Raw genomic sequence first — 72089 nt, 5'->3', positions numbered from 1 at the left:
GACAAATCCCTGCTGTCTGGTGAGCATCAGCAGGAGGGAGGGGTGATCAAAGCTGCATCAGGACACACCAGGTAAAGCTGTACCACTCATTTATTGTGCTGCCAGCTTATTTGCACATGCATTATGCTATTATTACTTAATATTTCCCCTTTGCAATAGGTCTGCTAGGGACATTTGGACTTAATCACTTCATGTGCCCCAGATGTGAGAAGTTCTGGGGTGTGAATGTGGAGACAGAAATGGGAGAGTTGAGAACAGCAGTGCATTTCCAGCAAGAAAAGACACAGATCATATCTGTTATTGCCACCATTATGTGGCTATTAAAATGCCTAAACCATGTGTCTGTCAGTTCTTTAGGTATTTATCTCACCATTATATGTTTGTACTATGTATAATAAAATTTGTATTTTATTATAAGAACCACCGTCATTGTATTGTCATGAAAATGAAGAATGATTTCCCAATGACAGAGAAATCCAATAATTTATGTAGGAAGCTAAGTCATTACAGGCAGGGGAAAGCCAAATTATTAATTATAAATTAAATAATTTTATTGTTTTAAATTATTTTGAAAATCTTTATGAATACATAGACAAGTACAAAAATTGAGCTAACTGTAATTTATTTCCTTTTTTCCTTAGTTTCTACACAACAAATCTACTATATAGTGCTCCTAAAAACATCACTTATGCACAGGTTATAAACTTGTGCAAGAAGATATTTGAACATAGATAAAGTAATTCCTTTATTATTCAGAGATTTGGAGACAAGAAGACAACTGTTTTTCCTAAGTTCATTTGCATACACAAAAGCAGTATTGGATGTGAATGTGTGCTACTATTATTTTTTTCACTAAAATGCCTTTAAAATAATGTTATGCTCACAAATGCAATTAAAAGTTTGTGTGAATGCATTCCAGCCTGTGAGTTTTGTTAATTATTGACTTTCATTACGTCCTTGATGATTTTCTGTTCAGCTGTTAAGTTTGTGAAATTAGTCACCAAAATTAGCTGTTGCCATAGGAACTGTCAATCTCTAACTGTTCATCTCTCAGGTATAAAATTTGAAGATGTGAGCATTAATCCATACTTTAAGTGTGGTTAAGTCCTTGGTAATTCAATTAACTTTTAAAAATTATGGGCGGAATTGCATTGATTTTGATGAGATTGCCAACATATAATAGTGTAGAAATTTACTTCAGTGCTGAACTTTCTGTCCCACAGTGGGGAAACACCAGGAGGATATTGCTACCTGTGCTGAATTCCCTCCCAACTGACATTTAAAGTATATCATGCTAAACTGTGAAGAAAAGTAATAAAAAAAGCACAGCTAAAAACTGTTATAATATTTTATTTATGAGCTGAGAAATGGTTTCATGCACTAACCCCTGACTTGAACAGTTTTTACACTGGCTGCTGTAATTTGACCTCGTACACGAGATCACTTTATTGACTTAGAGATTCTGCTGTGACAGAAAATGGCAAAGGCAGTGCTTGGGAAATGAGAGTAAATGGAGAAAGTGAGCTGATAAAGAGAAAGGGGGTAAAAGAAGAGGATGGGAAGGAGAGTTGAAGAGAAGGGAGGCAATAATGTTAGGGAAATATTAGAGCCATGAACAGAGCATAGCTAGAACTGTTAAAATAAACAGAAGTATTCATTCATGCTGGCAGTGAATCCCAGCCAAACCAAACAGGCTCCCAGACCTTTAATCCTGATCTCTGTGGCACCACCTTGTTCTCCTCTCCAGCCTACAACTGCAGTGCATCAAACCTCCCTGGAAATCTGCAGCTGCACCACGTCTGCCCAGCCCTCATCCTTCCCTGGACAAACACTCCTTTCAAAAACCCAAAACACATCCGAGTTATCATCCAGGACCTTGAGAGCCTCCTTTGTTTGCCTGTGCTTGTTTGCAGATGTTTTTGGTGGTGTGTAGGGTGCTAGTTCTCACCCACTGAAGATGCTCTGTGAAATACAGAGCACACAATCCATCCCATTGTAGTCTGCTGTGAGCAAGGACCACATGAAAACAGTTGTTTTTTTAATTTCTATTTTTCCTATGAAGCATCTGTATCAGACTTCAGGAGTTTTATTACTTTCCTTCTCACGGGTGTTCTTACAATGAGAGGAAAAATGTAATGTCCCTTTCTCTGGGAGTGGTGACTCTGGGATGATTAACAAGGGAAAATCCAAGTTTAGTGTACAGTCACTCACTGGACATCAGTATCCACATCAACTCACAGCCTGAGTACTCTGACACTACAATTTGAATTTCACTGCAGTTGGTGCTACAGTGAGCATCAGAACTCCTGCAAGACTGAGAATCCAACTGGTGGCTGAATGGATTCTGTATTCTTCTGATGAAGTTTCGTTTAGGCTCACTAAGATTTCTCCAAAATCAGCAGATTTAATGCTGTGGATTTAAATAATTTCAATGGCATTCTGTTGCCTCCAACTGTTGCATCATAAATTTCCCACATTGTCTAAACCAGTCATGTTGTTGTGCTCTAATTTCTCCAAATTTTTCACTGTGTGCTGTTAACAAATTGATGTGCACTGCTGAAAAAAATCAGTATGTATTGGTTCATTCCAAGTTTAGCTCTTTTGGTAATGATGGGAGAAACCAATGTAGTGAAATGGGAATGAGGTGAAGCAGCAGGAAACTGCAGTATGTCTGTTAGCTATGAAGTAAATTTCATTGCTGATAATAATTCCTAAGCTCATGAAGGCTCTATCCAGACAATATGCTGCCATACTCTAAAAAAAAATTCTTTCAAAAAGAATTGAGCCTATGTTTTACCTATATTTTAATTATATTTCTGTATTATATTTAACCACTCTGATCACTTCTCCTCCTTACACTGCTTATATTGAAAGCATAACTTCTCTGCCTCTGCTTCCTTTACTTCATTCTAATTAGAATTTAATCTGTGGTAGTTGTGCAGAGTCAGTCTAATAGTTTACTGCCAAGTTTGAAAAAAATTGTTTGGGTTTGGGTTTTTTGTTTGTTTTGTTTGTATGTTTGGTTGGTAGGTTGTTTTTTTCCCTACTGTGTTCCTTCAAGAAGCACAGGCAGTGCTTTTCCATTTCCACAGTAAAGAGTATTATCTTTTATATGTACATATATTTTCACTGGCATGGCCTAGGGTGGAAAGGATCCCAGGACAGCCAAGGAGGTGGTGCAGATTTTTTGATCCTATGTCAGGGTAGGTTGGAAATTTGGTCTGGGTCCAGCACCAAAACAGCAAAGCAAATTGCTCTGATTTTTCAGGTGTTTCTCCTGGAAATGATTACTGTTTCTGGACACTCCTTAGCCCCAAACAAAGCACTGTAAAGCATCTTCCTTCTTTTAGGAGCAGTTTGAAGGAGTTCAGCACAAGTTGTTCAAAGGGGGACAGTCAAAATTTATGGACAGGTTCACTCCAAACTCAGGTCCTGAAACTCAAGAGCCCAGGTTTAAGGTACTTAGAGGATTGCAGCCATACAATATCCTTTCCTCTTAAGGACTAAATTTTATTCCTTCTTTCGTTTGTGTTTTCGAATTTAACCTGTTCAATGAGATCCTTTTTTTTTGCTGTGAGAACATGGCCTTTTAGCAGGCAGGCATAGTGGTCTTTTAATCAAATTTGGCAGGCAAGGAAAATTTACAAACATAAACCCACATGCCTCTGAGCCAGCTGCATGGTCTTCAGGCTCTCTACTGAACTCCCAGTTTCTTTTTGCCCCTCCAAATGTAAGTTCCACATTTACAGCTTCATTGAATTTTGGCTGTGAATGCAGAACTCAAAGCAGTGCACAGACTGCATTCTGCAAATCCAGCCCTGAAAATGTGAAATTTCCAGGCTCCCTTTCCTCAAGATGTTTCTAGCATCACTAGCTGGAAACATCTGACAAAACCAAAGGGCAACTACCATGGGAATTAAATTAATTCACGACATGTTTTGTGAAATTCTGTGAGTTCTGTGATGTATTTTGTGGGGCATAGTAAAAGCAGGACTTGTGGAAAGCACTGTAGCTCCATAGCAATTGGGGAACTGGAAAGGAAACCACCTCAGTTTCTTTATATCTCCCTCTAGAGAGAGTCAGATATAAAGATAAATGACATTTAATTAATAATAAGTAAATTAATGTGCCTGCTTAGTCAAACTAAGCTGCTTTGCTTCCACTGGGGGCAACTGCAGATGCAATGGAGTGTCCCAGAAGAGGACTTTGAAGTCTGCTCTGGAGCTTTCAGGAAAAGAAAATAATATGGGAAAAAGTTGTAAGTTAGGCAAAAATCCAAGGAAAGATAACCCCACTTCACATCCAGACTCGTGGTAACTCTTGTCCTGTTCCCAGAACTCTGCTTCCCTCTGGATTGCTGTGCTGGCAGACACAGGTCCAGACAGAGGAAAATCACTTTCCTGCATTCCCACTGCACCAAATCCAACAAATTAAACCCTGAGGGAGATTAAAAATGCTCTTCTGAGGGCATATGGAAGGCTCTTCAGCTGCCCTCTAGTTTAGAAGAATAATTCATGCATTTCAAAAGGGAAGTGGCTCTCAAAGGCCCAGTTCTTATTTTTCTTATTTACTACTAGGCTTTGATGTTTACCTGTAATACTTCATGGCTTCTAATTGTGCATGTCAGTCTTCATGGGACAGGTCTCCTCTGTGCCATTTCCTGTGAAATATCAGTGTGAAAACAAAGCAAATATAATTGTCCCAGCAAATTGTCCTTTCTTGATCAAAGGGAAGCTTTTAAAGATTAGTTTTTGTTTTTAGTTACACAGCTCTTTTTTTTTAAAAATAATTTTCAGTTATCTAATTTTCGTTTTCGAAATTTAAAAGGAAATAATTAAAAGATTGAAAATGTTCCTGGAAAAACAGCTGCCAGATGGGCTGAAAATTGTTGCAGAGGATAATTTTTTCAAACATCTGCCTCAATCTTGACCTTTGGAAGAGGAGAAAACACACTACTGAAAAGGATTGAAGTTGTTATGCTACATCAGTTAATCAAATTAAGTAATTGGACACATTTGCAGACTATAGAGAAGAATGAAATCCTGTGATGAATACAGGATTATCAGGATTTTTTTTTTCAAAATAACTTAATTAAAATGTTGGTTTCTTAGTAAGAAGGCTGGTAAGATGATTATTTGGAAAGTCCTATAAACCCTGTTCAAGACATAGAAAATATAGGTATCAATCCTCTACATCTTTCCTAGATCAAAGTACATTTCAGCTTTTTTATGGCTGAACATTTCAGGCTTTTTAACAGACAGAGGAGAAAAGAATTACTTTTGGGTCTTACTCTATGGATTTCATGTCTTTTCACGAGAATTGAAAAAGTAGAGATTTAAGAGTCTCTGTACGCCCTGCATTTCACCAGATTCAGCCTGTGTGTTAAATAAAAACTGATTAAATCCCTGTGTGAACAGCCTCAATAAAGACACACGTGGTGTTAGATCTGTGCAGTCCAATATCTCTTGTGCCTTCGCTGGATTTTTCCTGACTTTCTCACAATCTACTCTACAGAAGTGACCTATTTTTCCTTTCCTTTCTCACCATGTAACTTTTTTTTTTTTTTTTTCCCTTCTCATGATCCAGCTGTGCTCCAGCAGCACAGGAGCTAATGGTGGTCAGGGGTTATGCATATCACCTGTGTGTTCTGTGGATGTGCATCCCATAAATGTACCTTTTGTGGTTAAGACAGAGCTTTGGGGATGGCCAAAGCTGATCTTTGACGATGCAGGTTTTGTGTTTGCTGGGTTATCTCTCTGCTGTCCAAATATTTCAGATGAATTCAGAAGGTAACACCCACGTGAAAAGCCAAGAGAGGAGTATCAGGTGTGGTGGTGTCTTTGTCTCTGAATGTTTCACTGAAATATGTGCAAGCGTGCCATCTCACACAAATAATGGGAAAGTTTCTGGTTCAGATCTACCCCTTCCTTTGCTCTGCTGCAGAAAATGTCACATCTTTCTGAGGAGGCCAGAGGGGTGGGAGATTTGTCTGCATGGTTAGCATGGTTCTGTCATGCTGAAAGGCATTTCTTCTTTGGAAGAAAGTCGCAGCAGGCTGAAAAGGTGCCTGAAGGTTCAAAGAACTTCTCCCAGCCTTTGTCTGATGAGTTACTACAAGGCTTAATTCAAAGCTTGTTGCTGCTAATGGCAGCTCTTCCGTGGACTTTAATGCATGCTGGGCTGACTTCACGGATTTTTCTGACATCACAGGCAGAAATTTAAATCACTCAAGTCAATGATCGTTTGTAATGTTTAAAGTCGAGATATGGAGCAAAGAGTAAATCACTTAATACATTTTTTATTTTCGTTTAGAGAGCCATACAATCATGGAATGGTTTGGGCTGGGAGGGACCCCAAATCCCACCCAGTGCCACCCCAGCCACGGCAGGGACACCTTCCCCTGTGCCAGGCTGCTCCAGCCCCAGTGTCCAGCCTGGCCTTGGGCACTGCCAGGGATCCAGGGGCAGCCCCAGCTGCTCTGGGCACTCTGTGCCAGCCCCGCCCACCCTGCCAGGGAACAATTGCCATTGCCAAGATCCCAGCCAGCCCTGCCCTCTGGCACTGGCAGCCATTCCCTTGTCCTGTTACTCCATCCATTGTAAATTATCTCTCTCCATCTTTCCTGCAGCTCCTTCAGGTTAGCCCTGTTTTTATTTCCTTGGAATTCCTGTTTCAGCAAAGATAAATGAGAAACTCAGTGTCCGTGTTACCACCTCCTACTGTCACCACCTCTCTTTTGAATATTTTCAATTTACCTTAATTGTTGTGTTTGGTATAATATAAAAATATGTTTGTGGTTAAGAGTGACCATATGTACAGCAAAGAATCACCTGGATTATGATCTTTCCCATCTGGATTAAAGTTTTTATTAAGAAATTATTTATTCTGCAGACTTGCTTTGGGAAAAATGCCAAGTCACAAGATCACAAATCCATGATCTCCTGAACATATGTCCCAAAATACTTGTTTGGAAATCCCTGCAAATTCCATATGAATTAATATTACATCTTTTGAACAGTCTGAAGACAGTTTTCACCCTAAAGTAAGATTTTTGTTTTTTGGTACTTAGATTGAAAAAATGGTCCTATGTTTAAGGAAGCATAAGCAGGACTAAAAGCTTATAGCTAAAAACAGTAATTCCTAAAATATATCTTAGGGGTTTTTAAAATTTTTAAATTTTTTTCTCCCAAGCCTATAATTACAGTATTGTGCATACTGTTTAATGGATAGAACTAAAAAGAGAAAAAGTGCAATTTAGACGTAGATAGGAAGCTCCAGGACATTTTTTCCTTGCTTCTTCTGTGCTAATAATATTGCAATGCTCATCTTAGCTGGCCTCTAAGTGGTTTATTTAAAAAAGTGTTCTTTTGGAGTAAAGCAGGATTTTGCCTGTTAGTGACTTCTTCTGGCTGTGCTTCCAAAATATCCTTTGAATTTTGATTTGGTTCTGTCTCTGCCCAGATCAAGCTGCTCTCTGGTGTGTAATTGCCCATTTCTTAGCAACTTAGTGTCTGAGCACACTCCTAATTTTATTAATGTCAATGTAAGGGGCATCCCCAGACATGGGGGGCTTCACTGGTGTAATATTTAAGCATTCAGTACCAGTGAGTTAGATTTCTAGATTTTTATTTGTCCAAGTGACAAATAAAACAGGAGAATTATGGGCACCTGTTTGTTTATGGTCCTGCAACTGAAATAGATTTCTTGTCATTGAGACCCATTTAAGACTTAGAAGCAAATTTGTGTTCCCCCAAAAGAATCCAGGCAGAAGTGTTGCAGAAAAGTGCTAACTTGCTGCTAGCAATGTTTGAGATGTTCTACTGCTTTTGTAAATGAAGCTATTAGTGGAAATCTGACAAAGTTTGAAATGTCAGATTAGTAGCTGGTGGTGCAATGCAGTAACAGAAGTTCATTAGAAGAGCAATGCATTGGTCATAAATGGCTCAATTTTTCCCTGAATTAAACAACTCATGATTGAGAGGCAAATTTTAAGTTTCATTTTTGAAGTATTAAAGACTGTTCAAGTGTGACCTTTTTTATTCCCCCACAGCACTAACATCCTCATTTGTTTTAATGTTATACCTTTATTCTTAGCAATTGAAAGGCTGCCTTTACATGAAATGCTGCCTAAATCTCTCTCAACTAGCAGAAGTAAGAAGTTTGAAATAAGAAATGAAATTATGTCAAACACTTTCACATTCTTTATCTTAGTAAATGACCAAACACTTTTATGTTTTGTGTGTGGACAAGAATCCGAAGCATGTCCTTCAGAATTTTTGAGAAGTTCAAGTGCTTTGAAGGTCAGACAGCCTTGTTTAGTGGCTTGGTTAAAGACTTCTCCTTGGAAATCAACTGCTGCATAGGGATGCAATTGTCGCAAATAGGTGGAGTCAACCAGCACAGAAGGACAGAAGTGTTTGAGCTGGGAGGTTCTGGATGATACAATTCCGTGACACTTCCTTTTTTGTTCCTCTACACCATCAAATATCCCCATGCCAAATTAATAAAGACCTCTGTGGTGTGGGAGCTGCTGTAGCCTGGATCAGGATGGTGAAAAAGGGGTCACTACCCTGATGCTGGTATCTGCTCATCCTGATATTTCTTGTTGCTGCTTTAAATATGTTACATTTTCATTATTTTAAATGTGCTGAAAATGGAAGATAGCACACAGGGACGTGGTTATAAAGTGTTTAATTAGGAATTATTTTCAGAGCAGCGTGAGACAAATTCTTAATAACAAATTGAACAGACACCTAGTAGATATGTTAACATATATTCTAATACTGATTTAATAATTTAATCAGAAACATAAGTGACCCTAAGCGTGTAGGGAAGGTTTTTAAATAGTTCCAGGGAAGTGTCTTTACTCTTATGATGAGCATTCCAGGTTTTCCAACTACAGCTGGCCTGTGAGGGATTTCTTAACCAAGCAGTACAGAAGTTAGAAAGTCTATCACTGTACATTTAAAAGCACAAACTAAAGTAAAATCTCTTGGGAGTTGAATTGTCTTGCTGGTCTGTCAAATCTTCTCTCTAGTGCTACAATCTGTTTCTTAAACTATTGACTTTTATGTAAAATGTAGATTAATTCTGAGAGGTAAGCAGTGCCCATGTGTTAGCAAATGCAGTTCTTGGTCTGAACAGCTATTTTGGGTTCAGTTGTGATGTTGTGTACCACTTTCATTAAACACATAATGTTAATTTCCTTTAATTTTCCTTCCTCTGGGTTAAATCTTTTGATCTCATTAATTTTATCCATGATGGCCTGTAGTTTCCAGCAAGAGCTGCACTGATAATTTTGATAAACATCATTGTGGCACTATTTTGTGTTAGATTATATATGTAAATTATATTATCTTAGGAACTACTGGAGTTGGATTAGCTGAAACCTGTGAAAGGTAAGAACTCTTCAGCAAATATAATTTAAATCTGAACTCTCACTGCAGCTGCATTTTCAAAGCTCTTGATTTTTTAAGAAGTTTAGCTAATCTGTAGAAATTATGTTTATCAGGCAGATCTTAATTCCTGGTGAGTTCGCAGCTGATGTAAGATATGAAAATGTTCAGGAACATGAGTCATAATATTTCTTCAAATATGTCAAGATACCAAGACACATTACACCAGGTGGTCCTTATTTTTTTGAGGGTGGGTGGTGATACAAACACTGAATTACATTCTCTCTGATCTCCAGTAGCTGCAGTTTCGGACCAAAACATGGATAAAATGGCTGGATGTGACTCAGGTAAAATTATGCAAAATAAACTCAGCAGTCCTGCGACTCAAGGATTTTTCCCAGATTTTCAGGGCAGTGCAAGTAGGATACATTGCTGAATGGGTATTTTTCTGTGTGAATGGTTTGGTTCCGTTGGGATTTTTTAAAAAAACACATTTAGGTGGCCTTAAAAACATTTGCAGGCGGCATGAATACTCTAGGTAGCGAATGGGTATTTTTCTGTGTGAATGGTTTGGTTGCTTTGGGATTTTTTTTAAAAAACACATTTAGGTGGACTTAAAAACATTTGCAGGTGGCATGAATACTCTAGGTAGAGTTCCTGAAAGTGTTTAAGCAATTGTGCATGGGATTTTAGTTGTGAGGCTTCTTCAGTCAGCTGTTGGGAAGGATGAAAATTTGACCAGAAAGTCTCACAGAATAATGCATTTGTAACCTAAACTCAGGGTCTCCAGGCCTGCCTGCAGCTGTAGGCACAGGCTCTGTCGCCCACGACCCTGGACTGCTCTAACATCTTGCATGTAATAAACTGCATTTTGGGAGAGCCGCCTGGAGTCCCGCACCTCTCACTATGGCTCTTACAGTCAACTATGCCAAGTGCTTGTCCCATTGTGACATCACTGGGTGGCCAAGGGTGACACCAACTGGTGCTGCATTCTGACATCACTGGGAAACGCATTATGACCCCGGCCACGCAGATTTGTGTGGCAGAGCTGAAGCAAGAAGCAAGAAGCTGGCATGGCCAGCGGGAGGAGGGAGTGGAGCTGCCCCATCTGCTGCGAGGTACCCGGGGACATCGCCCACGCCCTGCCCTGCCGCCACCAGTTCTGCCTGGGCTGCATCCTGCGCTGGCTGCGGGCCATCCGCACCTGCCCTCTCTGCAGGAGACTGATCTCCACCGTCAGCTTCTCGGAGCAGGAGGAGGATTGCCTGCAGTGCATCATCAGACACCCCAGAGAGGCCGCCAGCCACGCTGGAAGCGCTGCTGGCAGCCAGGATGGACAGAGCGGCCGCAGCCTCGGGACATCCCTTGCCTCTGCCTCGCAGGGGACACTGTCCCCAGCGGAGCAGGGCGCTGCAGGGCCAGAGGCCGTGGGTGGCATCCTGCCCGAGCTGTGGGCCGAGCTTTTCCGGAGGAGATGGAACCTCCTGAACCCCGTGCGGGCCTGGCTGCACCAGTGGCTGCAGAAGATCTACAGGGAGCGCTGGTGGCAGGTGAAGACTGTGGAGAGCAGCGTCCTGCTGGCCCTGTGCATCTTCGGCCCTGACAGGGAGGTGCTGATGCAGCGGCTGCAGCCTCGCCTGCAGCACTACACTGCGCTGCTGGTGCACGGCGTCCTCAGCATCATCGAGACGCAGTGCAGCCAGGAGGTGCGCAGGCTGAGGGGCCGCCACGCTGCCCCAGAGGAGGCCGAGAACCCCGGCGCCATCTCTGGCCCCTCGGCCTGCCCTGGGGATGCTCCCGCCTCGGGGGAATCCAGCGTGGAGCACGAGGCCGGCACGCCGGAGGGAGCCCTGGAAGGGAGCCCCAGCTCATGTGGGAGCATCCCTGCAGAGCCAGAGCAGCCCTAGGAAAAAATGAAAAGGAATGGGGAGGTGGCAGTGGCTGCAGGGCCCCCGATCCCAGTCCGGGCAGGGACCCCTCAGCCGTGGCATCGTGATGTTCCCAAAAGCACAGAGCCCTCGGGCCCCGTCGGTGACACTAGCAGGCTTTTCTTTAGTCAAGAAAAAGAAAATAAATAGCTGCTTGCTTGACACAGCCTCTGGGTGTTGCTTCTTCCTGGGGCCTTTTTCCTTTCCCCTCCCACCACAGTGCTGGGTGAGGGCCCCAGAGCCCCAGGGACGTGTTGGCCACCCCCAGGAATTGCTCCTATGGCCATGATGCTGCATGGAAGAGTTTCTGAAAGACCACCAGGGTGATGGGGAGAGGGGAGGCATGAGTGAAAGACCACGTGTTCCTCAAGCAAGAAGAGGAAAGCCTGGATAAAGCCAAACACCGTTTCTGCCAAATGCATCAGGGACAAATGTACACCTCCTTTTTGTGCAGAGAAGGATATGGGAAGTCTGTTCAGAGACAGGAGAGGCATTTGCATCCTCATTTTTGCAGCTCTGCTGCTTTCTTGCTGGTGAGAATTATTTCATGTGTCTTGATTATCCCTGTTAGACACAGGTTTGGGGGGGTCCAGCACATAAGATGCTGTGCGGTGCATCTGAATCCCATAAAAAAAATTATGGGTTATAAACATCATCTACAGCACTTTCCAAACTGTACTTTTTTATACAGTGTGGTAGGAGCAGTCATTTATGATTTCTGCACATTGCACCAAGAGCTGCACCAGTTCACAGGGGCTGTTAGAGAGATCAGGGACGTGCCTGGCTCTCTGGGGACAGGACAGATGTCTGGCTGCTGCTCCTCTGCCTCCCAGGACTCCTGGTGATGCTCATTGTCCTTTGAGGTAGTGACTGAGAGGAAAAGGAGCCCTGCCAACATGTGCTAGTGCTATCAGCAGTGTTAACACCTAAACAGGCTGTTGTAAGTATTGCAAAGATCTCTCTTATATTTTCTGCTGTCTCTGTGGGAATACGTATCTGGTTTATTCTCCACTTCCTGGTAGATTAAAAAAAATTAAAAAAAGGTGAGTGACAAGAAAGCAGAAATAATGTCTTTGAAAACGGATTATTTTTCCATTTTCTTGGGACCCCAGTTCTCTGTGTGTGTTTTTACTTTGCTGTTCTCCTTTACAAATATCAACCTCATGGCTACAGTCCTTCCCTTTTAAAATATGACATTCTAAATTGGGAGAAGTGATTAAACTTAAGGAAATATTTAAAAGAACTCCAACTTCTTTGAAGTTTAGCAACTAGCTTCAAGAAAGATTCAATTACTGTCAAAGAAAAGCTGCTTCTCTGATATGTTCTCACAGTGATAATGCATTTTAAAGCAGGTTTACTGTCCTCACCACAGCAAGACAACTACTTCAATATCTCTTTACCTGATTAAATGGAGTACTTTTGAATATACAACTGCTACAAGGGGCTGCCCTTTGCTGCTTTCTGAAACATTCTTCTGTATTCTGCATTGTTTTTATATATTTTTAAAAAAGAGCTTAATTTAGGTGTTGATGAATTCAGTCAGTGATTTGTAGGCTCTAATTTGAGAAGGATCTTATAATCAAAGTTGGCATTGTAAATCAACATGTCTACTCATCAAAAGCAAGCAAAGAAGCAAGCTCCCAAACCTTAAAAATGGTAATTAACAAATGGCAGTGAGAGATTCTGACAGAATTTATCTTCTACCTAAGGACTGCAGTTTCTGTCTAGTTTAGCCGAATTAAAATGAAAGGAAAAAAATTATGTTTTCCAAGAGGTGACGATAGAAACTTGTCTGTAACCACACAAAAATAATAGGATAATAATCCAAATTTCCATTAACATGGAAAATTCAAGGCATGTTTGGATAATCTGCCATTGTTTGATAAAAACCTGTTCTCCAAGTGGAGGAGCAGAGGAAGGGACACTGTTTGTCTCTGTAACTTGAGAGCTGAAGTTGTTACTCAGCCACAAAAGCAATAAAGGTTTTAAGAAAAATGAGTGGAAAATAATTTTTCCTAGTTTTTCCAGGAAGAGTTCTCTGCCCTTGAATAACTTGGAGCACATCCATTTTACTGTAAGGAGGAAGGAAGGAATCAAGTGCTGCTGGAAGAGTAGCAGAGACTCATTCGTAGGCAAGTTTGGCACAAAACTTAGCAGAACTTGCACCTGTTGCCAGAATTATCATCAATATTGCAGACATATCCACAGGACTCTGAAAAGACTCAAACCTTTTCACACTCACTTACTCATTATTGTTCTCGTGATGTTTTAAAAAATAAAAAGTATCTTTCAGTCTCTCTGTCAGGACTCCAGTGATTTTAGTGCAGGTCGTTGGAGGGCTGGATTGATATGAAGCTGTAAGTTCTGCGAGCCTTAATTTTTAAGTGTACTCCATGCAGAACACCTGAAATTAAATTTTAAGTAGTATTTATGAAGGAATGGTAAATCCAGCTCTCAGCACTGGCATAATTAAGTCAGATGAACAGGTTTTTATAGGTCCCTTTGAAATGTGTAAATGAACTTGTCTGCTCTTAGAGTCCTGCCTCAGTCAAATATATGGCTCTTATTAAGGACAAATTCTAATACATATACATTTATTACCCATGTGTCCACAGGAGGAGATTGAAAGATGAAGCCATATACCATCTCCATAAAATCCTGATGGAATAGCACAGAACAGTTAAAGAGAACATTTTCATTAAACCCTTGGAATGTGAAGCACTTGTGAAGATCACCTAAGTAAGACCTGATTAAAGGCATTAATACAATGGTCACAGACTGAGAGAACTCCAGAATTTATCCAGTTTCTTCTGTGTCCTAACAAATGGGTGGGATTGCTTCACAAGGAAGGAGAAAGATTTGCTATGGAGCCATGGCACTGAAAGATGTAAGACCTTCCCACTGAGACCTAGCTAACAAATGGGTGGGATTGCTTCACAAGGAAGGAGAAAGATTTGCTATGGAGCCATGGCACTGAAAGATACTTAGTAAGACCTTCCCACTGAGACCTAAATCTCTCTGCTCACTTTTTCTTTAAAAACAAAACCAAACCCAAAAAAAAGCAAAACCCCCAAAAAACCCAAAACCCACACAAACAACAACAACAACAAAAACTCCAGAAAAAAACCCCAAACAAACAAACAACAACAACAAAAAACCAAAAAAACCCACCCCCAAACAATAAAACAACAACAACAACAACAAAAACAAAAAAACGGAAAAAAATAAAAGGAGGAGTTTTTTCAAAAAAATATCCACCTCAATAGGTCTAAGCAAGACTCTGCAGGCATACAAGCAACCTACTTGTGGAAACAGGATAGCAGATTTCCTGGGCAGGCCAGAAGCCTTAAAGAATTTCTTGGCTAATTGGGAAAAAACCTGTATGAAATCGATGAGTTTTCCAATCTGTGGGTTTTTTTTTTTCTTTTTTTTTCTTTTTTTTTTTTTTTTTCTGTCATTAATTACAGGCAGCAAGGAATATGCTGGGAGTCATGGTAATGCAGGCTTGCAAAGGTATTTCCAGAAATTAGATTTGTGTAAACTGGGAGGGTTCAGTGAATCTACATCTTCTCAGGAATTAAATCCATAAAATATATGTACTCCTCAGGAGAAAAAAAAGAAAAAAAGGAAAATATGCTACAAGCTTAACATATCTTTTATTATTTTTTCCCTTCTTGCTCCTTTTCTTAAGAACAACCTAGACTGATTAAAACTAAAGGTTAAGAGCAAATTTCCTCATATGTCTCTAAAATGCCAAAAGCAAATATCAGGGTTAAATTTAATTTCTGGTATGTGAGTTCTCAGCCTTTTCCAGGCTTCCTGTACCCGGTCCCAACAATGTTAAAAGAGCCTTGCATGACCCAGGGAGATCCCAGCAGCCTGCAGCTTTGGCACAGCAGCACTCCTGAATTTTGAAGGACCACCTTCAAAATCCAATTTCTTGATGCCAGAGATCAGCTGTGATGGTGTTTGACACGTGGTGAGTGTGGCAGTGTGGATATGGTGGAAAAAAACCACAGGTCGTATCTGAATGGCTAAAAATGTTCCTACAACATCCCAGAGAAAATGAATAAATTTTTAATCCATTCAAAATTCTCAGAAGGGCAAGTGTATAGCACGTAGAATATGAAAAAGTGTTTATTTGACTCCATGTGATTCCTTTACCTACTTGCAGGCTCCAGCCTAATTTGAGTAAGGAAGAATAAAGAAGGAACAATCTGAAAAGCAATGATTCATTCCGTGCTCATCTTGTCCCTCTTTCTCTTACCTTTGACCTGGGATTACAGCACAGGTACTGCACCACCCATGTAATCCAATTTTTAAGACATGACAGCAGGAATAGTTTCTTTTTATTTTTTTCTTCCTCCACAAATGCATATTCACAACTGAAAATTCCAGGTGAAATTATCTTGTCTCAAGCTACAGAATCAAACACCCTGAAAGGTCAGTGACTCTGGAATATTTTACTGCAGTAATTTCTTTTCTAATATTGATTGCTGATAGACACTTCTGGTCATCTAGAGGCAAGTGAATAACTCAAAGTACTTTCTTCATCCAACAGCTTTTATCTCATGCTTGGTGAACTGTTTTCAAGTGGATGAACTCTCAAACCAAATAGAAAATAATTGGTGGAGTCCTGCAAGTTAAAATAACTGCATCTTTGCTTGGCAGGAAGGGAAAGGGAGGGACTTTTCTAGCAATTTATTGTAGCCATGGTATTTTATGAAAAATCCTCTGCTAGGATTTTTCCTGTCCTGAGGAGCTGAGAGCCTCAGGAAAGAAATGCAAACAATAACTCTCTGCTGCTGTGGAATGCAACAGGTGCATCTTCCATTGGTCCATGTGGATTGTTTTCAATCAGTGACCAACACAGCCACCTGTGCCCAGGCTGTGAGCAGTCACAGGATTTTGTTATGCATTCTATTCTATTCTATTCTATTCTATTCTATTCTATTCTATTCTATTCTATGTCTTGGTAGCCTTCTGATCTTTCTTCTCTCTCTGTTCTTTTAGTATAGTTTTAATGTAGTATTTTAGTATAATATATAACATAATAAATCAGCCTTCTGAGGAAAACGGAGTCAAGCCTCGTGTCCTCACATATGTGGTGTTCACCACAACAATGTATAGTGACTTGAACTTGTAATAAATCGGCCTTCTGAGGAAAACGGAGTCAAGCCTCATGTCCTCACACAGGTGGTGTTTACCACAACAATGTATAGTGACTTGGACTTAGGAAAAGTCTCCATCCCTGACGCCTTGAGACTGGACACTGGTAGGTTATGAATGGAAAGTTAATATATCAGGCCACTGATATATTGAGGCAGATCAGGCTCAGGGTTCTGTTGCTGCCTGATGATTTAGCAATTACCTCAGCAGAGGTAAGACCCTGCAGCAGAAGGTCAGGTGATGCTCAGTGATGTCTTGAAATGACATGAATGAGGTCACACTGCTGGAAAGCATGGAAACACCTTCCTGTGAAGAGTGGCAGTGACTGAGTTGTGACTGCAGAACACATGGAGAATTGGCGCTGTTCAGCCTGGAGAGGAGGATTTGGGCTGAGCTCAGGGCGGCCTTGCAGGGCCTGCAGGGGCTGCAGGGAAGATGGACACAGACAATTGCCAAGGGCTGCAGGGACAGCACCCAGGGAATGGCTGCCAGGGCCAGAGGGCAGGGCTGGCTGGGATCTTGGCAATGGCAATTGTTCCCTGGCAGGGTGGGCAGGGCTGGCACAGGGTGCCCAGAGCAGCTGGGGCTGCCCCTGGATCCCTGGCAGTGCCCAAGGCCAGGCTGGACACTGGGGCTGGAGCAGCCTGGCACAGGGGAAGGTGTCCCTGCCATGGCTGGCGTGGCACTGGGTGGGCTTTGGGGTCCCTTTCAACCCAACCAATTCCAATATTCCATGACTTTGTGAATATGGTCAACCTTTTAGATGTGTTAAACCCCATCCCTTTTAGAAGTCCCATATCCATGTATTTGTTCTTGGTGGTGATATGCAAAAAAAACCTCCTGGAGCACCTACCCAGGAACTGTGCGTGTTTTTTTTTTTCCCCTGGATTTGACAGAATAGGGAAATGTTACACATATTTAATTAGATAATTAATTAATTAATTAAACACATAATATTTATTAAGCAGCTGTACTTCAAGGTGTACTTTCTGAAGCTATTAATTGGGTGAAATGTCCCCTTTTGGGGACATGGGTAAATGCCTTAGAAAAGAGACAAGGTCCTATCAAGACAGGTTATTCATAGAGTAATAAAAAATGGGAATGGAGACAGAGATGAGCTCATGAAGTCACCTAGTTGATGTCTTGCCCCAGTTAAAGCTAAGCCATTCCTGACAGATGTTTGTCTAGCTCTTATTTTTCTCATCCCAGCATTATTTAATTCTCTGGCTGAACCTACTCTTTTATGATTCAAGAGCTATCAAGTCTCCATAAAAGATTAAAAGTTCCCTTTGAAAAAGAGACTGTAGGGTGTAAGAAAAATTATGTACAGCAGACAAGGGAGAATTTCAGAAGGGAAAGTGTCTGACCTAGAAACTGCTGTCACTACATTACCAGGTCTTCTTTATAATGAATTCAGGATTAAATAGTTACACATTGCAGCATATGCTGTGATCTAAAAAATCCTTGATAAAATCAAAATAAATGTAAAAAAAATCAATTAATCAATTACACCTTAAATGGTGTTAATAACATGTCTCATGTTCTTTGCAAATCCCACAGGAATAAATAGTTAATGCTTATTAAACAAAATCCTTGGCTGAAAGACATCATACAAGTGAATGCTGTTAATACTAGAAAAAAAAAATCACATATGGAAGTTTTCCAAATAATATTCTTATAACTGCTTTAATGAGCAGGTTTATTTTTTTTTCCTTTCTTAAAATGTGTCCAGCTTTGTCTTCTGTACAGATTTTGTCTCTCTCCCAAATTTAGTAAAACCTCTTCTTGGTGCTGGCTGCAGCCTGGGAAACATCAGAGCTGCAGCAGACCCTGTGAAGCAACACAGAAGTGATGCAGATTTGCTGGAATTCTGTATTTTGGCACCATATCCCTTGCCTGTGATGTACTAAGGATCAGTTGAAGTGCTGAGAACCTTGCAAGATTTGAAGGGATGCTGCAGAGGGCACCATTTACCAAGAAAATCAAAATATGCACAGGGTTGGGGGTTAGGGAATGAACCACACTTATAAAACCACACAGGGCACTTTGATCCATCTGGTTTTTGCTTATTTTAATCAGGTAAGAAGCAAGGATTCCATTCAGGCTTTTCCCTCCCCAAGCTCATTGATCTGGGAATGTCTTTATCCTGAGTTCCCTCAGGATAATGTGTGCTCACTCAATTTTTATTTTTTCAGGAAGGAAAAAATATTTACAAAGAAAATAATATCTGATGCAAAGTTGTGTCTCAGACAGACAGTTTTTATATGTTGAGGGTTTTTTTTTTCTGTCTCCAATAAATTGCTGGAAAATGAAAGAAAGCAAAAATATATTTTCACTGAGACTAACATTATGCTGCAGCTTTCCACAAAATCAAGACAAAACAGAAGAAAAAAAGGTCCAAGTAGAATAAAAACCTAGCAAAACTTGCCCAACCCCCCCACACTGACACTAATAAAATAACCAAACCAGATAAGTTGGTCACAGAACACTGTTTTAGTGTTCTCAGAGGAGATGAGCATATCACTCCCTGTTGCCCACAGTGCGTTTTTTGTGTTAATTTATACCCAGCCATCCTGCTGGTGACAATCTGCATGTTGTAAACTCCCTGATGGAATTTATACAAGAAAACAATTCAAATTTTTCGTGGGGGATTAGAAGGGAGGTGGGGAGACACCAGGTGAGAGGATTGAGAAGGTGTTTTAAGGCACAGAACTCTCAATACCAGCCTTTCACTGTATTCCAGTCACATCCTGGCTGCATATTTTATCACAGTAGGTAGCTTTAAAAATTATTTATGAGACTTGCAGAACACTTAGTGTACCAAAGAAAGGACAAATCCCTTCTGCTCAGTGTACATTTATGTTGAATTCTCACTGGTCTGTAGCAAGGTGAAGATGATGCTGCTCTTCTTTCCAGGAAAAGCAGTGCAAGATCCCAACAGGCTTTTGGGGGTTCAGCTCCTGCACCTGCACAGGGATGGGAAGTTATTTGGGAAGTTATTTTCTCTCCCAGTTAAGCCACAGCAATGTAACCTGCCCCATCCCATCAGCAGGAGCTGTTTCCAGCTGGGTTATTGCCTGACTGAATTAAAAATGCCAGAAAGATGCAATCAGATCAATTTTACAAGTGCTGTTTTGAAAGGAACCATTATCTCCAATTTAGGCTGCACTGGTCAGGTCTTTATCTGTTGCTAATAAAGTCAATGAATTAGATTTGATTGTAGCCTGCAGACCCTCTGTCTTGGGATGTTTCCATTACATCAATCAGGAAAATCTGCCTGTTGGTCCAGCCACAAGACACCACCTCCACAATGGATTTCTAAGTCATACAACCTGTTGTGTCCTGTTAACAGGAGTAATTCAGCATTTCAGTCAACATGAAATCATATCACCATGTTACTGGAGCACAATATAAGCTCCCCATGCCTCACAAAATTTACTATGTCTTTTTCATCCCCACTCCACCAAACACAGGGACCTACCACACAGGTTCTTCAATCTCTTGTTTGCTCTGTGTTGTATGAAATTCATAAAGCATTATATGCTCTTCTTCATATGAAGGTTTCTTTTGATTTTTAAGAGCATTAAAAAGTTAGGCCAAACTGTCTGGAAAATGTGTTTATCTAAGTGAAATCACAAATTTGTAGAATGGTTGGGTTGGAAGGGATCTTAAATCTTTTCCAGTGCCTCCCCCTGCCATGGGCAGGGACACTTTCCACTATCCCAGGTTACTCCAAGCCCTGTCCAGCTTGGCCTTGGACACTTCCAGGGATCCACAGCTTCTCTGGGAAACTTATTCCTGCCTGGAATTCCATCCTGTTCCAAATATGATGATTTTCCCCTGATGGAGAAAGAGTTTGCTTTTTAAACCCTGTATAAAGTAATACAAAGTTTTGATGTACTGACTTGTTAAGAGTCAAATGCCTGCATTTAAGAAGGTTTTCAGCAGATACTTGTAGCATCATTTTGACACTGGCATGGTATAAGCATGGCAATTTTACAAGGTAGATGATTCCTAAGCAATGGAATAAAACACTGTAAACATGAAAAATTGGTAAATAAATCTGTGCACTTATGAATTTTTCCACATGTACTTTGGAGGAAGGGCTGCTTTGCAGCTTCTTTCAGGATGAAACTTTTGATGTAGTTTATTTGTCTTGTTGAGTGAAGAACATTGTGAGAATGACAGAGAAGTGCTTGTGAGATTTCCCAATGCAACAATACAACATTAGTTTTAGTAGGATTGGTAATGTCTTTTTTTTAAATTTCTGCTTTAAATTCCGACTTTCTGCAACAATAGACTGACTCTCTGATCACTGTGAGTGCTCAGTAATGAGGACAGGAAGGTTCATTCTCTGTAACCACAGTCTAAGCTGACAGTCAACAGTGTCTGCAGACCCTCCTCCTGATACAGGAAACTGAAATAAATTCGTCAGGGATTTGTGACTGAAACTGTGACTATATTGTTTCTGCATGGGGAAGTCAGCATGGATTTAGACTGCAGAGGTAAGGGAATAGAGGGAATCCCCCAGAATAGCCCAGTCACTGTGCTGGGATGTCGGATTTGCTTGGCAGCTATTCACAGCTAAGGCAGCTGGTCTGCAATTGATGGCAAATTATTCCCAGCTCCATCCAGTCTCAAAGGAACTGGGCAGGAGGAATCTGCAGAGATTGGACAGGTTTATTTCTTGGACACCAGTTGACCTGGTATCACATTTGGTTTGTTGTGAAAATCTGTGTAAATCAGTGGTTATGAGGATTCTAACCTTTGTGGACTTCCACTGAAGCAGCAACATCTGTAATCAAACATTGATAAAGTTGTATTTCCTTTTGTTTAGTGAAGGTGAGAGAAGAACAGACCAGCACTGAAAACCCCAGAGGTCCTGGCTTTGTGAGGGCAGAAATCCAGGCCACTTCAGAGTCTCATTCCAGAAGGGTGGTTGGTCCTGCTCCCAGCACTGACTGCCTGGAGGAGAACTTCTGTGGGTAAATTTTATACACAGTGGTAACAGATCAAGTTTGACAGTGATATATCTGACACATTCTGACATGTAAATTACAGAATTCAAGCTCTTTGTCAGCCTTTCTCTCTCAAAAAGCACATTTTCCTACTAGCTGTCCCAGGGCTGACACACTCCCCTGGCCACTGCTGTGCCCAGGGCAGATCCCCTCATTCTCTCATCCAACACTTGATGAACAACACTGAAGGCTGAAGGGTTGATGACTTTTGGGGCTACCTAAAAACAGAGGCCAGACAAAATTAAATGAATAAAAAGCAGCTATAATTTTATTGAAGGGCCTTCAGGTACATTTAGGGCAGGCAAAGCCCCCTCAGGGGCTACACCCAAAAAACGTGTGATGAGTCACAAGTTTTCACACTTTTTAAAGTTTGGTCCATTTGCATATTGGGGATTAATCTTCCAGTTACAGCTTCAGGTAATAAAGTCATTTACCCCAAGTTTGCTCCCCCCAGCTCACTTTTGTTTTACATTTCTGGGGCCTGAGGCAGTGAGGTGTCCTTGATTGCCAGGCCTGGAGAGGAATTGTTGCATCTGCCCAAAATGGGAAATCTGTAGCTCACACTGAATATGGAGTTTAGAGTTACACACTAAAGAATTGCAGGATTACAAATATATGAACAATATAAAACCTGAAATCCCAAGGCATCAGGGTGAGCAGAGCTCTTTTTGTTGTGTTGTGCTCCCTTGCAGCTACAAGATTTAAGCAGGCTCCTTGCTATCACCAAGCCCTTTCTTTATGGAAGCCCAAGACTAATGGCAAGTCTATAAACCAAGTTTAAAATACAAAAATTAAGTGTTTCACTGAACTGCACATGGTGTGACAGTGTTTTTAAAAAGGCACAAAAGAAAATTTTATTAGTTAATATAGCTTGGCAGGGAGTCCGGGATAAGATTAGATTCTCTGAAAGAACAATAATAACCTTTAAACCAGATACTAAGATCTTTTTCCTGTGTTTTTATTAAAGTAAACCTAGTATGTTAGCAGGCATAAGAGAGATGACACAAAAGCTACCCATAAATAATTTCTTACAACCATTTGTCTTAGGTCCCTTAGGTCTTCTGCTGCAGTCAGGTTTGCTGTAACAAAACCACAAAACATCATCTCTTGTTGCCTGTGTAAGAGCAACTTCATCACATTTACAAGTTCCTCAATTGATTGTGCCTCTGGAGTTGAGAGAAGTAATTTTGCTAATTTTAGTGAGTAATGAAGCATGATCTTACAAAGGAATCAGTGTGATTCTTGGTGATTTGCATCAAGAGACATTTCTCATGAACATTTTTTGAGCAAGTTGAACCTATGAGACAATTTTTCCTTATGGAATCTCTCAGGTCGTATGACCATCTTCAGCATCTCTGCTTCCACAGCTCAAAAAACATCTAAATTAATGTCATTTTGGCTCAGGCTTTCCCAGAGAGCTCTTTGAGTGGTGAACTGTGCTGCCTTAGCCATTCAGAATGGCAAATGGATTGGCAAATGCAGCTCTTGGCACACTGTGACACTCTCTCCCACCCATGCCTGGACCAGATGTGTCCAGGCTGCAGCTTGTGAAATAGAGCTGCAACTTCTCTGTGCACATCTTTGAAGTGGCTCCAATCACTCAGTTTCCAGTCTTATTGCTCCCCACTTCAAATTCCTGTTTCTTGGCATATTTTAACCTCATTAAAGGCTAAAAATAATAAAGGGAAGGATGCCACATAACACTAATGATTTTTTCCCCCTAAATAATCAGTGGTAAAGCGATAGAAGCTTATGAAAGAGAAATGTTTATGGATTATGTGGCTGTATTGATGTACTACCCTCATATGCAATTAGGTAAGTGCTTTACCTCACATGCCTAAATACTGCCAGAAGATACAGCATCCGATGTAATCACTGCAGCAGCAGAACAGAAATTGTCTTGAAAGCCTCATGCTGAAAACAATTTTTAAATGGGGATTAGTTAATCCTTTACCTGTATACTAAGAATTACAGGATAATGAAACTGTTTGGGTTGGATGGGACATAAATCCCACCCAAGAGCCGCCCCAGCCATGTCAGGGACACCTTCCCCTGTGCCAGGCTGCTCCAGCCCCAGTGTCCAGCCTGGCCTTGGGCACTGCCAGGGATCCAGGGGCAGCCCCAGCTGCTCTGGGCACCCTGTGCCAGCCCTGCCCACCCTGCCAGGGAACAATTGCCATTGCCAAGATCCCAGCCAGCCCTGCCCTCTGGCCCTGGCAGCCATTCCCTGGGTGCTGTCCCTGCAGCCCTTGGCAATTGTCTGTGTCCATGTTCCCTCAGCCCCTGCAGGCCCTGCAAGGCCGCCCTGAGCTCAGCCCAAAGCTTCTCCTACCCGGCTGAGCAATGGCAGCTGTGGCAGCCTTTGCTGCCAGCAGAGCTGCTCCGTGCTCTGCCCAGCCTGGCGCCTCCTCCGGCCTGGCTGCAGCAGCTCCAGCTCCTTGCTGGGCTGGGACCCCTGAGAGCTGGAGGCCTGTTTGTATTCCTCTGAGATGTGCATATTTTCGACCTAAGGAAAATTTAAAATATTCAAGAACACCACTGTAAACATGAAATTTGAATTTCTTCTCAGGATAATGGCACAATTTTTATTTCCTGTTGCAGAAGGCCATCTGTGCGGCACAATCTCTGCCACTGCACAGGTACAGCTGCAGAGATTTTCAGCTACAGGGGGATCACAGGTGATTTTAAGCCATCAGTACTTTTCAACACCTTACCTGTCCTTATTTCTGCCTGTTCTTATGTTCTACATTTCAGGACATCCAAGGGTGTCTCGTAAAGCACAGATAAAATGATGTGTACTCCTGCCATCCCTATCTACATTTTCAGGGGGACTCACAATTCCCACAGTTTTGTGTTGTTAGTTAAATTCCTCCCAAAACCTCATGGGGACTGAACCCTTCACCACCTCCTGAGCCTCCCTGTCTCTTCCACATGGTCGTGCTGCCAAGTTTCTACAATCCAGGAGACTAAATATGCTGAATTTTAGGACTTCAGGTGGGCACTTGGTGGAGCTTTTTGTTGGTTGGGATTTCTCAAGCTACAGTGAAGGGTTTCCTGCTTGTGCTTTTGACTTTGAAGGAGGCTGTATACCAGGAAATACAGAATTTTATTAATGGGGGCATAAACTTAATGAAAAATCCAGTGCTAGATACAGAGATATAATGGTAAATACACACAAACACTGGAGCTGAGACAAAGAAAAAGACCCATCCCCCAAAAAAGGAGTCAGCAGGACAATTCCTTGTGAAGCTGTCTGGTAAAGTGCTACTAATTTTTAGAAATAGAAAAAATAGTTGCAATCATAGGGATTCTAAAATTTTTTAAACTCTTCTCACTGACTAATCTCTTTCCAGACAGATCCTTAAGGCACATTGTGTTGTTTCAAGTTAAAAATTCTGAGAATTTTGAGAGAAAAAACCCCAGGGATTTATTCTGGACACAGGTAGATCTTTGCTGCAGTGCTTTGTCATCAGCATCAGCTCTTCCACTTACAGTAAATGGAATATCCCCACACAAGGATTTTCAAACACCAGCTCCTTTAACTGTGTGCCATCTGCAGAGTTTTGAGTTAATGCTGTCCCCACAGAATGGCTATAAGTGAATCATCAAAAAAGCTAAAAGCCATAGAAACTGGTCCTACATTCCTGCAAGTTTTTTTTGTAATTTTCAGTGTGGTGAACTTGCTCATGTTACTCACTGTGTCTGTGGAGAACAAATTTCCTAGCTAATTTTTTTACCTCCAGATGTGTTTCAGATACCTGTTATATAAATATAACTTTGTTTGTAGACATCATGTGCTGCTAAGCAAAAACATTAACCTCTTTCAGCCAGTGAAAAGGAACAAGTCTTAATTTACATTGGAAATACCCAAAGGAAGTTAGGAGCTGCTCAAGCTTCTAGTTACAACCTTCCTTATTTTGACATCCAGGTACTGTTTCCTGATGTGGGTTTTGAAGCCCTGTTTTAGTACATTACCACTATGGAAAAGCTGCTTGAAATTAACTTCTAGGCTGGAGTCTACTGAGTGAAAATAGAAAATGAACAAAAGAAATGTTGTTGGGTCTTTTGGTTTTGATTTTGTTTAGGGTTCTTTTTCTTTTTTTTTTTCTTTTTTGCCAGGTGCTTCCAAAATAATGTGCTTCCCTACAGGCTAGAAATAAAAAGCATCTTATTAAATCACATCATAAATGACCCATGTAGCACAGTTTATTTTACATTACCTAGGTAAGGAGGCACTGAGCCAAATAAATCAAAGTGAACAAGGCAATAATTGTTCCTCCTTTTATATCACCTAAAATATGGTAGTAATGAACAAATGTGATTAAATGAGAATACTGCATTAGTAATAGGCTTTTCATTTATTGTTTTTTAGAGAAATCATGTTCACTGTGGGTAGGGAAGCCCTTTCCCCTGTATTATCAAGCTGGCATTTTGTATATTTGAAAAGGATAATGTTGTACTTGTAAAATAAGAGCAAGCACCAAATGTAGGTGGCTTTCTTTAGAGAGATTTTATGAGTGGGTTTGTTTTGGATCTTTTTCCATGAAAAATTATATGTTCAGGAAGAGGTCAAGACATCTCTTCAGTGCTTGTATTAAAAATTCTATGATTTTCTGGAGACTAAAGGCCACTGTAGAGTCTTTCTTTCATGTGCCAGCTAGTTTTATTGAAATAAATGGAATTACTAAATGGAGGTTATGTGGTGAATCAGTTTCTTAACTGACCTGTGTACTTTGCCCATTACTTTTCAGAAGGATTAAGATTTCACAGAGTAGTAAATTAGATTTAATCATTACAGCTTAAGTAAATGAAATAGCAATAAGGCCAAGTGTAGAAAAATGGACTTAATTATGATTAAAAATACAGACCAAAGAGGAATATATCTTTATGACCAAGATCAGCCGAACACTTGGCAGGTCTGAAACACAATTAGGTTTTTAAAGGTGCATCTGAAAGGTTGTTTAAGGCAATATTCCAGCCTGGTCCTTGCTGGCTCAGGCCAAGGGCTCTCTCAGTGCTCTCTCTGAGGTCAGCCAGCAGCAGAGACAACACAAGAAACAGGAAACAACAGAATTTTGGAGGGGTACTAAATGCAGTATTACATATAGATGCTTTTTTTTTGGGACACCTCCCCCTTTCTTTTTCCTTCACAGCCCAATGGAGGGGTACTAAATGCAGTATTACATATAGATGCTTTTTTTGGCACACCTCTCCCTTTCTTTTCTCCTTCACAGCCCAGAATTCACATTTTCTGTGGACCCTCCTGTTGGTGTCACACTGACGTGCCTGGGCTCTTTGGATTTGTCTGATCCTTCCCTAACTCCTTCCCACATTTTGCAGCAATGTGTTCCACAGTGGGATTATGCAATCTGCAAAATGATTATTTCCCTCTGTTTGTTTTGGGTGCCCCTAACCCGTTGTGGGAAATGCTGTTTGATTCTTGCTTAGCAGGAGGTGGCTGGCAGAAACAGAGCTGAGATTTTTGGTTAGGCACTGAATTCAGATTCTGAGCTTTTGAGCCATCCAGATTTTGGGACAGAAGGACAGAGGCTGTTCCACACCAACACTGCTGATCCTCAGATGGATCCCAAAACCATGGACTGAATAACTCTGTGAGCATTTTATGGACATTTTAGACATTTCAAGGACATTTTACAAAAGTGGTCCATAGACTAAGGGAACAATGTCCAAGTGCCACATCAAAGGATGGAGAGAGGGGTGGTGGTTACTGAGGGTACTTTGGAGAGTGTGTGGCCTGGGTATGGAAGAAGAGATGGAGAATGGATTGTTTTTGGCTTGGGCAAGGTGAATTTTGTTCACAGCAGCTGATGTGGGGCTGTGGTTTGGGTCTGTGGCGGAGTGTTGGCAACACAGGGATCTTTTTGTTCTTGCTGAGCTGGCACAAAAGCATTCCTTTTCCTCCCACCACCCCACCAGGGTGCAGGGTGGGAGGGCACAAGGATTTGGGAGAGGGCACAGCCAGGACAGGTGACCCCAGCTGGCCCAAGGGACATCCAAGACCTTGCAGCATCATTCTCTACGTGCAGAGCTGCAGGGACAAGGAGGAGGTGGGGGACATTTGGAGTGCTGGTGTTTGTTATCCAAAGTCACCACGACATGTGACGGAGCCCTGCTGTCCTGGGATGGCTGAACACCTGCCCTCCTTTCTCTGGGAAAGGAGAAATGGATTCATTGTTTTGCTCTGTTGTGTGCATGGCTTTTCCTTTACGTGTTAAGCTGTCTTCATCTCAGCCCACGGGTTTATCACTTTTGCCCTCCAATTCTCTCCCTGATCCCACCAGGGCAGGGTGGGCAGGGATCTGCGTGGGGGTGACTTTCTGGCTGGTGTTAAACCATATCTGACATAAATCATGACAGCTGATCACGAGAATGGGTGATCCACTCCCTCACAGTGATGCCATGCTCTGCCTCAGGAGTGAATTCTGCTCGATGTCCTTACATGACATGTGTTTGCAAGTAGAAAGGGTCAGGCCAACTCAAACTCTGAAAACAGGCTCTGGGAGAGCCTAGTAACAATCCAGTGTAAAGCCTGGTTATTCAGACAGCCAAAATGCAGTCTTATTTTCCCACAGGAGTCCTTTAGGATTGATCTGGATGCACAGGCCCACTTGTCCCTGCTCAGGGGAGCAGTGATCAACCTTTGCAAAGAGGGCTGTAATCCCCATTTTCCACTACTGGCAGGCATGAAACAAACTGACACTTCATAAAGCATTTTGTAATCCTGTTGGGATGAAAAAACCCCAGTAGCTTAATCCTCACTTGGCCTTGTGACTCTCTTGTGTACTAAAAATAAAAGAAAGGAAGAACTGTCCATACCTTTTATCCTCTTTTGTTTAAGGTCTTACATAATTTAGACATACAAAGCACCTCAAATTCACCTTTCCCTAAAAGCACAAACCTTCTAAGAGTATTGTTTTCTCACCCCAAATCACCTCCATGGATTATAAATAAATTTCTGGAGCCAGTTCACAGAATTGGCTCAGGAGTCAAATACTTGGGAGAAGAACAGAGGGAAGAGAGTTGGGCCAGCTCCCACCAGCTGTCCAGTGATGTGATCAGCACATTTGTGCATCTGTGCTAGCTCTGACCTGCCAGCCAGCCTGGAAAATAATACATTGCTTATTTGGATCTCCCACACCATGGTGTCCTGCAGGATTAGACCTCTCAGTTTAAAGAGGAACAGAACCAACTCATCAGCACCAATAATTAACACTTTTTCAGGGTTTTGAGGGCCAAGTGACACTGAATGCACTCTTAGGTTACAACAGCCATCAAGCGAAAAATTGACTGTGCTTCAAGGCAATGTGTTGAAGGAGTCACGATCCTCAGCGCCACACTGTGTCCATCTCACCCCAAATTATCTCCCTCTCACTGACATTAGCAAATCTTTTGAGCACAGGCCAACAGGAGAATAATGGAGGTCAGTGAGGGTGGCTCCAAGAGATCAGTTTCCAGCTAAACAGCTCTGTGCAAAATGAGACATCCCTGGGCTGTCCCGACAGCCCTTTGGGTGCAGCCAGCAGGGAGAAGGAGCAGCACTTGCCATGAGTTATTTGTGAAGGGATTCAGGATGCAGAAGCCTGATGCAGGGAGCCAGAGCAGAGCCAGAGGGGTGCCCAGCCCTCCTTGGCAGACAGGCACCAAGAAGATGCGCTGGAGATGGCTGCAGCCTGCAATGGAGCTGTGCGTGGGTTTTGTTTATTGCCACTGAAGACGGCAGAGGAGTGAATGCTGCCTTTGTGTGCTATTTGTTGTCTTAAAAGGGTGGATTTCCAGGCCGTCCTCCTGGCTAGCTCTGCTTTGTTGTGGTGGGCTGTGAGTGTTGCTTTGGTAAAAATGATTCCGTGTCACAGTTGGTTGTAATTGAGAGGGTGAGCGGCGCGTCCAAAAGCAACATTAAACAGATTGTGCTAAATGTGATGTGTGCCACCTTAATCAAACACCTCGTTTGAAGGGTAACCAAAGAGGGCCGCAGCTTTACTGTCACTACATGGTCATTTACTGGGGGCCAATAAATTACACCCTGCTTGCTGAAACTGGAGTGACCTTTCCAAGGCTGAGTAGAGCACTAAGTGTATTAAACGAGCCGTGTTTCCTTATCTGGCATGACAGATGTTTGATTTTGTTGACATTTTCAGGAATGCACAAACAATTACGACTTCAATTGTTTATTCATCAGAGAATGCAAAGCTACCTGATGGTGCTTATATACTGGAGGGTATTGCTCAATAAATCTTGCTGGGGTTGTTGGTGCCACCTAAGTTTATCAGCATTTAAAAAGTCATACGCAGTGATTTTTTGGTTTTTTTTTCCTTCCTGGAAAGGTCATTCCTTTCTGATGGGTGATGTTTTAGGCACCAGCAGTACCTCATGGAAGAGTGAGACATTTAACAAATTACTTCCAGGCAGAGAAATCAAGCATGGGCACAAAACTGCATGAAAAGGCATCTAATTTGGGCTCTCCTGAATTTTACAACACTCACCAACAGGAGTATCCTGCTCCCTTGGGTGCCCTCTGAATGGATGGGGAGTAGCTGATGGATGTCTGACTGGGAATTCTTTCCCTTTACTTGGTGGCAGTCCAGAATTCCTAATTTTCTGGCAAATGTTTGAGCAAGCATTTCAATTTTCTTCCACTATAATACCTATTACAGCAACAGAGCACTGTGAAAACACTGCCTTGTTGAGAAAATGAGGTAAGGGAATGATTACAGTCCTTTGGACATTTGTGTGAGACCACTTGAACTGAGCAAATAAATGAAGAATTAGACAATATTTATTCAGACATTGCAGCACTATATAAATAATAATTCTGTGCAAAGACTGAAGTTTTAAAAATTAGGTTTTACAGCTAAGAAGTACTAAATACAAGGAAATGTAATGGCAAAGTTTTAGAAGAGTTTTAATTTTTCATTCTCTGTATAATTATTCACAGGTAACAAATATTATTTTCCAGTTGAACAGAAAGGAACTTGAAACATTTACATAATTATTAATTTTTACCTGCACACCATCATACATATACATAAAAAAATAAATTTAAACCAACAACTAGTAAAAGATGCATCACATAAAGCTAAATAAAATGGTGGGACAAGAAGCTGACATTTTTTCCCCAGAGTTTTGGGGCTTTTCTACATATCCAAGTAAGTTTTACAGTTCATTTGATATTGGAAAATAATTTCTTAATTGGATAGAGTTTGACTACATCCAACTGCCATTTTATAGTTTCCCTGTCAAACCCCACAGGAGCTTTTGCTAGGACTTCTCTCTCTCTCTTTTTTTTTTTTTTTTAAATATATCTGTATTTTTCCCTGTCAAACCCCACAGGAGCTTTTGCTAGGACTTCTCTCTCTCTTTTTTTTTTTTTTTTTTTTTTAATATATCTGTATTCTAAGTAATGCAAATATATTTACAAGGTCTGTAAAGGCTCAGTAAGGAAAAGCTGAACGTCTGTTTTAAATACCTGCTTTGTGTCACATCAACAGTGCCATCCTTCCTGCCTTAAAACTACATTTGTTTTACAACTCTTAAAGTACCATAGAACTTTGGCTCTTTTTGGGGTTTTGAATGCTTTCTAAACTTACAGTATTTTTATGATAAAAAGAAACTGACTGTGACGGAAGATTATGAAGGAGAGGGAGGGAGCAGAGAATTTTTGATAACGTGCAAAACTAACAGAGGTATTATGAGGCCAGATGGCACATTTCCTTCTGAATTACTTTTGCATTTTACAAAAGACTGGAAAAATTTTAAGTATTAGCAGCTGAATGGGATTGTCAAATAGGTATATAATTAATTTAAATTAGTTGAATTTAATCAAAAGGTATAAGCACTGATAGAACCAATGTTGAATATTCATGGTGTATTAACAGCTAGAAATTGAGAAACTGTAGTTTTACAGAGTGGCTAGTGACAAAATGCAAGTTTTTTGAGAAGGACAGTGTTTGGGATGGAGGGTAAACAGCAATATATATTTCTTTAGTGTATGGGCTGTTTTTTCCTAAATTAATTTTAGTTTAAGGACTTCAACGTTTTGGGAGTATGATTTCCCAAAATCTGCCACTGATCTGGTGTTCACAAAATTCTGGGTTGGAATACTTTGCCTGAAAAATTGTTCTGTCAATCATTTGAGATTGGATACTCAGAACTGCATGACTGGGGTCATAAATGCTGCAAAAAACACAAGTCAGAATAAGGAGATCCACGGCTAATGCTTTATTTTTAAAACCCTTCTGCAATTATAGAAGGCTTAATTCAGTAGCAGGTAATGTAGCATTTAAAGTGTAGATTGGAATCCTGATTTATGTTTCTTCAGGAAAATGAAACAATATCAGGTATTTTTTTGGCACACAGCTACCAAAACCTGTTTTCCCTCTCGTGTGTTTGTTTGGGGTTTAAAGCCCCAAACCTGTTCTCTGAGTCCACCTGGCAAAACTCAAACCAGTGTGGAGAAATACCTGGGAGAATTTAGGTTCTTCTCCCTTGTTTTATGCACCTGGCAGGAGGCCAAACACCCTTTGGTGGGCAGTTTTTCTTAACTGTGATTTGTTGCAGACGTGAGGCATTTTAACCTTCACTTAGCACCTCTCACCCAGCAGCACCCCCCACTATTTCACCTTCAGCAAGACACTTTGAACCTCTTTATTCTTTTTCCTCCTTTGTCAATAGAGTTACCTTGAATTGTCTTCTATTTCTGTTTGGTCACTAATTTTTCAAAGGTCATTGATTCCTGAGGGAGAACAAAGGTTTCATTTAGCAATCTCACACGAAAATTGCTAGGGGCTTTTAATAAACGACCGTTCTCAGTCCCTGATTACATATTGTGTTTTTCCTCTCCTGCAATTTCAGAAAACATCTTTTTTAGAGCGTGTCCCTGGCAATAATGCCACTTTCAAAAGCACAACCTGTGGTTATTTCCTCTCCTGCATGACCTGATTTAACGGGTGCTCACACGGCTGCTGGAGTGGTATCTAAATTTGGCAGGATAAAGAAGAGGTGTGTGGTCACCTTCCATCCAGGTGAGCTGTTCTGCAGAATAAGAGAGGCCCAGGCTCAGTTTCAGGTGATCTGTGGTGGCTTCCCAGGGGTGTTGCTTTAACCCACACAGCCTGGGCTGCTCTGGTGAGGGTGTGCTCTCAGTGCCACCCGCCGAGCTATTCCACTTCTCAGGAGCTGTTTGTGGCACAGGAGGGGTGGTTGTGGAATTTTACTAGGAGAGAACGGTGGGGAATGGGCTTGTAGAAAATTCTCAAAACTTGACAGAAGGTTCACACAGTATACATCTGTATGTAAACTTTGAAATAATAAATGTTAACTTAGAAATGTTATGGAATAGGACAGACGTTGAAAGAGAAATGGAACTAGAAACAAATTCCAAGTTTCAAAGGCTGACCTTACTAAAGAGACTAGATACTTTGGAGAAATAGAACTATGCATTTATATATGAATATATATGAATAGAACTTTGCATTATATATGCATTATATAATGCAAAGATGCATTATATAAACACCCAAAAGACTAATTTTAGATCATTGACTTTAAAGCTTTTGCAGTCTATTGTAGCAAAAGCTGATAGGCCAAGAAATGCTTATAGTGTACTGTATTTAAGAAATAGTTGGCTTATGGTTGTAATAACGTGAATTATAACATCTGCATTGTCTCACCCTTCACATGAGACTGAAAATGGAATAAAAGTTTTTCATACACCTCTCCATTACCCCATCTCTAAGTCAAAAATAACATAATCCAACAAGAACGAGCATGAGTTAGTGTTCTAGTAAATAAAAAATAATAATTACATTAAATTGTATTTAAACTTGCTTTTCAGCAAGTGCTGGAAGTCCAGTCCTCTCTCATGTGAAAGTAGGCTGACTATCAAGTTTATGGGCTCTCTGTAAGGAAAAGTTGTGGCACCCAACACCCCAAAAAAACCATGGGGGTTTGAGCCTGTCCTGGTGCTGATGCTCTGCTTGGCTTTCTGGCCTTTGCATTTCCCAGTCTTGGGGTTGCCTACATAGCACGAAAAATAACTTGAATAAACTTAAACTTAACTTAGACTTATCTAAAGTCTTACTCGCTTAGGTTTTGCTGACCTACTTATGATTAGAGTAGGTGGCAAATTGTTTTACATAGTTTGATTTCAGAGGTAAATTCCAATTGAACCGCTGCTGTGTTGCTTTAACTTCAAAGCAGTGTCAAACAGAGAATTAAATAAAATTTAGGTAGCTTTGAAGTCACACCTTCAGCTGTACTGCAGGTAGGCTGTCAGGTGCCCACATGCTGCTTGTGGATTATGTAGTGGGCAGAGGAACTTCAGCTGTGCCTAACAATTTCAATTATGCAGGTATTTCCAGAATACCTCCCCGTTTGTGCTGCCACTCCAGAATATCAAGATAAAAGACCTTACTTAGGGGTTGCCAGCTTTCCCCCTGACCCCTCCAAAAACCCCCCATCCCTCCCACACCCAGCTTCATGAAGCCAGCACCAAAATTCTCCCAAATGAGCTACAGAGAGGCACCCACAGCTCCTGGCAGTGGGTTGAGACAAGAGTGAATTAACAACTGAGCTCCTGCTCTTTGGCTGAAAACAATTCTCTGCAGAATTGGATTCAGAGGACAGCACCACGACGAGGAGAAACAAACAGGAAAGAGAAGTGACACCTTGGTTTTGGAGCACAGGGATGTGCACATTTTCAGAAAAGTTTCCAATTAGCTGTTTCCCAAATCTGCTGCAGGCTGCCAGAAAAAAAAGTCTTGGAGAGATGTGTCTTCTTTAGGGAGGCACATCTCCAGTTCTCACTTTAAATTACCTGGATGGCTCATGGAGCCAAGCAAAAAGGATTTCTCACTCATAGTAATGGCCTGTATATTTATTTTTGTGTTTTTCCCCTGACAGCCCTTTCTGCCACTGTTTCAGGCAATAGCTTTGGTTCACAGCAAGGCCCCATGTAGCCAAATATCTAATTTGGCTAGCAGGTTTTTCCTCCCTTGAGGAAGAGATCTTGTCTTTACAAAACTACATTTAGTGCAGAATTTCAGAACTCCATGGGGTTTTTTTGTGGGTTTTTTTTTTTTTTTGGTGTGGTTTTTTTAATTGTTTTCTCTTTTTTTCTTGCTAAACTTACTCTAAAGAACTCTCAAGACTTATGAATTTTTTTTGTGTGTGGGTTTTTTAATTGTTTTCTCTTTTTTTTTTTTTGCTAAACTTACTCTAAAGAGCTTTCAAGACTTATGAATGTTAATGAAGCAACCAAAAGTTTACAAAAAAGAAACAACCTCAGACCACACTCTTCCCTCACATATCTGTCCTTCCATCACTCGTCAGAATTTTTATATACATTAATACACATTTTCACATACATGATTTTTACTTTCTTTTTTTTTCACCAGCAAGGTCCATTTCCACATTTTGTTGCTGTCTGTGCCTTAGTCAGGTTCTCAGCAACACTATTTATACAGTGACATTTTTCAAAGAGCTGCACGCTCTACATAGCTAATGGAAAAAGGTGGTGCAACCACAGAAAGGAACTTAATGTTATTCATGGAATACCAAAGGAGAAAATGGAACAGTGGATCACATTAATTCCGGCAAATACTATTATTTTAAACTCATTTAAATTCAAGTCAAACTTATTGAGCATATCATCCCAGAGAGCAACTAACATTTATCTTCCCTGTGCAAGCAGAGCAAACAGGAGCCGGGCGGGCGCTCGCTGTTTGCAGAAGGGGCTGCCTCTGGAAAACCCTTGGAGAGGGCAGGGGGCAGAGCCCACATCTAAGTTTTACCTGAAACAGTGATTAATTGCAGCACAGAGGGTCTCACAGTCCCTGTCTTTCTGTCTCGGCCTGCCATAAGCCACTCTGTGCTACTCCAAAGTGCTTTTCCAGTGACCTGTGTCCTAAACTTGCACCATTCCTCCTTAATTTTCAACTTTTTTTTTTCTTTTTTTGGTGATAATTGAAGATGTAATTATGACACTTTTACCAATAAATAACTGTGTTATTGTGCTCCTCTGATACACATTCCAGCTTCCAATTCAGCAACTCAGAGACTGTTTTGCTTTATTTCTATCCTAATGTGCATTTTCACACATTAAAATTACGATTACAAAAGGGTTGTCATAGCTGTTTGATGTACTCCACTGAGGTGGGAACAGGCAGGAATATTTTTATAGCACTGGATATTGTGTCCCTGCTCTGATATCCCCTATTGGGTGTATTGTTTGACCTTTATATAACTTTATTTTCTTGATCATGAAATTGAGAACTACTTTCTTTTTCATGGAGGCAGCAATTTTTCTTCCCTTCCCTTCCCTTCCCTTCCCTTCCCTTCCCTTCCCTTCCCTTCCCTTCCCTTCCCTTCCCTTCCCTTCCCTTCCCTTCCCTTCCCTTCCCTTCCCTTCCCTTCCCTTCCCTTCCCTTCCCTTCCCTTCCCTTCCCTTCCCTTCCCTCTACATAATAATTCTATTTAATTAAAAAAACCCCAAACCATTGATGTTCCTACACTGAAAATTCAACCAAAGTATGAATTGCAATGTATAGATGACCTTTACCTTTACGGGAAAAAAACACTTTTAATGTGCTAGCCCATGCACAAATAACTTCTACTTCCATAGTTTTGTCCTCCAGCCCTATTTGTTTATAAACCTCTGAATTGTTTCATGTTCAGACAGAAATAAAAATCTCATGCTAGAAAGAAACAAGAAAAGAGTGGCTGATAACTTAGAAAATATTTTGAATTTTTCCCCTACTATTTAATTAGCAGTAAAAAGGCCTTAAAGGAATTTTCATAAGTAACTCACACTCAATTACTGCACAGGGCAACACCTCTGTGAAGGAGTCACAATTTAAAGGAAGAAAAAACTTAGTCCAGGTTTCTGTCGTACCTATATCAATTATGCAAGGGCTGCCCACAATAATTCAGAAGTGGAGCTCATCCAAGCCAATATCTCCAATATGGATTAATATCAGATGCTTCAAAGCAGAAAAAAAACAAGAATTGAAATTACTGTTCTTTGGGGAGGAAAAAAAAAAAAAAAGAAAAATCAAATTCCCATTGCTTTTTGAAGAGTGGATATGAAAAGGCTACACTGTCAGATTAATTGCTGAACAGAAATTCTAGAATAATTTGATTTGAAAAATAATGTATTCATGCTCACCAAATCAAAATACCCCATTCAATGTAATTGAACCCAAGCCCTTCCAGACTTGTCCCTCTGGAATAACGAGTGTTCCAGAGTAAGAAAAGAAGATCCACAAACTGAAAATATCAATATTAAAGCATAAGGGCATCTAATTCACATCTGCTCAGATTTAATTCAGAAACTGCTTAAAGACTATACCTAACATAATTAAAATGGTAAGCTGTGAAGCTCTCTGGAAGCAAAACAGAGAGGTTTTGGGTTTGTGCCAAAACAGAAAACATGAAGGTGAAAATTATAACAGGGAAATTGGGAAAAAATCAGAGATTTTAAGGGAAATTAATGATTTCCCTTAAAATTGGCATCTGGCAACCAAAAAAATGCAATCATTCACACAGATGTGTTGTTTCCCAGAGGTCCTTTAACCACTGCCTTGTTTCCTTCATACAGCTTTAATGACAGAGGATCACCACTTACATATTGCTTTTTGCCCATTCTCAACTGATTTATCTTCTTCCAAGTCAAGGTGCCCTAAAGGGAACCCAAAAGGCTGTTTTAAAATAAATATTTCATTGGGAACAAAGACTATCAGATATCTGAGTGTGATGGAACACACTGTTATGTTTTTGCACAACTTAATTCTGCAGCTTGTGGGGTTTAATGAATCTGATCCATCCCTCTTAATACCATTAAATATCAGTTAATTAATATATATTTATAGTGACACTTCTGTCTCTAGAATCACTCAGGGCTGGGTATTTCTATGCTAGGATCTGTGGTGGGAATGTGTTTAGAGAACTCATTGCAAAATGGGAAAATGTGGTAAGAAAAAAAAAATCTGAGTTTTCTGGCTCATCTCTTCAGCAGTCAGTAAAGAAACAATGGAGTAAGAGACAGTAAACCATATTTTTAATAATATAAATAAATAAGAAACAATAAACCATACAATGGGTAAATTACAAGATTAAGGCCAAGGGAAATTTGGGGAGTAAATGAAAAAAAATGGGCAGTTAAATTAACAAACAAATAAATAAATGATTGAGGAAATGTTGGCTGAATGAAGTGATGTTCTCATAAGAGCAAAGAAAAAAATGGCATCTGGAGTTGGGCCAGTGTGAAATTGAAACACAAACACCTGGTATTGATGACAGGAGCCACATCTCTCTCAATGACAACCTGTATTTTCCACCCAGGCAACCAAAATAATGCATTTCAGACTTTGCTTTACTGAGCATGATGAAACCCCAGATAATCTAGAAGTAAAATATAGACTTAGGTAGAATGCAGACTGCCCCATTTTGCATTAGCAGAGAGAGCAGCACAGATCTATTAACGCATTTCTGCTGCAGAAGTGAAAACTTCTGAAATCCTAAGGGAACCAATTACTTAAGTCAGGCAGGGAACTTATGGACTTGGCAATTGTTGGGGCTCAAAAACTGCTGAAAACTGCCCGAGCACCTCAGGTAGGGGAAGAACCCAGCTCTAAAGAGACTAATTACAGCAGAAGTAGCAGAGTTTGCCAGGAGTGGAGGACACAAGTCCTCATTTTGTAGCTCACAGCGTGCAGGTGTTTGATCAAAAACACAAACTAACAACTTCCTGCGCTCAAGGAACCTTGAATTAACTGGCTGCATTAATGAAGGCTGCAAAACTGTACATTTTCCTTGTAAATGAAATATGACACCACAAGCACAGAGGTGATGTGTGCTCCTCCCAAACACATCAGGCGTGGGAAATGGATTTGTTGGGAATTTTTGAAGTTTGATAAGTTTATACAGTATGTATTTGTATTTAAACTTTAAGATAAGAAATGCTGACTAGAAACTATTAGATATTTGTGAGAAATGGCACTAGAAATGTTTTAAAAGACAGCTTTATGCATAAAACTAGGTATTTTAAAGAAATATAATTGAAATCTGACAATCAGGGATTGAAAATTGAAGTTCGGGGATTGACAACTGAAATCAGGGACTCCAGAAGAAGAGGAAAGAGTCACCAGCACTTCAGACTCACCCTGCAGACAGAAATGTGGCACCCAGGAGCTGCTCTGCTACGAGCAGTGTTACCACTCCCACGTCCTTCTGCTGAGGGAGTTTGATGAGAAACTGGCATCCACACAGATTAAAAGGCAAGAATTCAAAGTTTTGTGGAACTGTTCAGTTCAAGCCACATTAAATGCACGGTGCTGCAGCAGGAGGGTGTTTGAGAGGGGGGAAAGGCAAACCAGGAAGGTTCACAACTAAGAAGTACCAACAGAAAGGCATCAGTTCCTTCCAGACACGTGGAAATCTGCAGCAGGTTCAGTTTTGGTAACTAGAGAATATTACCAATATTTTTTTTCTGGTCAGAGTTGTGCTCTGAGCCTGACACCTTTAGGGCAGAGCCCAAATCCCTGCTCAGAGCTGATGCTAGAGAGATCAGGGAGAGTTGCTGAGCCGGGAAGAAAAGCCACAGAAAACCCTCACTGAAGTGAAAAATTCTGCAGCATGGATTGTGGTGACAGGATACCCACTGCTACAAACTGTCCCACATCATTATTCTGGTATGTAAAAGAATTCTGAATCCCTGTTTTGAAATGTGATTTTCCCCACCCTCTGTTCTTATACATTATGACAAATAAGTGTTTGATTTAATGGCAATACGCTGAAATCAGAAGGGGCTCTCAGTACACACCAGCTGTCAAAAGCACTTCAGGAGTTTCACAAAACACACAGCCCAAGCCCTTGGGGTTTAAGATTTTATTGAGAGACATCCAGCACGGGTTGCAGCTATCATTTCCCCATTGAACGATGCTGTGCAGAAGACTTCAACTCTGCAAGAAAAAGAAATGGCAGAAACTTAAGAGCCCTGTAATAAATATATATATTCTAACTAGAACTTTTGATTTATTTGAGGACTTTGCTTCATCCACTGTCTGGTTTTGCATCAGAGGCCTCACCTTGCATGACACCCCACAGCTCTAAATGCCCAGCTTCAAGACAAATCTGCTGATTTTGGTTTTCTCCTCAGTTGAGGGTGGAATAAATATCAAACTGGCAAAGGAATTACTCAATTTGTTCCAGTTATGAGATTCCAATGAGGACTGTTATTTCCTTTCAAGAACTTTCTGGGTCATTCCTGGAAGATGCTTAGTTTCTCAGATTACAGACAATGCCAGGAGCTTCCAAAGTGGAATCACCTTAAAACTGCAGTGGCACGGGTGCAAAGCCTGAGGCTTGTTTTGCTAGGATCATCAGCAAGCACCCATTAATTGCTGTTAATGAATTCACCCTAACTGGACAGGAATGGTGCAGACTGTTTTGGCACGGGTCCAACAAAACGTGGTTTTCCCCCTGAGCTCTGTCTGGCACATCAGAAAGCGTTTACAGCATCACAGCCTCTCACCCTGCAGTGTCACATCACGCGTGCCAGGGGCTCCCAGCCCAGCTGCCCCTCCCAGGGCAGGAGGCAGAGGCAGCTCTGCTCACAGGCAGCAGCTGCAGGCACAGAGGAGCGGCCTCGGGGGAGGCAAAGGTCACCAACCACCCTGCGGGACACAAACTCCCCCTGCTCCAGCCGCTGGCACCTGGGCTGCAAAAGGCCGGGAATGTGAAATTCCAAACAGGTCAGGCTCACTGAATTCCAGCAAAAGCAGTTACCCAGCCAGCGCAGCTGCAGCCTGCCCTCCTCATTTCTTCAGGAGCTGGTGTCTGACTATGAAGAAAGGGGCACCAAATCCACTCCCAAAGAACACGCACATCATGGCCAGCAGCCTCCACTTGTTGTCCACAGAGAACGGGAGGTTCTGGAGGAAAATAAAGAGAGTTTTAGCCTTTGCGAGCCAAGCATGAATTCCTTTCTATCCCATTCGGAAGTGCTAAGAATCTCAGAACAAAACAAACAGGTAATTCCAAAGCATTTTCACTATTTCTTCAAGGAAAGAAACACAGTATTTAGGGTAATAAATAACCTTTCTGTGTCTGAAGGGAATTTGGAGATGGAGTCTTTGTGAAGAATTACAGTGACAAGACAAGAAAGAACAGATTCTAACTGAAAATGGAGAGATTTCAGGTGGGCACTAGAAACAAATCCTTCCCTGGCAGGGTGGGCAGGGCTGGCACAGGGTGCCCAGAGCAGCTGGGGCTGCCCCTGGATCCCTGGCAGTGCCCAAGGCCAGGCTGGACACGGGGCTAGAGCAGCCTGGAATGGTGAGGCTGGTCCCTACCCATGGCAAGGGATGGAATAAAATGATCTTTAAGGTCCCTTCCTACCCAAACACTCCATGATTACAGCCTGCAGGTGACCTCTGGAGGTCACTTCGTCCCCTCTTCTCCTCTCCACGCTGCCCAAGGTGGGGCCATTTTACCACAGGTCTCATACAGTCAATTGTAAAATCCCTGAGAAGACACACCTACAGTCCCCGAGTGTTCTGGTATCTCATTATCTTCACCGTGAAGAATTTCCCCGTATCTGTTACATATATAAAACCAAGCCTTGAGACCGAAGGCTTGAGAAAACCGGCCAGGTACATCAGAAAGCGTTTACAGTATCATTGTAACCCCTCATACCGCAATGCTCATCATCTGTACCACCGCAGGGAGAGGCGCTGGGCTCGCCCACCGCACGGTCTGTGCCCGTACCGCCATCACCGCGCCACCCCAAAGCCCACACACCACAGCCGGGCACAGGGCAGCCACCAACCCCCACCCCGCCATCCCCCTCCCCGCGACCTTCAGCGGGCCAGGACGCTGCTGCCCACCTTCCCGGGTCCCTCCTCAACGTGGCTGCGGCGGATGGCGGAGGTAGCGAAGCGGCGGACGCCGGCGGACAGCATGATAGCGGCAGGAGAGAGCGGCCACTCGTCCGCCCTGAGCGACCTTCCTCAGGCTGGCGCGGCTGAGGGGAGCCGGAAGCGGAACCGCGGAGGAGGAAGGGAGCTGCAGGGGCATGACGGGAGTTGTAGTTCCCTGCGGTCACGTGGCGCCAAACGGCGGCCTGCGGTTGGTCGAGCCCCGCGCGGGCTCCACCGGAGAGGGGAGGAGTCGCGCTCGGCCCCGCCGCCATTTTGTGGCGGCTGAGGGGCGGCGGGAAATGGCGGGAGCGGCGCTGAGGGGGCGGAGGGTTAACTGAGCCTGGCGAGCTGCACTGGAGCGTTTTTACTGCAGAGCTCATGGATCCCGCTAAATAAATGAAAAATACAGTGACAGAATGGTTTATGTTAAGGAGGACCTTAAAGCTCATCCGGTTCTATGACTCCCAGCCCCAGTGTCCAACCTGGCCTTGGAGACTTCCAGGGATCCAGGGGCAGCCCCAGCTGCTCTGGGCACCATTCCCCCTTGTCTTGTCAAGCCATGCTATTTTTTTTCCTTTTTTTTTTTTTTTTTCTTTCTTTTTTTTTTTTTTTTTCTTTCTTTTTTTTTTTTTTTTTCTTTCTTTTTTTTTTTTTTTTTGAAGGATTTCTCTCTATCATGATGGATTGTGGTGATTTGTACATGGCTTATTTATGTGGCACCACTACCTTCAGTTACTATAATGCAGCCTATTTAAACTTTAAAGAAACTTCGGTAATGTGAAGGGAAAGAAAGACTCCCAGCAGCCTTCACATTTGCCAAAGGGGTAACAAAGTTACTTGCAGTATTGGTCTACGTCTGTTTATTTACATGGATTATTGTGAAGACAAGCTTTTCTTTTTCAGGAAAAGTAGTTTGATGCTGCGTTGCAAGGAATTTTTTTTTTTTGTCATAGCCTTTCTGCATGTTTACATACTGTAGAAGGAGAGAAAACCAGGATTTTTATGGCTTATTTATGTGGCACCACTACCTTCAGTTACTATAATGCAGCCTATTTAAACTTTAAAGAAACTTCGGTAATGTGAAGGGAAAGAAAGACTCCCAGCAGCCTTCACATTTGCCAAAGTTACTTGCAGTATTGGTCTGCGTCTGTTTATTTACATGGATTATTGTGAAGACAAGCTTTTCTTTTTCAGGAAAAGTAGTTTGATGCTGCGTTGCAAGGAAATTTTTTTTTTTTTTTGTCATAGCCTTTCTGCATGTTTACATACTGTAGAAGGAGAGAAAACCAGGATTTTTATGCTCACCAAAGTAATACTTTAATAAAAACAGGTTAAAGTGACTTTGAGAAGTGAGGCTTAATTACATTAGTTGGTGGTCCTTGACCACAAACAGCTGATGTAGAACCCTAGGATGCCTTTTGTCATTACTTGTGGATCTACATGTGATTTCTTTAGCTAGTTGTTTTTTATTTTTTTTCCTTTGTTTAGATAGGTTTTTATTTTTATTTGTCAGAGTTTGCAATACTTGCCTCCCCCTCCATTTGCTAAATGTGAGGAAAGATGCTTTCCTATTCTTGCTAAATTCCATTGCTGCTCAGGCATCCAGGCCTCTTCTCCCTGCTGCTCCCCCTTCCTCAAGGATCTCCTAATTGGAATTTATGGCGCGATAGTGCTCTGCAATCTGCTTTATCATCTTTATAACAAATGTTTCTTGCTTTAATGTGGCTGCTCTCGTCCTGCAGTGGATTTTATAGCGTTGCCGCAGAGGAGATGCTGAGTGGAGGCATAAACATCCCTGTTACACAGTTGCATTAGCAGCAGCAGTTTAATCCTCGATGCTCCGCAGATGTTTTCTTGGTGGGCAGAAGCGGGGATCTCTAGGTAAATATGATTAGAGAGAGGCAGATTATCTAGAGTTGTTTCACAGCTGGGGAAGTAGAGCTGAGCACTCAAATCTGTTCTCTTTTAAAGCACAAACTGATACGAAGTACGTGCTCGCCAGGCCCAGAAAGCCACGGGAGGAGGAGTTTATAGTATGGCATTGATTGGAATTTTGGCAAAGGAATGAAGGATAATATCTTCTAAAGTGTTAAAAATACGGTGCACCTTAATTGTGATGAGGCCAATCAGGTAGCAGGGCAGATTTCTGCAGGAGATGCCAAGTGCTGCACTGCATGCCTTTATAAAAAGGCAGTCTAACTCACACACAAACTGTGGGAATTGCAGAATTAATTACTGGGTGAAATTCCCTGGCCTGTGCCATGCATGGGACCAGAATAGGTGATTATACTGGTACCTCCCAGCTTTTAAATCTATGAATCTTTGAATTTAGGCTGCTTGTTCACAGGCATCTTTTATGTCTACTGTTTTTTCTTCCTTTAAAATTTTTTGCCAGGTTATCTTTTTCATTTTCAATAATTATATTTTGTTGCTGTGAGTATGACTTGGTGATGAGCTCTTTCAGGTGCTGCTTTCTTACTCACTTTTCCCCACAAAGAATGTTTCTCCTCTTGATCCAGACGCCAAAAAATACAAATAAGAAAAAAAAAACAACAGAGGCAGCTAAAGAAAGTAATGCACAGGATCTGTCTTTTATGATCTTGATGGAAGAAAGAGGCTTAGAAAGCTTAGTACGTGTTTCACAAAATACACAGGACCATACTTCGGGGATTGAAACTGCCAGTCACTGGGATAGAGTGAGAGGACCAAGATAAAAGTCATACTGGCTTTTAAAATCCTCTGTTATGAGTAATTAAACAGGTGTTTTTAAATGCTGGAATAATGTCTGGTCAAGTTCAGATGTGTGTACTTCACAAAAGCTTTTAAATAGCATAAACTCCCTAAATTGGTTTATTTATGTCATGGACAGAGGGCTCAGGAGACAACACAACTCACTGGCAGCAAAAACATTACTTTCCTACAGAAATTATCCTTTGTTTTTGCTGACATGATAACTTATTTTGTCTAGCATTCAATTTAGAAATTAACTTCCCTTCAGTCATAAGGTGAGGTATTAACTATAAGATTAAGTAGTTGTTAAATACTAAGTACTTAAAGGGAAAGGGTGAGTAGAAGCTGGAGAGACATTATATAGTTATATTAATTATAAGTGTATATACATATATCATGTTAATTAATGATATTAGTTTTGCTAAAAATCATAAAATTTAGGGTTGATTTCTCAATTTCATTACTTTGATTTCAGAGAGCCCACACAAGTCTCAGCCAAGTGAAGCAGCGTAGTAAAAGGAATTCTCCTTTGAAGCAGTTACAGATTTGTTGCAGGCATTGATAGCAGCAGGATGCCATTGGAGGAGTCTGCTAGGAGAAGGAGCATCTTTTACTCTTCTATTGTAGTTGTTAAAACCAGTCACGCCTCCAAATGTGCACCCCTTCCTTAAGGTGTGAAACGGAGTTACTTTCAAATGTAAATATGCACTGAAATTTTTTTTTTAGGGCACAGTTCAGAGGGCACTTTCCTTCCCCAGCTGTTTTTGGATTGGATCATCTCACAAATCCAGTTCAGGGCATAGTGGCACAGAGGCTTAACTGGACCACAGAAAGGTGTGAAACGTTAAAAAGGTGGAAATGGAAGCATAGAATTAGTGCTTTTCTTGGCAGCAACATCAGTTTATATTGGCAGAAAGAGCTTGTCCAACTACTGCAGAATACATATATATTATTTATTATTATTTTATAAAAATATGTATATGTTATTACATTTCTTCTTCTTCTTCTTCTTCTTCTTCTTCTTCAGGTATTAAATTGTTACTTAAGGTAGGTATTAAATTATTATTTCAATATGTCGTGATATGTTGTAAACAAGAGAATAAAATAATTGGAAGTTTTGTTTTGTACTATGATACTTTTATGTGTGATCATCTTCCTGACGATCTACTATTGTCATTTTTTCAGCCACCACTTCACAAATTGTTTTTAACATTATATAATTAACATTTTTAACCTTTTACAGTTAGTATGCTAATATAGGAGTTAACATCTGCAGCTCAAGTTACTGCTTTCAACCTGAACTAAAATATTATTATTTTTGCATCTGTTTTAAAGCAAAAACTGGGCCTGTGTATCCAAATTTTGCCTGTTAACTCTGGTTGTATCATTTGGTTTGCCATTAGCATTGTGGGGGGAAGTAACACAGTACCTGTATAATTTATACTTTCAAGCTATGATGAATATACAAGTGCTGTAGGAACTTCTTTTCTCTGTCTCTGCTTATTGGTGTCATTTCTTTAGTGAAAAACACAGGTACTATGAAAAGTTGAGCACAAATTTATAGCAGGTAAGCTGGTGTGCACGTGACAAAATCACAGCAACGTACCTAGATAAATTTATTTTCACATTATGTGAAATAGTTCAAAAATTGCCCCTTCATGTAAGTGATTCCTTATGGAAGCAGAGTCTCATTTGTCTGTACCATCAGTATTTCAGCAGCTGAAATAAGTGCCCAACAATAATATTTTACCCTCACAGAATATCCTTTTTTCATTAGTCTTTTGCAGCTTGAATTAAATCTACCAAAAGACTGTTTAAAATACGTGAGGGAAGGTTGGTTACACAGAACCTATTCCAGAGGCTTCACAAGGATTTGCACTTGCACTTGCACAGTGAGTAAGATCCACTTTGCATTATTTATTTTGTCTTCATGTCTTTCTCTAAAATGGCCTGTGCAAAGCTCTGTATTTTTATCCAAGACAGTTGGTTTGCAATTACAGCAAGCAGCATTATAATTACTTGCTTTTTGAACTATCTCCTTGTAACAGCCATTCCTTGGTTGCTAAAGCTTGTGCTTCAAGGAGATGTTTTTTGTGTAGGAATGTCTTAGGAGCCCTGAAATCACCATTTGTCCTTGCAGGTGCAATACTCCGTTTACTTGGTGGTAAAAGAAAAAATGCCCTTAATTTTTCTGCCCTCTTTGTGCTTATTTTTTCTATAGCTTAAATTTCTTTTTTAAAGTCTTCTCATTGGTTTCTCCATCCAGAGGACTGTATGTGGTTCAAAATATGTGCAGGAGTAAAAAAGAGCCCTCAAAATACAGTTATTCTAATATACATAGGTTAGGGTATATATGATTTACATACTTGTCACACATTATGTCTTTTCCCTTTGCACAAGCCTTTTCAATGTATTCATGTTCCTATATTATTTGTAAAACCTATTCTTTATAACATTTTCCACTTCTGCCTTGTTTCTAGCTGTTCACATCTATACATATTGTCACCCTGACTGAGGAAAGTGAAAGACTTGCATGTGTCTTAAAAAACAAAAAAAAAGGAGTTTAAAAAAAATTATCAATTTTTTTGTCCCTTAGTCTTGGAAAGAAGTGCTGAGGAGCAGAGCTCCATTTAATATATAATCAGTGTTGTCAACAAGGTATTATTTGTTTCCAAAGGCATGTTAGATGTTGTGAATATTTCCTAGAGAAATGTATTCTTTAAATAGGCTAACAATTGTGACATATTGGGCTAACCCATAAATTAAACTCAGGCTGCTGAGTTTTGAAGCAGGTGTTTAACCTACCCAGGGATTTTTTTTTTTTACAACTTAAAAGAACAAATTGCACTCAAACTACCAAGTCAAGCAGTTGATGCACAATAAATTGGAAAGAGCTTTTTTGTGTAGACAGCATGTCCAACTGTATGTTGTAAAGTGGTATGCTAAGATACCAAATTACTGTAATTTCCATGAAAAGGGGTGACCAAGCATAACAACCAAAAATTGAGGAGCATTTGCCTAGTGTGGCAAATTTTTTTTTCTCAGTCATTGCAGGCATGCTCTGGGAGATTCCCAGTGCTGAGGGTTTCTGTGATACAATGCCAAAAGAAACACAGCAGTTAAAGAGAAATAAAGGTGGAGGGAGGAATGTTTTTCTCTTATGTACTTTTTTATGCAAAAAATCACTTTTACCTATTGAAGATCAATTTGTGTTCCTCTATAACTTACTGTAACAATGTAATTGCATCTGTGTTTACTATTGTGTTAAGTACTTTCACAGTACACTTTCTGGACTGATGTTTCCAGCAACTTCTAGTCGGCCTAAGCACAAGATCTCTGTGCTGTTACTTTCTCTCTCTAATTGTGGCAGATGGTTTAGCTGCTAAGCAAGTATTGCTGTAATTTTTCTTGTTAATGTCTTGTTAGAGTAGAAATTCACTTGTGACAACAGCTTTTAACTGTGTCTTTTACAGCAAGGATGCCTGGAAGCGTGGTTACTGCTGACTTGCCATGATGAAAGAACAGCAACTGATGTTTTTACAATCCATTTTTAGGTACCGTACACAGACATGCCAGTGTTGACAAGAGGTGAGATTGTGTAATTTCAATTTTGACATCAGTGAGGATATAAAAATGATTTATCATCTTAGCTCTTAGAGCTCAAAGCTGGAACTTCTGAAGTTGCTGAAAGTAGCTGAAGGTGCATGAGTTCGTGGGACCTGATGAGATGCATCCACAGGTCCTGAGGGAACTGGGTAATATTTCACCCTCTTGCAAATGCATGACAAGAAACTACGAAGATTTATTATGATATTTTGATTGATTAGGAACATTCCGGTTCAGTCTAGCTAAACTATTTCATTTACACATGAGCCTGTCAGTTCCTCCAGTGACCTGTTCACTGATTTCTTCTCCAAACTTAGTTTTTCAGAATGTTTTTGTAATATGCTGGTGAAATATAGTGTGTCACCTGTCAGTGATCATTATAATGAAATATTAACTGTTTGAAATGTTGAATGTGAAGTCTGCTGGTGCCTCTAGTTTACATTCATTGTGCATCAACATTATCCCCTTGTTTATGAGGTCAACAAAGAGCTAACGTCTGCCAAAGCACAGACATTTATTGTGTCAGAACTGACTGCTTGGTCAGCAGTCAGGCATGCTGAAAGTCTTGGGCTTTTATTTAGTCTTGGGCTTTGTTATGCATTTTCTGTGTAATTCTGTACTGACTCATTCACTTTTAAATATGAACTTAAAATGAAGTGACAGTGGTGAGGACTCACATCATCTTCATTATAAACACTAACAAGGTCACTCTGCTAGAAAGGCTAGGGTCAAATTTACCAGTCAGTGAGCAGGAGGAAATATTTTACAGATAAACTTCTCATGATGGAATAACCAGTAGGCTTATTTTGTAGAGTGGCATTTTCAAAATGTTTGCAGCTACTGCCTTACAACAGGTTACTAAGTATCCAAAACAAAGTTTCTGCCAAGCTGCAAACTGCAAATACTGAGTCAACACTATTTTTTCAAATGGGAATCTCAATTTTTTTTGCTGCCTTGTTTGGCATGGGTCTGCTTCTGTGACATATCCAAACATTTTAGTGGAACATACGTTGGATTTTGATAATTTGTAGGTTCCGATGCTGGAATGTTTTGTTTAAGTGTTCTCCATCTGAAAGTGGATGTCTTTTTACAAACCAGTAGTGTTTGTTTGGTCCACTCTGAGGCTCCATGGGAGAATTTCCTGCTCTGTCAGGTTTATGTGGCAAGATTTTGGTAGTGGAGGGCTGCAGGATAAGGTCCTGAAATAGCCAGCCTGTGTTAGGAAAATTTACATTTGCCTCCTTACCTTGGAAATCATGAACTTTACTCTCCCTGCACTCCTTTTGGCTTCTCTCAAGTTGCCTAACTCCAAAATCTTTATTCAGGGCATTACTTGAACATTTTAGAAAAATCTTTTTTATCAGCTTAATGTTTGTTCCTGAGATTAAAAAAATCCTCTTAAATGTCTGGAGAAAAACACTCATATTAGGTGGACTTACTGTCATTTTTAATCCTCTGTGGCTCCAAACTTTATCAGATGTTTGATGTATTTATCAAATACCTTTAACAATTTCTTTTGCTCAAAAGGTTATCTTTTTTTCACGTCTCATCTTTGTCTTGTTCTATGTCTTGAAGAGATGTGTGCAAAACCTTCCCTGAAGAATTTGATAACTTCAGCAGCTTGTCACTGGGACCCAGCTCTCTCCTTTGAAACAGCTCATTTTATAAATGGCAATTCAATACATTTTATAAAAGGAAATCATTATCAACTAGACATGGGGATAGCAGTGGATTTTTTTTTCCTACTGCACATACTCAATTGCTTCACAGAATTTCATTTCACAGTTGGAAACTTGACTCCTGACTAGAGCTGTATGATACTGCCAATTTTTACTTTGACTATTCAAGTGTAAAAATAGCTAACTTTGCAAGAATACAGCATGTTTAATTCAGCTCAAGAGTGTCATGTTATTGTAGAGCAAGTGGTTCTTGTCTTTGAAAATAACCAGGCTGAAGTAACGGAGATGTGAGACAGAAAAATGTCACTTGCCTAAACTTACTCAGGTTGAATTGAGGGTTATTTATTGCTTGTCTTAATTAGAAATTAAGATTCTGAATGGCTAATTCTTATTTAAAATTACAACAGGGCAGATTGTAGAATATTTATATAGTTTTCTACTATATTTATTTGTTTTCTACTCTTCTGGTAGCACATGGCATAGTTAAATCCAGGTAAATGTGTTCCCTTATGGATCCTCAGAGCAGGGAGCAGGGCTGGGACAGCTGGGACATGAATTTCTGGAGGGGATGATGCTTTTGTTTTGGAAGGACAAGCACATGGCTGAGTACCTGTTGCTGACTCTTTCTTGAAACTGCTTGTAGAACTTCTTTCAAAACAGTTTTTCAGATAAATAGAGCATCAGTGGAAACATTCTTGAAGTTTCAGCTCTGCGAGTGAGAATTCAGGGACAGGCTGTAGGAGCGTGGGGCAAATACACAAAGTTTCTCTAAGAAACTTGCTTCTCTCACAGCTTTTACTTACATGCATAATGTCACACATCAACTTCTCATGCAAAATTTTTATCACCAATCGCACTTTCTCCTAGATTATGTCTAAAGTGTGAGAATTACACATGTAGGATGAGAACACTGAAGCTTCTTGTCTCTTGAGACTGAGGGTGCATGCCACAACTTCATCTCAGTTCTTGCCTCTGCTCTGTGTTTCTGGGATTTCTTTCCAAAAACTTTCTTGGAAAATACTTGCAAGTCATATCGCAAGAACCAAAAGTTGTTCTGATACTTACTCTTTTTCCTCAAATCTGAAGTATCTTTTTAGGCTTTCTTGGCAGATCTCTTGAGGCCTTTTAATATTTTCATGATTTTGGGATTGCCTTAAACTGCAATTCCATCTTTTGAGCATTTGATGCACAGTGATTTGGAGAGAAGGTTGGAAGGAAGCAGAGGGCTGGGACTGGAAGCAAATACATCAAGAAAGGATATTTGGGAAAAGAGAGATGACCAGTGAAAAAAGATACAGGGATTTGATGACATATCCATGAGCCAACAGTATCAGCTTTGTGTTCTGTGGTAGCATTCCATCATGGATTCAGCAAGACTTTTTGGGGTACAAGTGCATGGTACTGGATTGTGCTCCAGCATGTGCTGAAGGGCATCCCAAACTGGGACTGGCTTTACAAGTGAGCCCGTGTTTTCATCTGATGCATCTGATTTGGTGTCTTGATAAAAGGAAGGCAGTAACACATCGTTCTGTCATCGCAGTTTCCAAAGGGCATGTGAATGTTATAAGGAAATATCTGTTAAATCTCTTGGAATTAGAAGTGACAATATAATAAACACTTTCAGTTTGTATTTACTGTGCCTTGTGTGATGTTTATTCTTTTGCCTCCTACTGAGACTATTATATTGTTGAGAGGATACATATGTTTTCACATCTGTCATTCTCCTCTTTCAGTAAACCATTCAAGCAGCAAGTTGTTGTCCTGGATGTTGTGCAGAGGCATACTGGTATTGGTGATGTGATGTATCATATATCATACATGTCCACATACATGTGATGATGACAATGTGTAGTTGAGATAGTTGTAGTTCTTAATTTTTATTTTTTTTTTTGACAGAACATTTTTGTGCAAGTCCTTGTTCTCTTGAAATCTCTGTTAACTGCTTGTAGAAACCCTAACATTCTCTGCAAAGCTACCTCCCATTTACTTTATGGACTTTGCAAAAGCATTTTATGACTATTTAGCTTTTTTCTTTCAAAAGTTGTAGTCAAGATTACACAACTGTTCTTTGAGAGCTAGGCCTGGCTTCAAATTAGATGATCACTAGAGAAGATTGCATAGCCTTGTGCTTTAAAGGAGATTTTAAATTACTTGCTGAGGGGTCCTACAGTGGCTTCAGGCTTAGGAGCCTTTCCTCGAGAATCATGTTCATTCCACATACAGCTAAAATATGGGCCATTTTCCAACTTGTGCTTGAATTTATGGCAAGCAAAGAAAGATGAGTTGTGGAGATAAAGTCCAAATCAGAATGTAATCTGTGATTTAGATCTGAAGGGGTCAGTAGCAGGTCCTGTCTATAATAATTTATTCTGTCTGATTGACAAGAAGAATGATCCTACTGTTTTTCTTGGTATTGTGCCTGTGTGGTCTTTGGAAGAAACTCCTGTCAAAATCAGTGTCACAGAGATTATCCAGCATTTGTTCACAGGAATTCTACAGAAAATGCAGGTGCAAGGAGGGTTATGCTGCAATTTAGTGCCTTTCCTAATATGTATTAGTCCTTCCTCGAAGTAAAAACTGCTCTCAACAATGTATTTTAGTGATTCTCTTTTCTGGAGAAATTGTAAAGTAATAAATTTAAAAATCCCATGACAGTTTCTCTAAGCAGTGCGTCAGGGTTGCTGGCTATTTTCTGTTTGCATACAGACATTTTATAACCTCCTTAATTTGACTGAGGAAACTAAAATTATAGGTTATCAGAAGAAAATGAATTTGTCTTGTCTCTAGTCATTGGATCTGCTTCTAGAGAAGGAGGAAAAGTCAATCTTTTATCTGAGTGCATGTAAGAGAGATCTTATAGGTTGTATTTGGCATGGTGCAAGGGCTTATGAGGAGTTTTTTGATGGTCATGATAGTCTGACAGCCAAGTTGTGTCCTGTTTATTCAGTGTAATTACCTTACCTTCAGGAATTCCAAAGGGACAGGGAATTAGTGAGATAATATTGACATGATACTTGTGCTTACCACAACTTCTGCTGTGCCCAACCTGAGCTGTCACTACAGAGGCACACAGAATGAATGAAGACATAAGTAACAAATAAAAAAACCCTTTTTTTTTTCACGTGGAATATTTTGGTTTTATAATCTTGTCTCAGAGTATTGTGCTGCAGGAAAATGTGATGAATATTGAGGAAAGTAGAGTTCTTATGCAATGTTGTATAAGGAGTTAGAGCTCACAGAACTAATCTAAAAAGTACCACAAACCTTCAAAATAACAATTTTGCATCAATTTCACTGGGACCAGGATTATTCTGAAATTTGACTATCAATCAGATTAAGTATCAGAGTCAAGATGCTATAAATTCTCCTTGGTAGTTTCAGGGTGATGTCTGAGACTGCTTTAATTTGGGCCTGGAAATTATATCCTTTATTTACTGACTGATATATTGGAATGAACTTGATCCAGTGAGGAATAACCTGTTAATTTTTCCTCCCCTAAGCTTGCAGTGTGTGTGTAAGCTGGTCACTGCTTGCCCGTAACTGCAGTTTTAAGTTTTTTACTGCTCTTTCAGTGAGTTTGCTCCAAGCCTGGGGTTTTTTGTGTAGGTCAGGGATCTGTTCCTGCTGGTCCCTGCTGCTGAATGCATTTTTCCCTTACTCCATAGCAAAAGGAGTGGGTTGGTTTCCTGCTTCTGATCCTGCTGTGGAGCCTGTCTCACTTGGCTTCAGCCTCAGTATGGTGCTAGTAGTTGTCCACATCTGCCTGGAGTGGTTAGGGGCATGGGAATGTTACAAAAAAAAAATAAATCCAAAAGACAGATCAAGAAGCATGAGAAAGTAGAAGGAACATCTTATATTCATGTGTGAGGGAATGATAAATTAGGTGCTGTTGGGTGTATATATAAACATGCATAGATACTGTATATATACACATGGTGTTTGGATACACCCATAAAAACATTAGCAGCTAGGAAAGCAATTTGGATATTTCCTGTCAGAATCTTTCTTTGTATGAAGGTATTCCTTTGTTGAAACTGTAGCTGGGGAAATTCCCTGGGGAAATGTTTTAAATATCTCACACAGACTTTCCCACTGGTGCTTTATACTGTTTGCAATGAAATCGTGCATCAATGTTTTAGAGAGCAGAGAATCTCAGAATCAGTGACTTTCTGCCCTCTGGCCTATTTTTACCTTTATAGGGAAGAAATGAAAAATGAATGTTACATGACAGGATCTCCTTTAGTTTGGCTGAGTTCCATTTTCGTTCAAGATTACTTGTTTTTAAGGCCTGTAAAAATGTCTCTGCTTCACAGCCATGACAACCAGAAGAGAGCAGACTTCCACCAGGACCTTCAGTGCCTCCAGGGCAAGTACAAAGATCCTGTGGACCATCCCATGGCTGCTTAGGGCAGAGCATTTTGAGACCTGTTCTTCCCTGAGAAGTAGCAATACAGACTTTAAGTTTAGTTTTTGTTTGTTTGGACTTTTGTTGTACTGGTTGTTTTTATTTATTTGTTGGTTTTTTGGCTTGTGTTTTTTTAATCAAACACCAAAACTATAAGGATTGTGCAAATAGTTTAAAGAGGAACATCTTATACAATGGTGTATTGTCTCCTACAAATATATGTGGTTTTGCCTTTCCACAAAAGATGGGCAGTGAGATAATTTTGTCTGCAAAATGCTTATATCTTATTTTCTTACCCCTGAAAAGATGTGAAGTGTTCATTTCATCGTGAGTTTGAATTGCTACTCATTCTAGACAAAAGAAGATGTTACATGTGTTATCTGTAGTCAGCTCTGTTTTCAGTACGTTTTGCTCCCATACCAACTGCAAATCGAAATAGAGCCACAGAATAATATATATTATGTTAATAATTTTCTTTGTACCTTGCCAAAATCTGTTAGTTTCTTCCATTTCCTAGGCTATGTATTGATTTGGAGGACAAACAGAAGAGGTCAGGTCTGTATATGGAGCTGTTTTCTCAAGTCAGTTTGTCATCAAGGAGGGAGAATGCAGTTTTGGCCTTTACATAGTATTGTCTTTTAGCATGTGAAGGAATTGGTCTGTGGTCTGTGCAGCACCAGCTGAAAACCTCAGCTCCTGCCACCATCAGCTGGAGCAGGGAATACAAACGAGCTTTCCGAGAAACATAGGGGGAAGTGAGGAAGGAGTGAGGCGAATGTCAAAAATTTAAATAGTAGGCATCAGCTACCTGTGTGGGACTGTTGTAGTTAGGAGATGCTGACACAAAAGGGATGCTGGAAATGAGGTGATCATAATGAGGAAATGGGTGAGGTGATTTCCCCAGCAGCCAGAGGGAATCCATGCTGAAGGACCTCTGAAGGTCACCAATCCATCAAGACCCAGCTAGCTTATAAATGGTGCCAACTTTTCTATTGTGTGTGAAAATGTTGGAAATGTCAATTACTACAATGGGCACTGCAATTTACTTGTGCAAACTGATAAAACACAATAAGGAGTATCCAGTTAATATAATGGTTTCATTCAGACATCTGATGTAAAGAAGTGTTTCCACTCAAGATAGTAGTTCCATTAGGCCCTTTCTCATACAATGACAAAACAATAATAAGTCCTGTAAGAAAGGCTTTCGTAGGTGAAATGAAATTTGAATTGTAATAGTTGTAGGTTTCCTTTAAATATTTTAGTACCTAATAAATATTCCAGCAACAATGTAGATGAATTTTAACAGAGTGTCTTGCTGGTACTACTCATGCTAATTTGCAAGATTTACAGCAATTACCATTCCTGAAAGCTAAAAAATAGTGAGTTATTTCATGAACACATAGAACAAGGCCTTTGAAAATATTTAACAGGACTCTTAAAATGAATTATTTGGCTCAGATAAAATTTGGGATGGATAAAAAATTAAAGTGCATTGTCATTCCTGACATTCATAAAAATAAATCATTGTGTATTGTTTCTTCTCTTTATTTCTGAATACAGATCAGTATGAAAGAAACTACATACTGTCATTCTCTTCTTCCTGAGGGTGTTGGGAATTTGCTGTGTGCACATCCAAGTAGCCAATTAACCCTGGAACCCAAGAAACCTCTTTCATAAGTTTGTGTTTGGAAAACCAGGAAGATTATTCTCTTAAGAAATTAAAACTTTTTGTAAAAAGCATATTAAGAAATTTAATTCATTTTGTATTGTTTTTCTCCATACATTCCTTAGGCTATTTAATCTGCAGCTATTCCAGCAGTATCATATATGTAGGGACTTCTTCTTTTAAAGGGGAGGCAGAGGGATAGCACTTGAGAGTGAGTTTATGCTGTCTCAGTTCAGAATTAAAAACTGGATCGTAATGAAATCAGTGAGAGAAAAAACTGTTGATTGCTGAGAAAAGTCCTACTTACCACCAACATTTGTCTAGGAGTTCCTTTAAAGGATTTAAGTAAAAGAATTTGTGTGTGCACTTCCCTTCCTCTGATGCTTATTCTCCTGCTGAGTTTATGTGTATACCCATACATGTCTTTTCACATCATATGGTACTGGGTAAATATTGCTTTTTTTTCCCATCTCACTTAGGGATCTTGTACTGACCACAGGTAAGACTCTAATTCATAATATTTTTCTTTAATCATAAATCTATGGTTTTTTAATTTGGTATCAAGCCTCTGACATTCTGTACTACCATACAAATTGTTCTCTCAAAGTGGTGCCCTATAGAAACGTTTTGAAGATCAGCAGGGAGAAAATTCTTGACAGTGCTTCATGAGCTGGAAGCTTATAGTTAAATAAATTTGTGTCTTTAGAAGATACAGAAGAGCTCTCTAAACTACTCTCAGTATAAATCTATATAAATTGAGTTCTCTGCTAGTGTCACAGTCTTTGCTGAAATGGTTTTGTGGTTTGTGGTTTTCCACATCCAAAATATACTTTAATAATTTTAAGTTTAGATAGAGAATTAAAAATACAAAATGTAGTAGCCTAGTTCCCCACAATTAAAAAGGAGGAAATAAATGAAAAGTAACAGTGTGGATTAAGCCATACACACATACATGATACAGTGTGTGATACGTAGCTGTACTTGTGCAAATGTAAGGATAAAAGTGATAAAATTTATCTCAGCCCCTGACTATGGCCATGGGAATAGTTCAGTTGCATACTTTAGCTACTTTTTTCTTCAGGTATTCAAGAAAAGTGTTTTGAGCTGCAAAGCACCAATTTTGCACCATGTCAGAAAATAAATTGCATGTTTTTGTTAAAATTACGTCTTTTTAATAGGGATATACTGATAAATATATGGAAATTGTAACTAGTAAATGTGTAAAATATTTAGCAATCTCAAGCACAAATCTAGGCTGGGTAGAGAAGGGATGGCAGTAATGGAGGATCCCTAGGGGTGCTGTGGGGCAGGGACCCCAAACCCTGTGCTGGGACCCCAAAGCTGTGCTGGGCTGGGACCCCAAAGCTGTGCTGGGCTGGGAGCAGCCTGGGACAGGGGAAGGTGTCCCTGCCATGGCTGGGGTGGCACTGGATGCGCTTTGGGGTCCCTTCCAACCCTCCAATCATCCTATGATATTATGAAATTATCTTAATACATTCCTATGTATTTCTGAACTTGATATTCTTCAGAATCCTGCTTTGACAGCTGGGTGATAGTACATGTCTACTTACACGTAATTGAGCATAACATGGAAGTACTCCTTCATTTGGCTTGAAAATAGAGGTTGGGTTTTCTAAGAAAAACTGAAACTTAGAGACTATTTCCACTTGTATTCATTAGCTGTTCTACTTGCAAAAAATTTTGAATGTAAACTGTTTTGAATGTTGCTTCATGAGCATGTACTGCCACAATCACAAGGAATTCTTAAATTTATGCATAATGTGCTACACTGGGATTTTGAAGTGTCTTTTTTGCAGTTTAATTAGACTGTTGCTTTCCTTCTCATTTTGATATGATATTTTTATATATATATACACACACACCACTGCTGTTTGTACACCTTTTCTTGCAGTTGTTTGCAAATGATACAGAACAAGCATCCCAAAGCACATTTCAGTTGCAAGATGAAAGAGAGAATCTTGCTGCTAAGTTTTCAAGTGGTAGAGAGACAGCTGAGTGGTGCTCTGACTGTAAGCCATGTTCAGGACTGCTTCTGGTCTAAACTTGAGTGTCTTCAGCTTTACTGACCCATGCAATTGCCAGATTTCATGGTCATACCCACAACTTAGTCCAAAAGCACCAGTTTACTGGTGTTCTCTTGCTTCAGCCATTGGCAGGAAACTCTTTTTTGAAGCTGTTATAAGCAGACTTGAGATTTGAGGATCATTTTTGTCGTGGTGTGCTGGAAGAACAGAGAGTTCCAGGGTAGGAAGCAGAGTTTTTGCTCTTCTGGGGTGAAGAGAAGAGCTCAGTGCCTGGAGGCTCAGTATGTGTGGATGCTCTTTCATTTCAAAAGCAAAACATATCTCAGTCAGCATGAGATGTGTTTTGCCGCTTTGGGGTCCCTTCCAACCCTCCAATCATCCTATGATATTATGAAATTATCTTAATACATTCCTATGTATTTCTGAACTTCATGATATTCTTCAGAATCCTGCTTTGACAGCTGGGTGATAGTACATGTCTACTTACACGTAATTGAGCATAACATGGAAGTACTCCTTCATTTGGCTTGAAAATAGAGGTTGGGTTTTCTAAGAAAAACTGAAACTTAGAGACTATTTCCACTTGTATTCATTAGCTGTTCTACTTGCAAAAAATTTTGAATGTAAACTGTTTTGAATGTTGCTTCATGAGCATGTACTGCCACAATCACAAGGAATTCTTAAATTTATGCATAATGTGCTACACTGGGATTTTGAAGTGTCTTTTTTGCAGTTTAATTAGACTGTTGCTTTCCTTCTCATTTTGATATGATATTTTTATATATATATACACACACACCACTGCTGTTTGTACACCTTTTCTTGCAGTTGTTTGCAAATGATACAGAACAAGCATCCCAAAGCACATTTCAGTTGCAAGATGAAAGAGAGAATCTTGCTGCTAAGTTTTCAAGTGGTAGAGAGACAGCTGAGTGGTGCTCTGGCTGTAAGCCATGTTCAGGACTGGTTCTGGTCTAAACTTGAGTGTCTTCAGCTTTACTGACCCATGCAATTGCCAGATTTCATGGTCATACCCACAACTTAGTCCAAAAGCACCAGTTTACTGGTGTTCTCTTGCTTCAGCCATTGGCAGGAAACTCTTTTTTGAAGCTGTTATAAGCAGACTTGAGATTTGAGGATCATTTTTGTCGTGGTGTGCTGGAAGAACAGAGAGTTCCAGGGTAGGAAGCAGAGTTTTTGCTCTTCTGGGGTGAAGAGAAGAGCTCAGTGCCTGGAGGCTCAGTATGTGTGGATGCTCATTCATTTCAAAAGCAAAACATATCTCAGTCAGCATGAGATGTGTTTTGCCATCTGGATGGACAGCAGTTACTTTCTCTTTCTCACTCCCAACATGCAGAGAAAGCAGCACTACGCATAAAGTTGAGTAGATTTTTGTATTTGAATTTAGTCACATCATGTGTGAAGTTATGCAGATAATAGAATCCAAATATTTTGGTTTTTGACTACTGAAATATTTTTAATTTTGAAGGAAATCTGATAAGCTGTTCATTGGTTGTAAGTATTTTTGAAAATGGGTGCAAAATAATGGATGTTAGGGTTAGGAAATAAAATGTTTTTAAAATCAGTTTGAAATTATGTGAGACATACCCTCAGCATGAGAGAAGGGGATGCATGTCCAGTTAAAGGCCATGATGATGATGATGATGATGATGATGGGACTGGAGCATTTCTTTTATGAGGGAAGGCTGAGAGAGCTGGGATGGCTTAGCCTGCAGAAGAGAAGGTCCAGGGAGGAACTCATGAAAGCACAAATACCTGAAGGAGGGTGCAGAGAGGAGGAAGCCACACTCATTTTAGTGGTGCCCCGTGAAAGGAAAAAAATTATACCAATTAAAAAAATTATAAAAATATTCCTTAGCACTAATATAAAATTATGAATGTGTGTTATTTAGACACCTTAGTGATTTCTTTGTTGCATATCTACATTTCTCTATTTTAATTTCGAAGCAGAATACTATGGGTTTATTATTGTAATATTATTGACCTTGAATTAACAGGTGCTGTTAGTTGGTTTTTTGGAGGATTCATCAAGGGTCAAAAAATATGAGTTTCTCTAAGACTAGGAAATGGATCAGGTTGACTAAATGGGACAAGTACAGGAACAGATTTGTTGGGAGAAAAATATTCCTGGTTCTGATTATTTCCCAACCGGGTACAAAACTGGTAAATGTTGGAGAAATTTCTTGGTCATTTTAACCTCTTTTAATTTTGTTTTGTATCTCAGCTTTTTTTATCAGGAAGGAGGGGGAGTTAAAGAACTGTCAGAGGCTGAAAGGCAATACAAATAAAACTTTTATAATGGATTGAGAATTAATATGAAAGGCAATGGAGAAGATACCATCACCCAACTATCCTTAAATGCCCAAATCCTTATTTGTGTTTACTTGTGTTTGTTTTTTTTGTTTTTTTTTCATTTACATATCACAGTATTCAATAAAATTAAGTGTGACTGAATTGCTGATTCCAGCCTAAGCCTTAGCCAGAGGAAATTCAATTAACAGCAAGGACAGAGAAAAAAGATAACAAATAATTATAGCCATTCTTTTTGCCTTTTTTAAAATGTAGATTTATATTCTGTGAGACTAGATGTCAAAGAAAGATGTTGGACACTTGAAGATGTTGTAAATAACATCTCCAGCTGGTTTGGCTGATTTGTGTTAAATAAATTAGGCTTTTCAATTTTATAACTGTAATGGCTCCTTTTTGCTAATTTATTGAAATGATGCTCTTTTTTGGCTTTAGACATTTTTAGAGCTGTTATTTATGGTTTAAATATTTTCAACATCAGGTCTATGTTTAAGTATTTATGTTTTGTAGACCAGCTTTGCTGTCTTAGCATGACATTGATAATATACATTTGACTGGCTTTTGCTTCTAGAAATGAAGTCTGAATGAATTGAAAAATAAACAAAAGACTAGAAAATGAGATCCGGCACAGCATGAAAAGGAGGAAGCTTTTCTTGAAGAAGGCAAGAAAAATAAGAAAATAGAAAAAAGCCATATTACTTCAGCTGGAGGGAAGACATCAAAACTGTTAGTACATAAATGTAATTGCCCCATGACACAAGTAATCTGTTTTTAAAGATGTGACAGAAATTACTGTCATGAAGAAGCATTCACATGTTTTGCCATATCCTTATGGATGTTTTCTTTCTGAAGAGTATATGCTACTGACAGTCTCACATTTGGCATTAAGTATGAAATTTTCCATTGTTCTAAACTTATTAAAACCATGCTTGTGCATAAACTGGAGTAAAGGCATAGAGGATGTGCAAATTCATTAATGATTTCATTAATTTATTTGCAGAAGTAAAGATTGGCTGTGAGATCTGTATACTCTGCAATCTAAATGGACTCTTGGAGACTTCACAGATGTAGCAAAGGTTTTGTTTGGTTTGCTGGGTTCTTTTTGTTTGTTTTTGTTTTGTTTTGTTCATTTTCAAGTGAGGAAAGAAATTCTATCAGGTTGTCTGCAAAACGCTCCCACAAGTCTGAGGATTTGACTGGTAACTCATCCAACATATGCAGGGCAAATTTCTGATGATCCCTTAATTTAGGAGACTGAACCTTCAAAAGATTTTATTGACAAGAAGGGAATTTTGACAGATTAAGGGATGAAAATTGATTGCAAGTGTAGAGATAGCTATTAATTGCTGCCTTTTTGTCTGTTTGTTTGTTTGTTGTTTTTTTGTTTTTGTTTTGGTCAAGTAATTCTATCAGCAGATGTTGGAGAAAAACTGACTGGAATAAACTGCAAGTCCTGGACCCTTTTGTGATGAGGAGTGATGGGAATTTTGCCACTACCAGCAAGATCTTACCCCAAACATTAATTTTCTTAGAAGTCTGTAGGACCTCATTACAGAGATAATTCCTTGTATTTCCAATATGATTTGCAGATTAATTTCCTTAATTTCAATTGGTAACTTCCTGTAGGCAAGCACGATTTATTGCCATACTGTTAATCACCAAAGACATTAAGAATAGTAAACTAACATTAAAAATATATTTTACATATTACAGAGGATAAAGAGTTGAGGTGGAATCCTTGATCCCTTGTCAGTGGGACAGGCAGGATGGATGGTTCATCAGTTTAATTTCTAATCCTTTCAGTGGTTTTTTTGAGCAGTGCCTGTTCACTTACCTGGATGCCTGAGGAAGTGATAATGGTACTAAACAGCTCAGGCAGTACTTAGGAAATGTGTTCCTCTGGTGTGTGACTGGTGGTATCTGTTTGGGCAGCATCATGTAGGTAAGATTAGCTAGATGGATGTCATCTGCATTGTATTTTGTTTCATGATATGAGAAGGTTGACTTTACGATTTTATTTAACGCTTTGGTGAGTGAGACGCGGCTAGGAATGATGCCTTTTCATCAGCTGCACTGGGGGAAAAGGAGGGAGGAAGGAAAAGCAATGGGTTTGGAAACCAGTCTCAATATTTCATTCTTCCCCCTCCACAAAGGGGAGAAGTGGATGCACATTTTATGGAGCTTAAATGAGTTTGCTGGGAAATAAGTGAATGTTGCTTTGCAGAAAGTGCTTCCTTGGCATCAGTGTAAGTCATGCATGGAATCACAGAAGCCTGTCCCTGTTAATGCAGTGATTCTCAGAGAGGGGAAATATCACAAATGGGACAATTGCAATTATCTGGAGAGATTTCCCACCCTGCCCCCAGCTTTAGTTTCTTTTCAGAAATATGTTCTCTGTCAGCCTAAAAAAATGACAGTTAATCCTTGTCCTAAACATAATAATACTAATATTATTACTACAAAAAAATTTAGTTTCTTTCTTCTCCACTCATGTGCTCAGAGCACTTATGTCTGTCTGCACAGGCTCATTTCTCTGAAGGTGTTTGCTGTTTTTCTCCTTTCTTTCTGGTGAATTTACTTGGGAGCAGAAGCTGGGATTGGTTCTATTCCATGCTGCCACACTCTTGAGGATGATCTTGGGCAGCACTGGAGGAAGGAAGGCAAACAGGATAATTCTCTGGCGTGCAGGGGTGGCAACTGCTATTGCTATGGAGTCTGAGTATTAAAAGCTGGAAGATTTCCACTGCAGACAAGACCAGAACTAAACTGATGTGGAGCTCTGTAAAGACACAGAGAGTTTGTTTGGAGCATTTAAGCAAGGTTCTAACATTTTCGTTCATAATAATAGATTCAGATTCCTGAAACACCCAATTGATCATTACACATAAATCATCTGGATACTTCTCAGTTCTTGACATCTAGGGTTGCTGTAGCTTGAGTAACTCAGGGTGTCCCGAAAAATTTAAAAGAAAAATAAAAGTTGGGAATTATTTAAAAGAAAAAAAAGAAGCCCAAGAAAATTAAAGTTTTCCTGGTTTCATTCCATTGCAGTCTGTTTTATTTTAACTTTTCTTTTTTAAGCATATTGTAACCTTTTGTTTTGTCACTGCGTGGGAATTAAACAAGCATTACTTAGCGTGCCATCTAATTGCAGGCCCTCTGTTTGAACAACTTTGAGAGATTTTAAGAACATGTTAAGCAAGTTTTGTATGAAAATTCATGTAATTTCCCCTGCACTTGGGCAAGGAGGTGCTGTAGGTGGCCTCTAAGACTTTTCCATTTGCCTTCCTCAATTCTGTGACTTATGGAGCACTGACTCATTCCTGTGTCCCTCCTGACTGGCTTTAAAACTCACAATCTTTTCCAGGATGCTGTGATTTCTCACCTCAGCCCTTGCAGGGCTGTGTTCCTGCCAGAGTTGTGGAAGAGTTTGCCATTGGTCCCTGGGCTTTTGCAGTGTTTTCTTCAGAGAAAAGCAAGTGGAAGAAAAAAGTATAAACAAATTAAACACAAGTAACTCACTGAAAGTACCCATTGATTACTTGAGCTCTTAAAATCAGATTTTCCTCAGTTCTCAGTTATGTAGTGGGGCATTTTATCTGTTCTTGAGTGAGCCTCAGCCAAGTGTTTGTGTCTCCATGGGACCAAGGAGAGCTCTGTGAAGACACTAATTTGGTCTGAGAATTATGTTTATTAACCAGGTGTAGTGCTTGAGCTAATAAGCCATCCTTTCATTAGGAGACAACTTTTTTGCTTCTGCATAGTGATAAATTGAAATAGGGTAGTGCTATTCAGCTCTTAAAACACCTTAATATTTTTGGTTTTAGGCTTATTGATTGTAAACAGCAGCATAAATAATTTTACAGTGAAGCAAAAGGAAACGTCCAGATTTATTTATTTTCCCAGTGACATATGTCAGTTACCATATGGAGTTTCCAGGCTCCCAAAGATATGATGATAGATTATATTTAGGCAACAGATTTCTTTCAAAACATCACAATGTCAGACCTATTAATATTTAAAGGTCCATGTTTTTCTCATATTTTTTTCTATAATGTAAATGGTTTTCAATCATAACAGTTGCTTTGCTAAGAGTGCAATATAACTTTGGAATAAAATGTATCACTTTTTTTTTTTTAAGACACAAAGGAATTTTAATTCTTTTTTTGAGAAAATAAAATTTCTCTTAAGAAAATAATAGCTTGGGAACTGTTTTTCCATTCACATGTAAAGCAGATGAGTATTTTTTCTGGTTTGACCAGGTTGATTTATGGAAGTCTAATAGAATTTAATTTCTAAATGAGCAATTTTTACCTTTTTTTTTTTTACCTGTAATAACAAACCTCCTGCAACACAGAGCTTTCACGTCTGTATTAATGTAATGTGAGCTCAGCCCTGCCTTGCACCTGGTGTTCAATAAAGGTACACAAAGTTCATTCACCTTTTTGAGTGCAGTTTGTGAAGCTGGGTACCAGCAACAACCTTGCCCCTGTCCCCTCTATACTTGCCCAGATTTACCCTGGAATTTGCAAGAACTCAGGTGGTTTGCCCAGCTGCACTTCTTTGTGGCAACCCTTCTCTGCCAGCTGTACCAAAGGTAAGGGGCTTAAAAATGCCTTGGAAATGGCTGTAGGTACACTGTGGGTTCTCTGCTTTCTTTTCTACCTCTATTGAGGTTGGGATTGAAGGTATTTGAGATGATAGTTCATTTTCAGACTCAGGTGTTTATTGTTTCTTATCAATGTTACAGTCTCAAAGCAGTGAGTTCTGCAGTCCTTCATTAGCAGGGCACAAAATGGCTAACTGTCTCTTGTAACAAGGTCTTTTAAGGCTAAACTCTCCAATTAAGAAATGACACCTCAATTATTTTCCCTTTTAACCCAATAACTGATCACTTGAAGCCCACAACGTGGACTTTTCTGTCCAATTACAAAACATCACCCAGACCCATGAAGAAGAAGGTCAAGAAGAACAACCTGTCTCCACCCTAAAACCTCCATCTTTCTTCATATTCATTTCTATGTTCTAAAATCCCAAACTCTAAGTTTTCCACCCTGTGATATTACACACTTCAAACCAACTCCACACCCACAATCCCAGTGCTATCAATCAATTCTGGAAACCTTCTCCACAGCCTCAGGTCAATGCAGTGTTCTCTTGTGGGTCTGTTCCTTTCAGCACAAAGTTTAAACTTCTCAGCATCCAGAGTTCCAATAGTGGATCTTCCAGCTACAGCATGCACACGTCTTTCTCTTTTGTTTTCTTATTCTGACTCTAAGATGGAGAATGAAAAAGTGTGGATACATTTTTTTGGCAGAAAGGACAACACTTTTTAAAGTAGGGATCTCATCCACATTGGAGGAATGGACTGATGAATCTAAATCTTCATATAAGGCTGGTTTTGTTAATTCAAAGTCTTAGATGCTCAAAGATTTGCAGGTGAATTCTTACTACATCATCAGTCACTGGCTGTGGCCCAGCTACATTCAGTCTGCTTTTGGTGAATTAATTCGTTTGCTGTTCTTACTGATGGTGTCAGAAATGCTAAATAGATATTACTTTACTACTCATTTTGGCTGTAGCACAACTTAAAAGCAGCGGTCTATAGCTCTGTTGCTTTGCAGTTTTCTGCTTGTGGGTTTCTAAGATGACAGATGTGCAGGAGGCTCAGAGAAAGTGCCCTGCTCATGCTCTAACTCCGCTCTTTATGTGATGTACAGGTGGCCTGCTTGTCTGTGACCAAATATATGCAGCCATTTCATGAAGGCAATGGATCATGTCCCTACTTTCAGGTAAGCCAGGTACTCTTAAACCTTCCAGTGCTGAGAGATTTGCTTGTAAAGTAAGTGGAACTTGAATTTAGCAGCAGTGTGAGCTGATTTGTGTGGTGCCTAACATTTGTACCAGGCATGAGTTCAACTTACACTGCTCCTTTTGGTGTCCTGCTGTTTCCCTTTCTAAACGGAGCGTGATTGAGGTCTTTTTGTAATTTAGACTATCCCTTCCCATCAGTGGCAGCATCTCCTAATTCTAAGACATATCTTTACAACTAGAAGTGAGCTGGAGGAAGTTGCAGAAGCAAAGCTGTACTTAGATAAGGTTGTACCAATGGATCTGTGTCAGGAACACAGATCCATTGCTAGAACACAGATCCATTCTCTGGCAGAACTGTGGGGTTTTGTAGCTGGACATAAAGTTGGAACACTCAGCTGAATATTGCAGCAGATTTCTGCAAAAAGTGGTCAGGAGCAAGATGGAGCTGAGCTCCAACACTGCTATTTTGCATTGATACAAGCAAAAAAAAAAAAAAAAAAAAAGGAGTAGTGCCAGACTGTAATATCAGAGGGCCATACGCATCTCTTTAACCCCATCCTGCCAAGTTTCAGCCTCCCTGGCACCTTTTTTGTTAGTTAAAAGAATGAATGAACCCTCTGAGAGGCCAGATATCAAACAGTGACTTTCTTTCTCTCTTCCTGTAGATGAACTTGGGCTGACCCATTCACCAAATGTTGCCTTTGTTCTATGTGTATGCCAGGAGTAATTTTCTGATGCAGCTGTTAACGAGTTGTCACATTTCTATATTTTCGCTCCTGAACAAATGTATTCCTCTTCACTATAATCTTTCCATGGCTTCACATTTTGTATTTTCAAGGACACAGAGGTAAGTGCTTGTCTGGTTTTTCTCTTGTTCTCTTTTGTTCTCCTGAAAGGAAGGATTGTCAGTTCTTTGTACCACTGCAATGCTACTTCTGATGCTGCCAGCAAGAAACAGAAAGGTGAATTGAAAGGTACCTGTAGAGTTTGGGTGATCACTATGAACGGATTTTCTGCTTGAAATGTCACACTGATCTTTTGGGTTAAAGATTTTCCTTCCAAGTGTGTGATGAGGTCGGAATTCTGCAGGCAGCATTTGTTAAGAGCTGCTGTTAACCTGTGCTGCTTCTGCCCAGTTTCCAGAAAGCATACAGGGTCAGAAGTTGCAGTGCAGGACTGTCATGTCATTTAAAACAACATTAATTCTCCCTAGTGTATCATGAGTACCTTTCTCTTGCCTCCTGACTTCTTCTACCCCTCCTGTTAGTGCAGTAGGTGTTTTTATTCCTCTGTGCAGTGCTTTCCAAGTCACTGGCTTTGTCACTTGGTAGCTTCTAAAAAACCTGGAATTTCTAACACTGCTTCTGGCTTTTCATAAATGCAGTCTCAGAGGCACTTGTCACTCAGGTGACAGTTGAGAGTTACCATATTCATTATGTTTTTAGTGAATAACATAAATAAAAACCATGGACTCTTTGTTACAATATGTATTTTGAAAGGAAAATATAATTAAAAGGGAGGATACAAAGCAATATTAAGAAAAGAGGAATTTTTCATAAAGTGTGTGTGTGTGTGCACCTATTTTTATCCCTAGTCAATGACGAAAAGTTGTTGTCATTCCTGGTCACAGGTATGTAGCTATGTGGATATTTGCATGCACTTGTAGTACAGGAAGAAACTTGCTTTCCATTTTAGTGATAGAAAAACAGTTATTGATCACAGAGTGAGTGAGACTTTAGATGATAATAGAATTCTGTAAAACTGAATGATGAAGATAGGCCAAAAGGATATTTTGAGATAAAGGATGAAAATAGACTTTCAGAAAAGCATCCAATTCTTTTTTCCAGCTAATTTCATACACTGCCTGGATAGGAATTGTCAGTCATGTCTCAAAATCAGTGTGAATGGAAAGCTGGGGGATTCTCCCTCTCTGCTCCCCTTTTGTGAGACCCCCACTGCCAGTGTTGCTCTGGGGTCCCAACACAGGAGGAGATGCTGGAGTGAGTCCCGAGGAGGCCATGGGGATGCTCTGAGGGATGGAGCTCCTCTGCTCTGGACCCAGGTTGGGACAGCTCAGGGTGTTCCTGCAGAAGGTTCCAGGGAGAGCTCAGAGCCCCTTCCAGGGCCTGAAGGGGCTCCAGGAGAGCTGGAAGGGGCTCCAGGAGAGCTGGAGAGGGACTGGGGACAAGGGATGGAAGGACAGCACCCAGGGAATGGCTGCCAGGGCCAGAGGGCAGGGCTGGCTGGGATCTTGGCAATGGCAATTGTTCCCTGGCAGGGTGGGCAGGGCTGGCCAAGGGTGCCCAGAGCAGCTGGGGCTGCCCCTGGATCCCTGGCAGTGCCCAAGGCCAGGCTGGACACTGGGGCTGGAGCAGCCTGGGACAAGGGAATGTGCCTCCCAACCCAAATCATTCTGGGATTCTGTATTTCTATGTATGAAAATTCTCTACTCGTCTCTTTGAATCAGTTAGACACTTGACCTCGTTGAAAATTTGGTTTGAAGCCAAAATAAAATAGGTTTATTAAAAAACACAAGGATTCTATAATTGTGTTCAGCAATTTTGAAATGTCGACATCTAAACTCAATTTGCAAGCAGTGAAAACTTTTATTAGGTGCTTGTCTTCCTTTTCCAGCTGATTTTAGGAAGACTGACTTTAGGAATGACTTATTATCCATGATGATGATGATGATGATGGTGATTATGCATTGGTCTGGCCTTCTCAGTTGTTTCCTGTGGTCTCATGCAGCCCTGTGCATCCCCAAGTAAATATGAGCAATATCTTCTTTGCACTTAGTTTTAGTGAAGAATGAAAACAGACACAGTGTTTGAAATTCCAACTAGATCCATTCTATTGATCCAGGTAAAACCTGGTGATTACGAGCACAGTTCACTGTCTTCTCTCAGATTCTGACTTTATTGCTGGTTTCTAAAATGATATTAGAGATGGAATAATGTCAAAAAAAGGTTTCTCATGTGCTGTCTTTCCAAAAAATGAATTGCAAAATTCTGAAGCTTTAGACTTTTGTACAGTTTCATGGTTGTAAACTTTGTCTGGAAGTGTGTTTATTGAGTATTTTTCCTGCTGGGTATAGCATGATGGACTAAAAAGTCAAAAGTGTGTAGGTGTTACTGCTTCTATTTAAAAAAAAAATTCAGTCTGAGTTTGGTGTTCTTTTTTTTTTTCTTTCTTTTTACAAGGTTATTTATATCATGCAAAAGCCCATTACAAGTTTGTACAAGTACCCAAAATAGATGGAAAGCTTGCTTGAAGGTGTCAATAGGTGTGTGCAGGGGAGTATAAATGCACATAATGTCCTTTTACAGTTTAAAATGATCCGTATGTTAGGTGTATTTATTTTCTCATGCTGTTAACTTTCTTCTGCCATAGAAATCACAAATGGGTATTCAGTTGAACCATTAAAGAATAACGTTTTCCTTTTTACCATCTTGTGTTGATGCTGTGCTGGCTCTCTTGGAATCATATTCTCTTTGGTCTTTTCCTATATCCTACCCATATTTTACATCTAAAAATGGTGGGAGGGAATGTAGAGACAGCAGTGAGAGAGGAGTTGGAACGATGGAATAAGTTACTGGAAAGAGGATAGGAAGAAAGGGAGAAAGGGAGATAAATGAGCTAGAGAGATACAGTTTTAAAATCTATTAAACACAGATGCAGCTGTGATGAAAACTAAGTAAAAAGCTGGCACTTAAACTGCCTCAGCAGGCTACAGGACAGCTCATTTTTGATCCTAGATGTGACATACTTTCTAAAGTCTGGAGATAAACTGCTATGCAATTTTTTTTTTCCCAATGATGATTCTTTCAAGGTTGCTCAGGGTCTTATGTAGATGTCACTGCTTTGTAGGACATGCTTTTAGATAATACCTGAATGGCTGGAGTTGGACTTCACCAATTCTTGTGGTTCCCATCCAACTCAGGATATTCTATGATTTTATACATTTTCTCCATCTTTGAAAGTGGAGACATGAAAAATAAATTACAGAATTATTATCATGAATACAACCTATTCCCATTTTATTAACAAGAAAAAAAGAAAATAAATTGGAGCTCAGAGAAGTAAAATGACTTTTCTTTCTATTGGTTAAAAGGAATGTTTTGCCTAGTGCTTATTCTCATGCTGCCATGTGTTGAAAGATTAACTCTATTAAATTAAGGTTCAATTCTTAAAGTAGTATAATTAAAAAAAGTATTGAACTAAGAATCTCTTGACATCTAGACCTCTCTTTGGATTGCTTGGATTTTCAGTGCTACCTTTTCATCCCAGTGTACCTGAAAACTCTCAGATCTCATATGTTTTGCTTGCAAAGTGTGTTTTTACATCTTTAGGAAAAATTCCCGGTGTTAGTCATGCATTATTACATCCTAGTCAGGGGGTATTGTGAAGGATGTGCTGAGGTGTTGTTCTTCTTTTTTATTTTTTACATATAGAGGCAAGATTTTATGTTCAATTTTATGTTTATATATATATGTTTAATGTTTAATTTATACCAGTTTTTGCAAGTTTACTGAAGTTAAGTGATTGCTTAGTAGTCCTGTCATGTATGAAGTGAATGAAAACCATGAATTACTTTTCTTAGTGATGTTTTCCCCTCAAAAAAAGAACATATTTCTCAAATCCTTATATATACATGTTTCAAAAAAGAACATATTTCTCAAATCCTTATATACATATATATACATGTGAAGTATGTACAGAAATACACACTGCCTTCATAGTGCATATGAGTCTAAGCCATGTGTCAAATCAAACATCACAGCAAAATATCTATTTTCATTAGGTTAATGAAATGCTGCATCATGTCCTGTTATTAGGAGAGAAATATTTTCTAAAGTAAAAATAAAGTTTGTACTTGTTGGTATTTTGGTGGGGATTTATCAGGCAAAGTTCTCTGAACAAGTGTATGAAATTGATGTCTGCCTGACTGAAGAGGGCAGTGGTGCCTAATGTGACAGAATCTCCTCATTTTCAACCAAATGCATTTTATTTTTCACTAGATTTCCTTTGATAGATAACCTGAAATTCTTCTATTACTCTTTTAGAAGTGCTTTATGCAATTACACTCCAGAAAATTGTACTTCTGTATATTATCTCATAGGAAATATCAAGGTTTGAACCATGGATGCATCAGCGTTCCTGAGATTGACTGCAAAGTCTGAAATAACTTTAAAACCCTGATGATTTTTCTTGTTTTGCTCTGTATCAGTTATAGACTTCTACTTTTACTTCCTTAGAATTTTTATCAAAATTTCAAACTGTAAGTCAAACAACTGAAGTAATTCTAGGCACACAGTATGAAAACTGATGATTTTGTACCTTTGTTTCTTGAATACCCAAATATAATTGTCTTGTTCCATTAATATCTTTCAATGCAGACACTTAAATCTGCAAATTTCATTCAGAATCATGAAGCAACTCTCAGACTCATAACCTGAAAGAATCAAATATGGAAGGAAAGTGTTTCTTTCTCCCTAGAAGAATACCTAAGATTAGAAGCTTACCTATTGTTAGGAAAGAAAAAAAAAAAAAAGAGAATGAGTAAGAGCAGGGAAGTGTTTCTTTCTCCCTAGAAGAATACCTAAGATTAGAAGCTTACCTATTGTTAGGAAAAAAAAAAAAAAGGAGAATGAGTAAGGGCAAACGAAAACCACTTTCTCCCAGGATTATTCTCTTGCCAACATTTTGCTACTTACCACCTTTGTTTATCAGGCAATTTGCTCAAACTCTTGAGATATTCATTACATTAACTGAAATGTTTTTTTCTTTGGGTTTCTGTGGAAGTCTTTGGGTACATGTGCTTCTTTTGACCCAAGTAATGCATTTTAACTGTACTACTAACGAGGTGATGGCAGAATATTCTAAGTCAGTTTGGAAAAGGCTTTTGTCAGATAAGCCAAGTTGGCAACTTGTTTGAAGTTCTTATAATTAAAGCATATATCTTAGCTGAAATTCTATTTAGCCTGTTGATTATATTTTAAACAACTAGCCAAATTGAAAAACAACCAACAAACCACCAACAAAAAATCTTCAGAGAAGAGGATAAAACTATTGATGTCTCCATGAAACATTTCTAATTAGCTGGCCTCATAATGAACTGAGGTTGTTAAGTACATGGGTTTTGACAGTGAATGGTCTGTGACTTTTAATTTTACCTTGTGTGGTTTTATTTCTTTCCTGGGGTAAGTGAAATAACCTCAATTGAAAGTGAATTAATGGACTGAGTGCTGTTCCTAGTGTAGGTTGGCCCGGTGATGGCAGGAGAGATCAGAGTTATGGAAGGTGCAAACAGAAATGTTCCCTGTAGCTGTTTTGTGTTGATTTTTAATCTGAAGCTCTGAAGCTTGTGAA

At 39.9% G+C, this 72089-nt stretch overlaps 1 protein-coding gene and 2 non-coding genes across 3 annotated transcripts; all 3 read right to left on the bottom strand.

The window, feature by feature from the left end:
* Positions 1-39397: 39397 nt before the first annotated feature.
* Positions 39398-41575, bottom strand: LOC120503429 (cytochrome c oxidase subunit 7C, mitochondrial). Its single transcript, XM_039711914.1, has 3 exons — positions 41415-41575; positions 40315-40460; positions 39398-39488 (listed from the first exon to the last, which is right to left on the bottom strand). Exons 1-2 carry the CDS (start codon positions 41487-41489, stop codon positions 40344-40346), a joined length of 192 nt encoding a protein of 63 aa, XP_039567848.1. The 5' UTR covers positions 41490-41575; the 3' UTR covers positions 39398-39488; positions 40315-40343.
* On the bottom strand, positions 40024-40084 carry LOC120503431. The gene has a single exon (XR_005627741.1). It is a non-coding gene; the product is annotated as a small nucleolar RNA Z39 (small nucleolar RNA).
* Positions 41182-41244, bottom strand: LOC120503430. The gene has a single exon (XR_005627740.1). It is a non-coding gene; the product is annotated as a small nucleolar RNA Z39 (small nucleolar RNA).
* Positions 41576-72089: the final 30514 nt, after the last annotated feature.

The sequence above is a fragment of the Passer montanus genome, unplaced genomic scaffold (assembly GCF_014805655.1).
Source record: "Passer montanus isolate IOZ18808 unplaced genomic scaffold, ASM1480565v1 scaffold253, whole genome shotgun sequence".
NCBI classification, from domain to species: domain Eukaryota; kingdom Metazoa; phylum Chordata; class Aves; order Passeriformes; family Passeridae; genus Passer; species Passer montanus.
Note: the sequence above shows the minus strand (reverse complement) of the source record. Positions and strands in the feature narration are given on the sequence as shown.

Bases quoted from the DNA above. Each gene is read 5' to 3' on its own strand.
- LOC120503429 (XM_039711914.1), bottom strand. From the start codon at position 41,489: ATGCTGTCCGCCGGCGTCCGCCGCTTCGCTACCTCCGCCATCCGCCGC. The intron at 40,461-41,414 runs GTGGGCAGCAGC...ATTTTCCTCCAG, and splicing joins TTGAGGAGGGACCCGGGAAG to AACCTCCCGTTCTCTGTGGA.